This window comes from Carassius gibelio, chromosome B22, assembly GCF_023724105.1.
Source record: "Carassius gibelio isolate Cgi1373 ecotype wild population from Czech Republic chromosome B22, carGib1.2-hapl.c, whole genome shotgun sequence".
Taxonomy (NCBI): Eukaryota; Metazoa; Chordata; class Actinopteri; order Cypriniformes; family Cyprinidae; genus Carassius; species Carassius gibelio.
The window spans coordinates 31,448,125-31,520,213 of NC_068417.1; the positions used below are offsets into that span (position 1 = coordinate 31,448,125).

At 37.7% G+C, this 72,089-nt stretch overlaps 1 protein-coding gene across 1 annotated transcript; it reads right to left on the reverse strand.

Moving 5' to 3' along the window:
• Positions 1-7,763: 7,763 nt before the first annotated feature.
• On the reverse strand, positions 7,764-21,792 carry LOC127988249 (myb-like protein Q). Its single transcript, XM_052590894.1, has 7 exons — positions 21,316-21,792; positions 16,820-16,916; positions 12,848-12,919; positions 12,081-12,274; positions 9,922-10,804; positions 9,562-9,685; positions 7,764-9,157 (listed from the first exon to the last, which is right to left on the reverse strand). The coding sequence occupies exons 1-7, from the start codon at positions 21,388-21,390 to the stop codon at positions 9,145-9,147; spliced, it is 1,458 nt and encodes a 485-aa protein (XP_052446854.1). The 5' UTR covers positions 21,391-21,792; the 3' UTR covers positions 7,764-9,144.
• Positions 21,793-72,089: the final 50,297 nt, after the last annotated feature.

A 72,089-nucleotide genomic window follows, 5' to 3' on the forward strand; every position in this document is an offset into this window, starting at 1 on the left:
TTGAACGTCATGGACGGGTAACCTAAAAATAATTGTGAAAGTACAACATCTGAATTGTCTATGATGCCTGCATGTTTGTGAAGCCTGCAGGCATTGAGTCATGCGATATGTGTCAGATATGTTGTCTGGGGGGGGAAGACATTAGTCACACAGCGAGATTAGGTCATGACACAAACCGATTAAGAGTTAAGATACTGTTCAGATTAACTATCAGATTGAATTCTGGGATGAATGCGGGCGATGGAAACTGTAGGATTGTTGCCGATTTTGTTTGTGAACAAGTAGGTTTGTAACTCATGCACTGGAAATCTGGGAAATATAGAGATTTTTGAATAATAAGCCCTTTTCGTTCGAACGTGTAATGTGTTCAATCCAGACTTTTTCAACACTAATAAACATGAATGCACATTCTGTCACCATATATATATATATCATATATATATATATATTTTGGGAAAAGACAAATATTTGGTGCGACAAACTTAATTTAGCCGTTAATGTGCCTGTTCATATCAACATGAACATTTGCATGCCAGCAATGCGAAGGATATATATATTTTTATAGACAGTTTCTTATCTCTATTCCATCGCATTGTTAAGACAACTGGACAACCAATAAGATTTGTTCTTTTGGTCACATGCCCAGAGCCACTAATATTACAAATACATAAAATTGACTTAGTGGTATTTTGTTAAACGACGGTGAAAATCAGTGGGAGAAAACATTTTTTAACCCAAATTGCGCACAAAGCGTGAATAGATTTTAGTGAAAATGGTGAGAACCGGCTTTAAACCTGCATTTAAAATCTCATGCATTCAAGAGAACAAAATCATCACTGTGGCTTTTTTGTGTTATAAATTACTCACAATCTAGATTGCGAATACAAACTCTCTGATGAATTGCAGTTTTATGAGTGATCAGTGACTGATGTATCTGTATCAGACAGTTCTGCAAAGTACATATATTTTATGTGTACTTTTTCTTAGCACTTTAGTGTTTCCATCCAGCATTTTTCAAATTGATCTCTCCCAACACAATCTTATGGGAATTCCTATTTTACAGGTTGGTGAACTGTTTGCTAATTTGTATGAATTCATACTCACTTGTATGTTTTCATTTAATCTGCATATGCCCGTGTGACGTTACATCAACTCATACGAAATATGTAGTTAAATAGTTTTACGGTATTATAGCATAGTCCAATTTCTCTGTCCCTCTCTTTCTCTTGGTGTTGATCTGTGTCCCATGTGTATGTTGTGGGCTGTACCTGTCCCTTTAAGAGTGTGTCCTTACACACGGCTGCTAAATCTGGCACAGGTCCATGTGTAGTGTTACCAGCCCTGCGTGATCTGATGGTGATTATGACACTCACACATTAGGCCTTATTCCACCCACGCATTATCAGCTCTATCCATGCCAGCCAAAACACATGGAGCAAACAAATGTATAAATATTGCACACACAAAATCATAGCCAAAACACACCTCACATGGTCCAGGAACTCATAAAAAGTAGATTCAGCACTAACTGTTACAGACCAGCTGAGAAAATGCTTACAAAACCTTTTGACATTTGAGTTCAATTTTAATGGTGCTACATTTGGCAGTATTTTACAATGTTTTCTTCATTATATCAGAGCTACATTTTTTTTTTATCCAAAGCTGTACGAGCCACAATGGCACTAGTTTGCTAAAACAACAGCTTTTTATTGTTTGGTTAGCATTAACCAATAGCCTGCCTGGCCTAGATGACATCACTGAAAAATAAAATTGTTTCAGAGGTAAAACAAATAATGTCTGTAATTTGGTAGTGATGGATGCTTTCTTAACATTGGTTTGTGAAGCTTCGAAACCTTTGTGAATTATCTCAAACCAACTGTTTTAATGGAGCATGTATCAAACTGCCCAAGTCACATGATGTCAATAGATTAGTTTTACTTACGTAACTGTTTTAAAATGTTTGACCATTTCGACAGTTGATCTCTATGGACTCATGCACCATTGACTATGTGGATTTAACTGGTTTCGAATGAAGTTTATAAACCTGAAGACATTTTTAATGACAAATTTATGAAAAAGGAAGAGTTGTACTTAATAATCTCTTAGTTCGTAACACTCGCTGTAGATTAGAATGACCCCTAGCTAAGTGATTAGAACAAATTTGACCCCCTCTTTACCTTTTTTGTGTATAAACGCAACACCCCCATGCGTTTCTGGTTAAATCTGGACTTTATATTAGATGCACACACACATGTTAATTCGCAGAGGTGTATGGTGGTTGTTTGAGCAGGGTAGATGGATGGAGGTTTGACCGGGGCACGGGAGATCAGGCCAAGTGGAGCCCAGGTGTGAGTGAGTTCAGTGAAGGTAAGCTGCAGGGTGTGCCAGGGGTCAGCTGGAGCTCTCACATCACGCTAACGCACCAAAACCACAGCATGCATCACAACACACACACACACAAACATGCAGAGATGCATTAACTCTTTAATAGTGTTTATGTCATCCTCCCCCGTGTCTGAACCATTTCACTCTGGGTTGAATGAAGTTCACAGAATAAAATGTTTGAAAAAGTATTTTCTGAACTACATTTTTTTTTTGTATCTTCAGAGGCATTAACTTTCCAAAAAAAATCAGAGTAGCTTTCTGAATGAAAGACGATTTCAGGGAAAAATTCTTGGCTGAACTTTTAGAGACTCTGTTCCAAAACTTAGTAAGCTGCCTTCCTAGACTGCATTTTATGGCATCATAAATATGAGATGAAAAGACATACTTATGACATGAAAAGTCAGTCATATGTCATAATTGCAACTTTTTATAACCATATTTCCATGATGTCATGATTAGGACTTTTTATGACATAATTATAACTCTGCATCTCATTATTTCTACCTTTTGTCATAATTTCAACGTTAATGTCATAATTATGACCTTAATCATAAGAATTATGATTAGTATCTCATCGTAGTTTCAACATTTTATGTTATAATAAAGACTTGTATGTAATAATTATGACTTTTATCTCAGAATTATACATTTGAATGATTATTTTGATGTTTTTAATTGTTTTTAATGTTTAAAGATTGTAATTTGTTTCTCACTCATGATTTTTTATTTTTACTTTTTGTAATAATTTCAATTTAAATCTCAGAATTATTATTTAGTGTCTCATAATTTTGACCTTTTTATCTCATAATTTGAAATGGTTATTTCATAATTATGACCTTAAATAACTTTAATATTTCATAATTATGATTTAGTAGTAATTACACATATGGAAACGTATGGACTTCCATGTAGGCAAAAAAATAATAATTATGCCAACTTCTAATACACTACATTTTGGCAGAATTTGAAAGCAGAATCACATCTATGCTTTTCAGTAAGGGCATTCCTAGCTTTGCAACGAACCCAGTGAAAACATTCACTCAAGATAAGCCCATTTCACACTGCACGTCGGACCCGCAATATTTCCGGAACATTGCCGGGTCGCCTTCTGTGTGAAAGCAACCACGTCCCGGAATTGATTACCGAATTGAACCCGGGTCGGGGACCTAGTAACATTGCGGGGTTCGACCCGGGACGAGCGCTGTGTGAACAAAAGCCAGATCTAATTCCGTGTCGAAGTGATGACGCACGTTATCGCGCGACTCTTTTACCGGCTGTTTTGAAGGAAGATCAACGTCGCTAGGTCGCTAGATTTGGCACTTTCACACTGCCAGTGATGACCCGGTATATGTGCGTGTTTTCACACACAACTCTTGAAGATCCCTTAACGACATGTGACATCAGCGCGTGACGTGTAATGTACGAGTTGAAAACATTAGGCACGTTATACTTTCACTGAAGCAAGCAAATGATCTCGCCGTCAGCACGGAAAGTGAGTATCTAACTGATCTCTGCTTCATTACAGTTTGCACAAATGTTTTCATCGCGAACGTTGATCTTCCTTCAAAACAGCCGGTAAAAGAGTCGCGCGATAACACGCGTCATCACTTCGACACGGAATTAGATCTGGCTTTTGTTCACACAGTGCTCGTCCCAGGTTGAACCCCCCAGTGTTACTAGGTCCCCGAACTGGGTTCAATTCGGTAATCAATTCCGGGACGTGGAATTTGTTTGTTTGTTTGTTTTTGTTTTGCTTTGCAGGAACAATTTACCCCTGTATTTGCCGGAATGGCAGTGGGAAAGGGGCTATAGTGACCTGAACTGAGGGAAATTATATGTCTACTTCCATATTATGTAACATGGCAAAAGAGGCATGTCAAAAGAGTAGTAACTGAAAACACAGTATGAATGAAGAAACATGAATGAAGCAAAGCTATGAGTGAAGTATAAATGAAGCAAACAAAAATCCACTTACTTCCGAAAGTGTGCATACAATGGTCACTTTAAAATCCCATGAGGATATGCTACATCAAGCAGAACATACTGTTTTTGTGTTATAAAGTTATAAAATGGGCAGTAAATGCAGTACATAATCTGACTGCTTGGACACAACATTGGTAATACTTTCATTCGATAATAAAAGTCTAAAAAATAATTAAATGTTATTTTCATGCTAATGTGAGTACAGAGCAGTTAGTTTAGCAACCTGCTAAAGTAAAACTGGAATGTGAGTAGAGTATCTCGTTTCTGTGAGGACAGTATTTGTGTCTTTGTTACACTATTTAGAGCGTATGCGAATTTGAAAACAGCCAAGGTATACTACCTAAAGTAAATATCACCTAGTGATACTGCATGGGCACAACGGCCCATGCACTGTCCAAATTTTTGTGTCTATGCAGATGGTCTGCATACAAAGGTACATTTTTTGAACGAGTCCACACGTGTTACTGCGCATGTGTTAAATTCGTACATACATGCTTATTCGCGTTTGAATCCACCTTTTTTTTAAATGCGCAAGTAAGCAATTTTCTTCGAATTTACCAGACTTCAAATTCATTAGCCGGTATAGTAAAGTAACTAGAAGAATGACAAAGTAATAAAAGGTAAAATTATTTGTGCCACGACCAGTGTATTCATGTATACGATAATAAATTAAAATAGTAGCAAAAAACGGTTTGCAATATCAAGCAACATAATGGACCGTTTTTGTCCAGCTTAAATAACCAGAAGTGACATCGGAAGCTGCGCGCATGTAAAAATAGTTCAAAATACTATGTATTATGAGTAAATAATGTATTTTTCTGTTAATTCTGTTAATTAATGAGTCCAAAATTTTTGCACGTTAAAATATAAACACGACCTCACGTTCTGTCAATCACATTTACACATTGCCTCCAAAACTTTCGTCTGTCAAAAAATTTTTTGTGTGTTTTCGCATCTGTAAGCATATTTTCATAGGAATCGATGACGAATAAGAAAAAAGTAAATACTAAATTTTTGGAGCTTAATTCTGCAAAGCCAAGCTCTTTTGGAATGCAAGTAGAATTTCTTATTTTCATGAGGAGCACAGTTTTGTGTGGAGAATATTTCACTATTGTGCTTTTTTAACATCTTGGTCATAACTTTGAGGGTCTGGTGGTTTCTACAAATTATTGCGGTGTTTACTTTTTTAGACTTGATTTAACTTAGACCCTCACTTGACAAGGCAGCCCGTATGTCGGGGCCCTTTGAGGTTACTGGGCACTTGTGAAGACTACCGCCTGCGTTCACAAAGATTTACCACTTTACCACACAGTGTCACTCCCTACATGTCTCTCTCACACTCCCTTTCTCCTCGTCTGCCCTCTCTCAGACTCTCCTCTTTTACTGTATCTCTCCTCTCACTTTGCCGTTTGACCCACAGCTTGCCCACGTACTCATTCTGGCTTGCTCTCCCCTCAGTCTCCCAACATTTATCAGTTCATCTCCCCTAGCCAGCCCTCTCGTATCTGTTACACCACCTGATCTCCCTTTGCATACATATCCATCTGTGCTGCTATGACGACTGTCGGTAACCACTGCAACCTGTCACCCTCACACACACAAATCACAACTGTAATGTGACCACCACATGCTACACGCTTAGAAAACCTCATGCTGTGCAGAATCATCCAAATGTACAGACACACAAACAAGACTTCAAGAGATTTCGATTATATCTGGATTTGGTTTATGACTTTCCTAAAAAAGAATCTTCTATATTTACAGACAGACATAAACATAAACGACATAAACATGTTGAAGTGGTCACAAAGGTTGATTTCCGAGGAAGCATTAGCATGAGTATTAGCAGGATCAGTCTGAAAAATAGTGTGTATCCTGATTTGAATTTTTTTTTTTTTTAAAGTAGAATTCATGACACCTTATTTTCTAAGATCATTTATCTGACAATCTTGGATGTGTTTGTTTGATACTGCATTTGCATGACATTTTTTGTATAATACAACTAATGCTGCATAGGGGACATTTCCAAGATGGCCGGCAAATTTGGCATGGCTTTAAGGGATTTAGATAATTACATAAACCCATTTCTGCCCCTGAATATATATATTTTTTTATTAATTAAAAAGGTTAATTGCAACTTTTTATCTCACAATTACACATTTTTTTCCTCACAACTGTGAGTTTACATCACACAATGATTTTTTTTTTGCACGATATAAATTCGCAATTCTGAAAAATTAAGTGAGAATTGCGTAATATAAACTCGCAATTGTGACTTATAAAGTCAGGATTGTGAGATATAAACTCGCAATTCTGAGAACAAATCAGTTTTATTTTCACAATTGGACTTTATAACTCACCAATGCCAGTTTACATCTCACATTTCTGATAAAATAAGTCAGAAATGCAACATGCAATTGTGAGATAAAGAATTGTGAGATACAAATGCGCAGTTACTTTTTCTTAAATTTAGTGGCGGAAACGGTCTTCTATAGATTATACCTATATTGTTTTGGTTTATGACTTTCCTAAAATAATATCAGTGATATTAACAGATACAAACAACATTTTGAAGACAATGCAAACCTTAAATTTTGAGAAAGCATTAGCATGCGCATTTGCAGAAACAGTATGATTTGTGCTAAAGAAGTAGAATCTATGATACTATTTTTGTCAGATTGTATTGCGGATTGGCAGATGAACACAATTTTAGATGTATTTGTTTGACATTATTTTTTTAAATATAGCTAATACTACATTAAAAGTGTTGGGGGTTTTTAAGAAGGCCACCAAAAGTGGCTTGGTTTCAAGGGATTTTGATTATATCCTGTTTCATTTTATTTTCATAACAATAATTTTTTTAAAGCATTCTAATCCAGACCATAGTTATATAAATGATTCTTCTGCAAGTAGTGAGTAATCTATGGCGATATTAAGATACAACTTTTCTGAGTAGGTTTTAGCATAACTGTAACATTAAATTGCTAGCATGCTAAAACACCCAAACAAATCATGATATAAAATACATTTTTACAAGCCAATTACTGTCTAAATATTTTATATGTATTTGTCTACATTCACATGGAAGTAGACTTGTTTTATAATGGTGTTACATATTGCTGTTTTGTGAGCGTCCTGCGCTTTTATTTTTATACCATGAATTACGTTAAAAATGGGTCAACTTTAAAAAAAATGTTTCAGGACCCCAGTCTACAGCCCACTGTTTTTGAAAACAAGAACATATGCTATGCATATGCTACTTAAGAAACCATAGTCATGGTCGTCTTTGAATGAACAGACTTCCAGCTTGGAGGGTGAGTAAAATTATTTTCATATTAGTAAAATCTAAAACGTTTTAGCAAAATTCGACTGGGAAATAAACATCAAACCAAATGATAAATTGAACACTTTATATATTTATATTAAAATAGCATTATTACATTACCAGTAATTTCCATCAAAACAAATAACAATTATTTACTCTCGGAAGCAGTTGGGTAGTGCATCTACCTTTTATAAATAAGTTACGTAAAAAGCCAGAAAAGAAATGCATCATTTACAAAAAGTTATTTTATAGCTTTACAAGATTCCAGAAGCAGCAGAATGCACAGACGGACATTTGGGAACAGCAGGCATTAAATGTGAGAGCACTCCATACCGCCCCCTACAGGATTGGAGTATTTCACGGCAACATCATTATGGCTAGACACAATCTTCTCTATTTTATTTAAATATTGAATTAAGAAATATTTGACCGTGCATCTACCAACATGCGAACATTAAGTGCTTTCAGCACTTCATAGTTGATAATCTCCAGTGTATGAAATTCCAGTGTTTTTGCACCAATTAAATAATGTGCATGATAATGAGGCGGTACCATGGTATCAGATGGATAACCATATTCATATACCATGGTATATACATGGTACTCCAAAGTCCTTCAACGAATACCATCATATTACCATAGTAAATGTCCAAAAGACGTTTTGTAAGTGCTTTTACTCCTCGATTTCATATCTAGCCAGCTGATATTTTGCTATTTAATAAACTTGGAGTGTTTAAGTATCTTGGGAAATGTACAGATTATACATTTTGAGATGAATTTGTATTTTATACTGGAAGTCCTGAGCTTCATATCTCCAGTTGTTTTGCTCTTCGAGAGTCCAAATTCACAAGTCCTCACAACTTTCCAGTTACATATTCCAGTTTTACTTCTTCCAGTTGCTATTCCAGTATTTCCCCCAGTGGATAAATAGTCCACAGTTGTTTTCCAAACTGACCCGCAGTGGGTCTACACCATTCATTGGCATTTGAAGGCTACTTTGGCTTTCCCCAAGTAGCTAATCACTGACTTCAGCCAGATTCTTGTCCAACCAGTAGTTTATGTCAATATTGCACCACATTTGGCAGTTGTTGTGCTGACCGAAGTGTGAAGTGTATATTGCAGACCGCAATTGTGTTGTTTTAAATACAGTCTCACTATTTGGCAGGCTTTGTGTGCACCCGTACGGAATCCCTTTTAAGTCCTTTCTCTCAGGATATTCTGAGTATGACCAGCTCCAATAGTGCAGAGACCACAGATCCTCCAACGACTCCAATGGCTGATGGGAAATGTAGTTCACGGGAGCTTATTTGGCAAAGATCAAAGACATTTCCAGTTATTATAAAAGATTTCCAGTGTGTCTCTCTGCTATATCCTGTGTGTGTCTCCACCCTCACTCCCAGCTTTGTGGTTGCTCCTGGGACTTTGGCAGAAGTTCAGAGTCTTGGTCTTCTTCAGGACATTACCCTGTTAGAAGATAGATGTCAAAATCTGGTTAGATCTTTGATTAGATTTCACTTGAACATTGAATTGTTTTGTTAAATCCACAGTGTGTCATTTCCATGCCGCTAACAGTATCAAACTGAACTGCAGTCTGTTTAAATGGGCTCAACCAGTGATGTCTATATATGGAAGATGCTATTAACCTTAGCATTTGCTAGCATTGTTAACCCAACAATGGTAGATGGGGTATTGGAAAATATTTCAGCACTTCTCTTTGATGCCACCAATTGCATAGAAATGACTCAGTTTTGTTCTATTCTATGTTTAGTAGTGCCTGCGTCAATGACATGTAAAAGTGTTCACAAGGTACTCAATGCATTCTTGTTGGTTTCATAGTTTGGTTTAGCAAACTATAATAATAAAATTACATTATCATCGCTCTCATGGAGGCCTTGCTCATCCTCCTCCGGTGTTTCCGTCGGCGCTTCCGCAGGGGCTGGAGAGGGGGCGGAGTCTGTGGGGCTGAGGGAGTGGTGGGAGGGGCTTCTGTCACTATGGGATAAAGATGAAAACAGAAGACTGGGGTTAGAAGGATGGTTGGATGAACGCTGAAAGAATTAATCTCAAGGCAGCCATCACAATATTAGCGTTACATGATTTGTTGACCCTCGACTTTAAAAGCTACTTCTGACGTTAAAGAAATGGAAAGAATAACAGGAAGCATAAGCTACTAATTACAATACAATGTGTTCACACACAATGACTCAATAGACATTTTATACACTGACCTGTTGTTTGTGGGCTAGTCTGTTGTTGGCTAACTGCTTGCGTTGTATGTTGGTGAAGCTGATGGTGTCGGTGGTGTTGGTGACGAATATAATGTTGTGTTTCCTCTTGCTGCTGTTCCTTTTCCTGGTTATTTTGGTTACTTGCTTCAGATTGGTGGTGGTGATGATGTTTTCTAACTTCTGATTGCTCAGGGTGATGATTTAGTACTTCTGATAAGCCACTGGATTGGCCAATGACCTCAACGTGACTGTAAGTGCGACTTAGACTGTCTAATTGGCTGCCGTGTGGCATGATGTGCTCTAATTGGACGGACTTTTGGGAAGGATTGGTTTTTGGTTGCTGTGGTGTTGTTTGATATGGTTTCGTCCAATGTTCCTCTTGTGGATGTTTGTCGTAATGCTGTTGCGTCTTTTTCACCATGCCGTCGCCACTGTGTTCGGTTTTCGTGGGCTCAACCTCCTCCGTTTGTGTTGTGTCACTCATCATGTGTGGATCTCCTAATGTGGGTTGTCTGGTGGGAACATTTCCTCTGCTTGTATAAACTGGTGTGTGTGTAAGTGTATGTTGGTATGGGCTTTGTCGGTACCCTTGTGTGTGTGCGACTGTGTATTTCGACTGCCATTGTAGTTCCTGACTCTCTCTATCTTCCAAATGGAGCCTTTGATTATGTTTAAGTTCATCATTGCGGTGTAGATCCTCTTTCGATTGCGTCTTTGGTAATGTTACTTTAGGGTGGGGTCTGGGTGGAGGAAGGGGAGTGGTCTGGGGTCGTGGGGGTTGTGCAGAAACACGTTGTTGACAACTACAAGTCACATGGTCCTCCACGGGTATGACAACCTTCTCATAGACTGGTTTTTGGTTAATGTACTGGATTTTTGTCATCTAGATAAAAAAAAAAGAGATATTAAAATAATGATATTTACAACGATAAAATTCTGAACAATTCCCTCAAATTTTACCAAGCTAAAAGTATGACATACTTATTAACATAAAAAATTCACAGTGCACTTAAATATTGGGCAAAAAAAAGTATATTTGTTATTAGGGTGGCAAAGGGGTGGAAAATGTCCAGTAAATTTCCAGAAACTTACAAAATAATTTGTTATTTTTGTTTTCATTGCACACAAAAAGTATTCTCGTAGCTCAGCAAAGTTGAGCCACTGATGTCTTGTGGACTGTTTCATCAATGTCCTTAAATGTTTCTGGGTCTGGGAGCATTTCAGTTGTGTTTATAAGGTTTATATAAGGTTTTCAGTTGTGTTTATAAGGTGTTTATAAGGTTTATGGAGGGTCTGAGAGCTCTCAGATTTCAACGAAGATATCTTAATTTGCGTTCCGAAGATGAGCGAAGGTCTTACGGGTTTGGAATGACACGAGGGCAAGTTATTAATGACAGAATTTTAATTCTTGTGTGAACTAACCATTTAACAAGGTGATATGCTAATTTGCGTAAAATACATAGTACAATTGGTTAAAATACTCTATATTTTTTATTAGATTTAAACAATTTTATATTAGTATATGTTGCTAAGCTAACAATGTTATATCCAATTAAATTAAAATTAAAATTAAAATTAAAATAAATTAATGCATTTAGCAGATGCTTTTATCCAAAGCGACTTACAGTGCATTAAGGCTATCAATTTTAAATTGAATCGAACCCCCAAACTTGCACTTGATAGTGCAGTGCTCTACCAATTGAGCTACAGGAACATTTTTATGTATAAAAATTTGGTAAATTAGTAAGTTATATTTAACTATTTTATGTTAGCATGTTGCTACGATAACACTAATTAGCATAACAAACAGTACATAAATATTGTGTAAAATAGTTCATTTGTAACTAGATTTGACTATTTTATGTCAGCATGTTTCTAAGCTAACAATGTGACACAAATACATATACAAATATAGTACACACAAATATTGGGTATTGAGATATTGAATGAAGTATATTTTTAATTTTAAGATTTCTATGAACTCTTTTAGATGTTTTGTCACACAACTCTGCACAATACATGCTGAGAATGATTTATCGTTGATTGATTCATGTAATGATACTTGAGAGTTTGACCAAAAGAAAACATTCAAGGCATTATTATATCTCCTATCTTATCGCCTACAGCTACAAAGTCATTGCAATTTTGCACACAAATACCTGTAAATGTCGTGTTTCTGTGCTGACCGGCACACATTGTGAAACACGTGTGTTGCAGCAGCCCGAACAGCGCTGCACTTCCACACACAGAGGCCATAACAAGAAGTTGGCGTTCCGTTTGTCCAACATCGAACGGGTCACTTCCATAACTTCTGTCCTCACCTTACACATCGCCGGCACGGCCACCTGAACATCTGTGAGTCAGAAATAGCAATGGATGATTCAACATTTATTTCATGTTTATTTATCACACTGCCAAACTGGATGGAAGTTAGACAAACCAGACTAACAAAACTACTATCATTCACCCTCTCAAGCACTGTCATTGTGTTTTGTTGTACAGTTTACAGATCTGAGGTGCACTTGACTGAAAGCGAGCACTCAGAGAAAGAGAGAGAAAAAAACATAAGGGTTCGAGTACATGTGCGAAAGAAGCGTGGGTGGTTAAATTGAGTTGTGAACCTTGTGTGTGTGTGTGTGTTTGAGAGTGACCTAAGGACATGTGGCGAGACAGGACGAGACAGGATCCATCACGGAGACGCAACAGCAGACTCCAGGCCCATATACGCACATCTCACACACTCGCACAAACACACAATAAAAGCCACAACACCATTGTGGAATGGAGATGCCACAGTGTCTCAAAATAATTGCCACAGACTGGAAATACATTGAAATTCTGCTGGAAGACAAAGATGAAGAGACGGGAGTGTGGAAAAGAGACAGCGAGACAAAGAGAGGAAGGGAGGGAATGCTAGCAGACTTACTAAGGCTTCTGGGAAGACGTATGTGTGTTCCGTTAGAGTGCATCTCATTCTCGGGCTTCTCATCATCTTCCTCTGAAAATGGAATGAAGGTGGAATTAAAGATATGGAACATGGTTCACCAATTTGATTAGTTAGAGATCATGGAGCTGATTTTAGCTGTGTGACCTTTGGAAATTCCCCAGTTAAAGTGTAATTAAATTTTTGTGTAATCAGACTTTAAAGGTCTGTTCACACCAAGTACGATAATTATGTGTTGGGGAAAGTTACTTTTAAAATTAATGCAATGCAATATTGTGTAACTAATTGCATTACTTACAGAAGTTACTTTTTTCTGTAAACTAATGCATTACGTTACTTTTGTGTATTTGTCTCGTGTTTCTTTATGAAGTCTTTAACATGTCTTTAAACACTTTATGATGTCACAATGTGAACAGGGAATCATTTAGAAAACATTTTCATCTGACCCCCCCCCCCCCCCCCCCAAAAAAAAACGCAAAAGAGAAAACATCTAAACGTACATTAATTATATAAGAATACAAAAGTCCACAGCAAAGTTGTAATGATATAATTTGAATCACTTTCAGAACAATTTTTGCAGCTGATGATACAAATATTGACAGCCAATCAGAATCCATCCGACAAAACACAAAAAATGTTAAGCAGCAGATGACAAAACGACAGCATATTTTGTGTGTGAATGGCCTTAAAGGGAAAACCACACCACAACTATAACAATAACAACACTTTTTCATGCTAATCATTTTCAGAATGATAAAAACACTCGCAGCTAATCAGAATGTACCTGACTTTAACAAGCCTGGGGATGTAATGTGGCAGACGACAAAACTACAGTACGCTTACAGTGTCCATTAGTGCGGACGATAATGTAGTTATCATTATGGTTATAATTTTTGGTGTGAATGCATCTTAAAGGGAAGCTCATGTTATCATATTATCACAATTATGATGGCACAGAGAAATTATTTTGTTGGAATCACTTTCAGAATAATTTCCCCAGCAGATGAATGATTAATTATTGACAGCCAATCAGAATCCACCTTTTAAGCATTTAAAGTGACACAAAACTGCAGTGAGCACTTATAAACAGTAATTCATAATTTCTTGGTGATCGTTGTAGTTATCGTGGTTTGAACGGTTGTGGTTTTCTCTCGCTTTATTCCTGCATTTTTAAATTTCAGAGAGCATTATCTTTTACAAGACATTACATTATTTGTTTTTTTGGAGGACATAAGAACTTAGGACAGTGATGCGTGGTTACCCGCGGTCACGAGTCATCCAAAAATATTTTTACTGATATTTGGGTCGCGGTCGGTCAGGTCGTTTGAAATAAAGATGTAATTTATATAGTACTAGACACAATTGAGAAATACATAGGCCTACACTTTACTGGCTGAATAACTGGCGCGAATAGAGTGACCACCTGTCCCGCTTTACGTTGTACTGTACAGCAATTTTACCCTTTGTCCCGCCTCACGCAAATTGAGCATCGTCCCACTTTTTCATTCGACCCTCCCTAATAAATACACGGATACGTCCATAAGTGTACTGTTAACTAGGTCCAATTGTTCAGAGGAGAGCATTAAAAGTGTCGATAGGCTGAGTAGTACGTCAATCAAACTGTTGACTGGTGCACGAATGCCGACTTAGGACTTAGGTCGCTTCAGAGCAAAAGTGGGCGTTTATCACCTTGTGGGTGTTTTCAAACTGCTGGGTGTTTCTAAATCATTCAATCAAAATGATCCCCTTTACCCAACCCCTCCCCTAAACCTAACATCACTATGACATCAGCCAATTGGGTACCGTGGTGTAAAAACACCCTGATCTAGTACCGTATTTTTCGGACTATAAGTCGCACCTAAGTATAAGTCGCATCAGTCCAAAAATACATCATGACGAGGAAAAAAAACATATATAAGTCGCACTGGACTATAAGTCGCGTTTATTTAGACCCAAGAACCAAGAGATAACATTACCAGCTGCGTCTCCAGCTGCGAGAGGGCGCTCTATGTTTTCAGTGTAGACTACAGGAGAACTGAGCAGCATAGAGCACTCAAAGTAATGTTTTCTCTTAGTTAATTTCTCTTGGTTCATGTCAAATTCAATTTTGATAAATAAGTCGCACATGACTGTAAGTCGCAGGACCAGCCAAACTATGAAAAAAAAAAAAAAAAAGTGCGACTTATAGTCCGGAAAATACGGTAACTCACATTACTTTTCTGCAGAGATCTACTGTATACTTGACGATTTTAAATTGGAGAGCGCGCACGCTATTCGGTCAGATTAAGTAGTCATGGCCATTGTGGCCACGAAAAAGAGAAGATGCACTTTTAATAGCTAATAGACCGCAACATAATCTTGGTTAAGACCTGTAGATGGTGAAGCAGAGAGAGTTTTTTCAGTTTTTCTGTGGGACATGGAGGAGAATACGACGTGAAGCGACATGGTGCATGTGAGTACCACAGAAAAAAGCACATCATCAAGAAACATGCAAATCAGTGCAATCGTTTTCCAATAAACCAAATGACCCACAGGCTGACAAAGTTTTAGCAACAGAAGTGATGAGCATTTATCATGCCGTTCATCATACACATTCATATCGCTCTACCGACTGCAGTAACAAGTTAGTCCCAGTAATTTGTCCAGATTCTGAAATAGTTAAGAAAAAAGCTGTAGAAACTTTGGGTGATATTTTGGGTCAGGTAGTGTCTTAATCTTTTAGTTGATGGGTTTTAAAAGAAATATAGGTAATATATAACAGAAAGCTTGAAATGTCTACTTTTAAATGAAAATATTCAAACCAAAATAAATAGTCTACTCTCTGAATATGTAATCCATACGAAATGTGCATTTCTCTCTGGCGTTCATGGCGAGTCTGCATCGTCAACTTCATCTTAGCAGTGACACAGAAAACACCAGTTTATTACTAAACAATTAAATGTCTCCTTGTTAATTTAGCCCCATTCATAATCATTACTTTAACCAGTTCTTTGTGGCAAGCTTTATGTGTGCGGTCATAACGCTTATTATCCTGTAGGCTATACCCCATTTAAGTAATTAAATTAATATAAAGGGGCGACGCATTTACTAATATTAAAAAATGCGGGTCAGGAAGTGGGTCGGGTACAATATTTTCTTTTTCTTTTTTCGCGGTCCGAGTTGCGGGCGGGTTAGTTGAAAATATCGGTCGGGTGTCGGTGGTTTATACACTGACCCGCGCATCACTGACTTAAGACATTTGTTTTTTTCTTTTAGGGGAGACACTTCAGCTATTTCATCTAGTTCTTCTTTCAAAGTGAACCTGTACATACGACTCATGGAAACTTGCATTTAAGTTGCGCAACTCTTCTTTGTCTGTGCATTTGTATGCGTCTCAGTGTGTCTCATCCTAAAGACCTGCTGCGTCTGGGAATGCCATTTGAATCCTCTTGACACTACCGTCCCAACACCTTACCGTAAACCTGATCAAGCCCTGTCAAGATACTGTATTTCCGTAAGTGACGTTCGCCTGGTTAAGCTATGGTAGTAAGCATCGTAACATTGTTAAATCTAGCTAAAATGGACATGTACATGTACACACACCGGTATAGGGAACAATAGCGTAGCCTTGTGTTTGTGTCCCCTTTGTAAACTTTGTGCTGGACTGGGCTCAAGGTCACTGCTATTGTGCCTGTGAAGAGCTATACATGGCCCATTCATGTAAATATTACCATTATCCACACACACACACACACACACAGCATTCCAGACCCCTCACTCTTTCCTGCCTCACCTTCCCACTCAACACACCCCAGAAAACACACACATTCCACAAATGACGAGACGTTTACTAGTGCTGATATGGGTTTTATAATGGACGATGACAATGTGTAGAGCAAGGCGGCCATTGCAACAAAAAAAAACAGATATTGTGTCATTGTATTTAGCGTATTTCATATATGGGATCAGCTTTACCTACGAATTCTACGTCCAGAAGTCTCTTCAGATCATCTACAGATGAGATCGGACTGTTCATCACTATATCCACCAGAGACAGAGGGAAAGGGTCCTCCTGATGAAAAAGAAAAGAGAGAAAGAGGTGGTCAAACATGTCTAGAATGAACACACACCTGTCTGGGTGAAAATCCTGTCGCTGTGATTTCAATTAAATACATGTCTAACCAGTGTACTGTACATATGACATGTCTCACAGAGTTACAGAGAGCATGTGTGGAGAGCTCCATTTGTACTTTGTGCTTGTTTTTTTTATCTCTGTTCTTTATTCAGCTGTATTACTCATAATCAGGTCAGAGAAATGTGGTCAGTGTCATGTGGCAGGCGCACAGTGGGAAAATAAATATATAAATAAAACACACTCTCGTAAACAGCAAACCAATCAAATATCAGACAGGGTTCCTCATAAATGTGTTATAATGTCTTACAGTGTACTGTAGTTAACAACAACAGATGCGCTGTTATTATGAGGAAAAACATGATATCTTACCATTTTAAATGGTTTGATATACACTACATACAGACAAGTGATAGAAATGTTGGTCAGACTGATTAGTTGGTCGATGTTTACAGTGTTATAGGTCATTTTGTCACTGGTAATAGCAGCTCCCCATTGTGAGCAAAACCGGTGATTTTAGCCATTTTAAGTGCATCTAGTTTGTTGGCATTGAATTGTATTATGTATATAACCAGCAACTAAATTAACATTTCCAATGTGAAAAAACGTCTGTATGTTTTCTGAATGATCAAAGCAAATAGTTTTTTTTTAATGCGAACATCACAGAAAACATTAAGGGAACGTTCCATTTTATCATTTTGCAAACACTGTTGGAAAGTTACTTTTAAATGTTCTCGGAACCATTCGAAACTGCTAAGTATTCAAATAATTTAAAAAGTTAGACGAACATCCAACTTAAAAAATGTTGGCTCATAACTTTGCGAAAACCTTGCATTCATGTTAGCTGGATGTTAGCATAAAATGAGTCACTAACCAACCTGCTCTCTAGATATTAGCATCATCCATCAAAAAACCCATTTAGATGGACCACTAATAGAAATATATTGTAATGTTAATTTTGCAAAGCCTGCGACAAGGGATTGGACGATATATCAGTGTTTGGCCAGTAGAAATTTGTAAACTGGTAGAGATTTCTGACTATTGTCGCTATCGCGGTTACACACTCACATGTTGACGTTGGCGTAACGTACTGTTTAGAAGCATTTTTTAACTTTGTGATTTAATAACAAGTGATTTTAAGCTGATGAAGCACAGTCAGCACCGAAAGAGAACAAATTTTGATATATTCGTGATATATTCTCAGGGAGAGTTGTTTTCGGAGGTATTTCTTGCCACTTTATGTGCCTTGAATAGTTAAAAAAACATTTTTTTATGTGTAAAATGCCAGCAAGTATCCTGATAAACACAACAATTTTGGTCTGAAGTGAAAGCAAACAGCTGTGAAAGAAAACGCGTAACAGTGTACATTTGTGTACATAACAGTTGTAACAACTGTTTTAATTTTCATTTAATTTTTTTTTATACCGACACTGGTTGACAATAACAATGAGTTTTCTATGGTAACAAAAATGTTGGTATGATAAAGACCTTACTTAAAGCAAACATATCTATATCAAGATATATTTTGTGAATTAAATCGTTACAGTGAAATAAAATTATCATATTGTGATTTAAGATTTTAGTCAGAGAGCCCACTCCTACTTGCGACAATTTTTAAACTAAGCAACCTTAGCTCATTTAGAGAACGTTATGTATGAGGTCACAACCGTGGATACAATACGGTCTCACAACAATTCATAACTATTTTGATTTGTTCGCGATTAATTCGTACAACCTCATTCATACATTTTCATCCAATCTGCTCTCGCTTCAGTGAGGGATAGGTTTAGATATTAAAGTTTATACATACTTTTCCATATATATCACATTGTAAGGATTTGTACGAAATTTCACGAAATTGCGCGCTCACAAATTTATGATTTTTTGTGCAATTTATCATGCAATCCGATTGGAATGTGTACTGCATTCTGAAATGTAGTGAAGTGATTAAAGCTGAGCAAGCAATCATAACAAGAAGATTTGCATACAGAAGCCTTAAAGGTACAGTAGCAACAATCTGTTTCATTCAAATAAAAAAATGAATTATGAAGTTATGAAGTAACATAAGAAGTACACTAATAGGGGGGAAAAATACTACAAAAATACAGAATATTAGTCAACCAAGTTAGCCAGATGCACAAAACCAAAATGCTGCACTAAAGCAGTATTTCATATCCACTGTCAAGTGAATGTGTGTGTGTAGTGCAGTAACACATACAGTATACTGATCCTATTGGGATGACATCACTCCCATTTGTCACATGCCGTAATGAATCATGGGACGCTGGAATCCCAATAGTTCATCCAGGGGAAAAGGAGGAATGGGGTATAATTATGGACCTGGATTGCCATACGCACACGCTTGAAACATTATAGGGCGGCCACATGGCAGTCTGCCATAAATGAATTCAGACATAAAGAAATACTGTATCCACACCTGCACATACAAACACACAGTTTGTATAAATAGATGCACTGAAAGAAGTATAAAAAGAAGGATTAGTTTAAAGAAAAGAAAGAGCCTTTGATAATCATGCTTACAAAGGGGGAGATTATATATTATATGATCAGACAAGCACAAGCGCAATAAAGTCAATCCATCTTCCATTTTCCAAAACAGAGTCATTAATTCGCTTCACATTTATTTGGCTCGTCTCAGTTGTTCGGCTCAGCTTTCATTCGCTCGATTCCTGAGTCATGTCTGCAAAAGCAATTTCGATTTTTTTTCAAGCCCATGGGCCGTTACACGCACGTAATGCCCCGAGAGACCCAAATCCAAATAATCTAATGCGAGTCTTTAACGTGCCGCCTAGATTATTCCTTTCTCTTATATAACTTAAACACAAGATTTATGATGCATCAGCTGGAGGACTAAAATCCCATCAGCTGTGACCTTTTAAACGCCCTGAAACAGTCTGAATAAGAGCGCTGGGTTTTAAAGGGTAGACATGACAAAGTTTTTTGTAGGTTCGGTGGTGATGCAATGGTGATATTCAAGAGACGGATTACAGAAACATTACAAGGGGATTTAAGTTTTATAGTGTGCGTGTGTGTGTTTGGAAGGCAATTGATGTGCATGTCATAAAGACCTTTCCATAAAGGTCAGACACATAAATGAGAAGATCTTCAACCCAAATCAAGATGCATGAATGATTCAGCTGAATCAGATCTATTACTGTAGGACAGATTGTTTTGGCAGATACCGATATATTTAGAGAGCAGGATGGCTGACAGTACTTTATTGCAATTAAGATTTGCATTTGCAAAATAACTAAAAGAAAAATCACTAATATATATATATATATATATATATATATATATATATATATATATATATATATATATATATATATATATATATATATATATATATATATAAAATGCACACTAACCACTGATGAGGCAGTAGATACAGTCAAGTCAATGCCGATAACCTTAGCCTGGTTAAATATCGACCAACATCTCAAATACAATTTTATCAATCACCAGTTGATTTCCATTGACTCCAATGTCCATGATTTTTCAAATGAGATTTTTTTCCAACAAAAAAATTGCAATACATACATTATATACACACACACACACATATTATATATATATATATATATATATATATCTATCTATCTATATATATATATATATATATATAGATATATATATGTGTGTGTGATATATATGTGTGTGTGTGTGTGTGTGTGTAAAAAATTTGCAATATATATTACTATGAGCACTATGACTTTTGACCATGTTTTTGGAAAATTGACTTTCAGAAAAATGAAATTTAAAAATAGAAGTAAATATTGACTGTCTGTGTGCTCGTGTGCACATTATAGTTTTCAGATTGGATTAATTTGCATCATTCTTCCTAATCTGGAAAACAATTTCAAGTTTCTATGACCGTGGGAACCCTCCAGAGGACCCTCTTCTATTTTAATAAGGCTAAATATTTTAGTATTTTTAGTACTGTAGTGTTAAATGCACCACATAATTGGGGTTTAAGCAGTGACAGTGATGCTCTTGGACTGAGTGATGTGTTTTTGGCAGTGGTGCATCTGGGAACCCATCCAGTGCACATTAATGCTGGCAACCCTTACAGTGTCTTTGTTCGAGTTTAGAATTGCAGACATAAACAAATACAGATTAAGCATCAAATCAAGTATTGTTTCTCTTTCCTCGCGCAGTCAGGCATACTTATGAGGGAATTTGTTACAGTTTGCTCGAATTTCATCCTCGAAATCAAGACAGTTGAAAGTGCGCCTTGAATGCAGCTATTGTCAAATGAGACATATATATGAAATTAAACTCAAACTGAGCGTGACGTCAGTCAGGTGAGGCTTACCTGCGCGCGACCGGACCGCAGGCACGCCGCGAGCGCGAGCACCAGCAGCAGCAGCAGCAGCCGCGAGCTCATCATGCGCGCACATCCAACTGTGTCTCTCGCTGTCAAACACACACACGCACACACGCACTGCAGGAAAGTTTATTCCAGAGGGGCTGAGTCACTTTGAACACCGTGCCAGCCGGTCCAGTTTGACATTTAACGGCGTATCCCAGATAACCCGTGTGGAAATGAAGTGCTCGCGTCACCGGTGCGTTAAAAATCGCATATTAATGTTTCACTTAAACGGAAGGAAAACAAAACTCCAGTCTTCGGATTCAAATATCAGCTTTAAATATCCAAGTGAAATACGTCCAGTGTGTTGATTTTCAAAAGCAGCCCGTGCATTTTCATCCCAAACGCCTAAATTTAACTTTCACTGGCGCTCGTGCAGCAGCGTGTTTCTCAGGTGCTTTAATGTCGCGCGCTGCTGCGCTTCGCTGTGGCTTCCTCAGCCTTAAAAAACGGACCACGCCCCCTGCGTTCTGATTGGCTCCCTGCGCCTTCGAGGCTGGACTAATGTTCCCATATAAGGCAAACGATTAGTGATTCTGCACGGCTCAGGGGGGTCTTCATACGTGACCTGACATTCTCAAAGTGACTTTTACTGGGAGAAAGGCAACAGTTTTCTCACAGCCACCTGTTGTGTCTTGCTTAAGTGCTTCTGAACTGGGTAGCCGTGTGTGTGTGTGTGTGTGTGTGTGTGTGTGTGTGTGTGTGCGCGCGCGTGTGTGTGTGTGTGTGTGTAAGTGTTAAATTTCACTCTAATTAAAATGTCCCACTTCAAACAGAAGTAATACCATAAAAATAAATTATTATTATATGATGCCATAAAATTAATTTAACTAGATATATTATTATTATTATTATTAATTATAAATCATTACCATTCATATTAACTAATATAAATCAATTAATATTATCATTATTTATTGTTATAAAATATTATTTGTGAGATTAAATTTCATTCAATATATTGTATGCTTATATTACATGCATATTTTTTAATGGACTAAAATATATTAATAATAATAATAATTATTAATAATAATAATACTAATAATAATAATAATAATTATTATTATTATTAATACTACTACTACTAATAATAATAATAATAAAAATAATAATAATAATTATTATTATTATGTAAATTTTATTTTTATTATCGTGTCATTTTTGTTTTATTTCATTCTTCAAATTGTATTAAATGAAATACAGCTGATTTTTGGAGTGACATATGACTCATACACATTCCCAGCGAGCTTCGTGAGAATTAGTAGATAAAGTACTGGAGAAACATTTGTTCGATGATGTGTGTTGACATATATCTTTTTAGATATCAACATTGCACAACAGAGGAACTAAAAACTGAAACACATCAGCAAATCAGCGTCTGATTTCACAGGGTTTTGTGTTTTGGGATTTCCAGTCAAGCGATGACATCATGGGGCTGAGGTCGTCTTCAGAGATCCTGAGCAGATCTGTGAAGGTCTGAGCTGAAATTTGGAGACTGAGAGTTTAAGTGAGACGTCAGATCCTCACTGTGTGTCCGGTGTTTGCCAGTTCTTCTGCTTTCATCACAGATCACAAAACCGCGGGAGGTCAGAGGTCACAGGGACACTGCGGCCCTCTCTGCTACAGCAGCTGGAAGTGACACGGGCGTTTGGGCTTCTCTGGGGGGGGCGCTATTTATAAACCTGCTGACCTTTTCTATCCGCATGCAGCGAGTGATTGACATGACACACGTTATTGTGAGCCGCAGGAGCTTCTGATCACTGCGCACTTTGACACAAACCATCACAGCCATCAGATTCAACACAACACTGCAGCAGGACTGACACTAGAGCAGAATCTACCTACAGTAATAAACGTGTGATAAATGAGTGTAATCAGTGCGATTAAAAAAATAATCAGAATAATCTAAATAATAATGATATTAACAACAACAGTACTGAAAATAAATGCTATTGTGCAATAAAAATACAATATTAATAACATTAAAAAACAAGAGCAATAATAATCATTATAAATAATACATATTTTTTCGGAAGAATATCAAAAAATAAAATAAAATAATATATATATATATATATATATATATATATATATATGTATAATATATATATATATATATATATATATATATATATATATATATATATATATATATATATATATATATATTACTTTTATTGTTATTTAGCAAAATTGTTATTTACTAAACTTTTATAATAATAAATGTATTATAAAAATAACAAGTAGATCAATTAACTTTTACAGTATTATTTGCAGTGGGAACATAATTTAATTGCCCGAGTGATAACTTAAGTTATTTAATAGAAAAAGAAGAAGAAGAAGAAGAAAATAAAGAATGTTATAAATTGATTTAATACTACTACTAATAAAAAGTTGGTTTGTTAACATTAATACCAACAACAACATTAATAATAATTACATAATTATAAATTATATATGATAATAACATAAGAAATGTTATTTTATATAAAAATAACAAAGTAAAATTATTTTTTCTCAGCTTTCATAATAAAACACATCATTATTATGGTATTATTTGTATTTTGAGTGGAAATAGACATACAAAGGAACTAATGGAATTATTAAAGCGGGGAGCAGCACAAACCCAGCCGCACAATCTGTGCTGAACACAGTTTGCAGAGAGAAACATGAAACTCCACTGGTTGATTGTCACCTAAGGCTTACAATATTGTAGTAGTGTAGTGTGACGCAGTAGGCAGTGATGTAAGAACAAATCTAAGGTGTTGTCACTGAGACGAGATGATCTGAAGTGCAGCATGAGTCAGATCTGACACACAGTGTGAGTGTTATGATGTCTGTCCTGTGCAGACGGGCTGAGCGGCAGGCAGCAGACCTGTGTGTCACTGCAGATCAAGTCTCGTCTGGTTCTCTGATTTAAAGGATGAAGCCCGTTTTCAACCTCCATTAGTAGGCCAGCCAAAATTCCTGAATTCAGCGTTCAGGCTTTGAAGAGCTGCTCCTGCTCGTTCCCTCTGTCTCAACAGAGCTCACTGGAAGAATCCAAGATTCTCCAGGAATTTCTCCAGTGAAATCCAAGCTGAAAGCAGAGCTCTTGTGAGATGCCTGCGTATATGAATCTGGCAGGACTGAAGACAAAAAATGAACATCTTATTATTAGTATGACAAAGCACTATGAAAATGTTGGATGCGATCAGAAAATCGATAATCAGTTATAATATTATGCAAAATTCATTGCATAAATAGATTTTTTAAAATTACGTTTTTTTACAAAGGAAAACATGAGAGGAGATTGCCATTTCATGTCATAGGTTAATAAGATTTTTTAGCCAGTTTAATTGTAGAAAAGAAATAAAGAAAGAAAGAAAGAATAAGAATAAGTATGGTTATTAAATAATAATAATAATAATTTTATATGTATATTTAGCAGCAAAAAAACAACAACAACATTATAAATAATAATATCATAAATTAAATTATTGTTATTATTATAATGTTAGATACTGTATATGATATTATAAAGTAAGACATAATATTGTTATTATTATTATTTATCCATAATATTCTTCTTATTTTAAATGAAAATATATTAGTAACATGTTTAAATTCTTATTACCAATAACAATTATTATTATTATTATTATTATTATTATTACTACAGAAAAATACAATAACGACATTATTACTATTGTTGTTGGTATTGTTATATTTTGAGTTCTGATAATAATAATAATAACAATAACAATAATAATAATAATAATAATAATAATAATAATAATAATAATAATAATGTTATAATTAATTTGAACAACAATTGTAATAATAAATAAAATATAATAATAATAATAATAACTTTAGTAATAATTGTAATATGTATATATTTGATAACAATTATGTTTTTCCAATTGTTGTATTTTTTATTTAATAATAATAATTATTAACCTTTACCATAATAAACATTTAGTTAATGGTTTTATTTTTATTTGTGCAGGAAACAGAATTCTATTTTTGCACATTTATTTATTTGTATTTATTTTTAAGGATACAAGAGCCGGTGGGGAATTTCAGGCTTGATCTCCTGATTGTCTGGGAGTTTTGGCTGAACAATGGCGAGCTCACGGCCTCCATGCTGTGAAGTTCGCCCAGCTTTCGTTCTCAACCCACTTCTTTTAAAACTGAAGGGTGGCAGGAGGAGGAGGTCTGTAGAGAGAGAGACGGCAAAACGGCCGGGTGGGAGCGAGTCAGGGGGCATCTGTTTGTGCATTGTGTGTGTTTTCCCGAGTCAACAGTAGAGGAAATGAACGCAGCAGCTAAATATACAAACATCACAATGAGCTAGCGAATGCAGCTGCACGCGGGAAGGCTAATGCAATGAGTATAATAGCAGATGAAGACAGCCAGCGGATATGAGGATCTGGTAACAAATGCGAACAGATAGATGGACGGATGGATAGTTTGATGACGCTGAACTGGAGGTCAAGGAGAGAGCGGAGAGCCAGGTGAATGAAGCGTTATGCGATCGGTTGCTAACACCCAACTCTTCTCAATGTGACACTGTGTTGAGATGTTTGTATGCGCTCATCATAGCAGCGGGTCATGAGGGAATCTCCATTCTAGGCTGGAGGAGAAAACAGGAAGCCATGCTGATGGTTTTTTTCCTCGAACTGGTGTTAATGTGGACCCAGTGTTCTGGATTCGACCCAATGATCATAGAGAGACACAGAGCTACACTATGCCTCGACCTGGACAGAATCATCATTACCAATGCAGCTGTCTGCAAGAAAACATCCACAATTAATCATTTGCTCAATTTCTTTCTTTCCTTATATTTACAAATTTTACCTTTCTGGGCCAGATTTACTAAAAAGGGCGAATAAATGTGAGAGTGCAGTCCCATAAAAGCACCAAATGGGAGTGGAAAGTCCTGCGGCGGATCTAAAAACAATTAAAGGTGGATCCATCCAGGTTACTGCACACTGGTGGTGCTTGAGGAGATTACTCCTGTCTATGTAAAGTGATTTGAGTGCCCAGAAAAGTGCTATATAAATGTAAGGAATTATTATAATAAAGAGCACAGATGCGTAAATCAGCGTAGCTGTGAGCCGATGGTAATCAGATGACAATCTACTAACAACACAGGCGCAAAATGGGCTAAGACATGCTTTTTTGGGCAGTAAAGCTGAGACACACCAAGCCAACTTCAAAGAACTAGCAGCAGCGAAAGCTGACCAACTCAGGCTCATTCGAAATAAGTACCTCGAAATACATTTCTGGCGCACCATTATTACGTACCCTACTGTACGTTTCACGGCAGTTTCAAAGTGAAACGTTCAGCGAGTGTCGATAAAACACGGGTTAAATAAGTGACTGTGGCATGTTTGTGTTACGTTGGCACGTATTGCTGTGTTTGTACTACGTTGCTTCAAGTAAGTGTCGAGGTGGTTCATAATTCAAATATCCAAGGACTGTCGCTAAAAGTTAATGTTGTATCGTGTTGGAAATATCCCCTACACCAAACCCAACCCTAAACCTACCCGATAGTGTCAACAAATACAAAAGTGATATAAAAATGCATTTGTTGATGCAGCCGTATTATTTTAACTTCCTTACGCAAATTTGAGCTGTTTTGTTGAACCGTAGTTTCATTAATCCACAGGATTCATACTGGAGCTCTTCCGGTATGTAAAAAAGTTTTTGGCGGGTTTGCATTGGTGCAAGCTGTTAGTAAATCTGTTCATCTGTCTTTTATTGCTTTACTTAAGCCTGTGGAAGGTTTTCAATTAACTCTAAGTGCATATTAACGAATGTACAGTAAGATCACACCAAAGTCCCTTTAGGACTAGCCAGTTCACTCAGCGGCCATCTTGTTTATGCTCCCAAATTAAAGAACATTGATAGTAAATTTAATAAAAAACTAATTGGACGTGTGAGCAAAAAAAAAACATCTAATTTTAGGTAAATCACCTTCTTGCTCCAACCAAAGTGATTTGAATGCACCTGTAATCATTATTACAACTCCCCAACTAATCACAAACTTCAAAGGGGGACTTGAATACACCACATAACATTGTTGTCCCATTTTTTTTTTTGTTCAAATCTTTTGCACAAATAAACAATAATAATAATAACAATTGTATGATCGATTTCAGATTAACCCAGACCTAAGTGACACTTGCAAACAAAACAAACTGTAGCTGGATGCTTTACATGTTGTTAAATGGTTAAAGTGGGCGTTACTTACACAAAAAAAAAGCTGCAAAATGTACCAGATTTTATGCTGATGGCCAAAAGACTGTTTTGCGAGACTTTTACTCTCTGGATGAAGTGAAGCTTCCCTTCCTCTCTCTATCTAATGGTACATGACAACAACATACTAAACACGGAAAAGTTGCGTACATTTTGCATAAAGACAACAACATAAAAAAAAAAAAACTGTTCACACTGCAAAAAACATCTAGAAACCTAGTATTATGCTGCGATGTCACATTGTAAAGAAACTAAACTTTCTAAACTAAACTAAACCTAAACTTTCCTATACACGTAAACTAGTTTTTGTAGTTTCCACAGGGAAAATACAATTTTCAAAGACAAACACTTTGAAACCTGTCTTTTCAAGCCCAACATGCCGTTGGACATGCTGTTGTGTATATGAAAGTCTAAAACGGATACAAATTTTCCATTTTCAGTTAAAAACTGTGTAGTGTCAACGCCCCCTAAATTAAAACAAGGCTCTTATCAATTCATTTTCCACCCACATGCCACCCACCCCTTACCTAAATGTTGCTGCTGGTCATATAAACAGATTAATTATGATTACTGATGATGTTTCCATTCCAGTGCTGTTTTTTAATAGTATTGCACCTACAGCTTTAGCACCAGAATGCTAATACAATTTCCACTCTCAAATATTTATGCAGGCTCTATAAATACATCCCTCATTAGCTTCCTCTTCTGAAACAGAAACTTAATGTAATTTTCCACAGTGTGACCGCATGTTGGTCATCAAGGGCTACGTTTCTGTATCTCATCTTTTGCCTCAGATAACATTCACCCGTAAGTCTCTCTATTCTGCTTTTAATGTGAGTATATGGGTATTTTTTTATTTTATTTTATCATCTCACAGGGGAAAAAAGTAAGTCTAATCATTTACAAAAGTAATAGCACACATCACCTTGATAAGTCGCATAATTTGAGGTTTCATTCATGTCTGTAAGACAAATGGTGTCAGTGAACTCTGTTTGGTATTGCAGTCATGTAAAATGCTAAGGCCTTAAGGTATAATTTAATCTCCTCTCTTGTTTCATTGAGATTTGGAGAGTGTGGCAACATTAAGATCAAATTTCAAGGATATCTGTAAATTAGTGGTTTGTAATCCACGATTAAACCAAAGCCAATGTGAAATCCACTCCTCTGATAAAGGACACTCCAGCCTCTGTTCAAGCTCGAGCGCGTCGTATCAGATATCTCACATCACCATAACTGGCTTCCCGCCTGTTTGGCCATTGCATGAACAGGCAACAAACCTCCGCCTATCAAAAGGTGCTTGTTTGTACACAACAAATCAGATGGAAGCAGATACAGGGGGAGTTCGACAAATACAAATCTCTGTCACCTAGACTTCTACAATTCATCGTCAAATGCATAATTCAAGTTAATTAAAGGGCGCAACTTATATTTTCCAAAACCAGAGCTTTACTGATTTAGATATTAATGAACTTGGGTTAGTTCATTCGAACAATTTTAGAAAATATGAAAAAGAAAAAGTCGCAATTATGAGAAATAACGTTGCTATTGTGAAGTATAATGTTAAAATTATTAGCATTATTAGCGATCACAATCATTGAAGTCGCAGTTATGAGAAAAAGTACATTTCTAAAAATAAAGTTGTATTTGTGTCAATTTCATTACATTCACAGTTGTGAATATAAAGTCGCAATTGTGAAGAAAAGTAGAACTTATGAGAATAAGTTGCAATTATGAAAAATATAGTTTTAATTGAGGAATTAATGCAATTGTTAAGTAAAATGCCACAATTGTTAGCAATTGTTTGTTGTTAATTGCAACTGTCTGTTATATATAAAGTTGCAATTACGAGACAGTCACATATATGAGAAATACATTTGTAATGTACTTCACAAGTTATGATGTACATCACGAACGTTATTGTGAATATAAAGTCGTAATTGTGTAACATTTATGAGAAAAATTCTTTTTTCTGAAAATTCTTTTTACGTGAAATAAAGTTTAAATAGTGAGGCATTGTCGCATTGGTTAAGTATATATATATATATATATATATATATATATATATATATATATATATATATATATATATATATATATATATATATATATATATATATATATATATATATATATATATATATATATATGAGAAAAATCCACAGTTATAAGAAATAAAAACTCTGAAATGCTCTCATAAATGTGACGTATAAAGTCACAATTATAAGAATAACTGTGACAAATAAAATTTATACAGAATACCTTTTGAGAAACAGTATTGCACTGTGAACTTTGCAATTCCAGGACAGCTGCAGTTGTAAGAAAGCCATAAGTCACAATGAACATTTAAAGTTGCAATTATAAAGAAATAAAGTCATTTACCTTTTTATTTTATTTTTATTTTTCAGAGGAAACAGACTTTCATTAATTCCTGCAACGTATGTGTAACCCTGGACCACAAAACCAGTCTTAAGTCACTGAGTATATTTTTAGCAATAGAAAAAAAAATATTTTGTCTCGGTCAAAATTATAGATTTTTCTTTTAAGCCAGAAATCAATACTATATTAAGTAAAGATCATTTTCCATGAAGATATTTTGAACATTTACTACCAGTAATATATAAAAACGTAATTTTTGATTAGTTTTATGCATTGTTATGAATTCAATTGAAAAAAATTTAAAGGTGATTTTCTCAGTATTTCGATTTTTTTGAAAAACAGACTTTGGTGATTTTGTGGTCCAGGATTTGACAGTAAAGCTAGAAACAGGATGGGCTTCTAGTTGGAACTAGTTTTTAAGTTAGTGTTTGCAAAAGTACAAACTTGGTAAGCCTTTGCTAAACTATAGGACGAAGGTTTGTCATGTAAGTTTGGGAGGTTACACAGTTGTGCATGAGGAAATGGTGTCAGGTTTTTGATGAATGGGCAAACCAAGGTGTGTTTTCTGTGAGTGGGGGGTTAGGCTTACCATAGGAGCCGGGTCACTGTTAAAGGAATTGTCTCACAGGTATGTGCACAGTAAATGGGAGGCCAACCGCAAATATTCAGGGGTCAGATCTGCAAACACGCTCTCAATGAGAACACAGGTAGATGGTAATTGCTCAAATTGAGAGTGCAGAGCAAGCCATGTTCACATGTAATCAGATCTCAAGTGTACGCCCAGGTAAAGAGGCATTTATTGGTTAAAGTACGAGTCTAGGTTGAAGTTTAGAGCTTAGGTTAGCTTCAGGGTCACAGTCTTTCCCTCAGAGGTAATGGAGGCTGATTGGATGGGAAGTGGAAACTCTGTAATTCAGCACTGTTGACACCTGCTGTCAATGAAACTCAGTCGAAACCGCACATACCAACAATATGAGCTTGACTCAAGTTTTAGCCTGAAAATTGTATAATATAAAAAATAGCACAGTGCACAGATGGATAAAGGAACTTCTGGAGATTCAGTCAGTTTTATTTTATTACAACAGAATTTAAATTTTTTTAATTTGTTATATGCATCTCATTAAAAACTTTTTACCATGCCTTCATTTTTTTATTTGTGCTATTTTTCAAATGACTTTTATGTACAGACTTCATAGTTTTAACCTTAATTCAGATTTTCAATCTTAAACTACACTGAAAGAAATCAAGTCAATTTCACAACTAATGACAAACAAATGAAAACCGAAATAAACATTTCATTTTTAAGGAGAAAGACTTTCCTTGTGAAATATACTCCAATATATTTTAATTTTAAAAAGCAGTTTTTACAGTCTTCAAAAATTTGACCATCTAAACATACAATGAAAAAATACATTTTTCAAAAATTACAAGGTGTAATTTCCACCAAAAAAGTCAAATACAATATATTTTTTAAACTTGAGTACCAAGAAGAAGAGATAAAATATGTATGATGTGTGAGAAAAACCAATAAAAATGTAGAAAAACATCAAATTTTTAATTTTGTTGTATTTTGTCAATATATGTACAATTTCTGTAAATATTATCTTCCATTTTATACCTGAATTGTAAAGACTGTAATAGCCACTACTGTCATTTCAAAAATGAAATTAAACAATGACAAAATTGAAAGAAACGACGCAATTCTTCTGTTGAAAATTATTACATATTATGTGAACTAGTACGTTTTTTGTCAGAGGCCAAAAGGGTCTATAGTTGAAGAAAATACTTATATATCTTCTCACTGCAGGCAGATTTATTGTAATAACCAACTATTTGTCAAATAGGTATACAAATTAACCAGTCAAATCCCAATTTAACCCAAACATTCCCAAGTGTTAATCTGAGGACGGCGCTCTGGAATCCTGTGGGAACGTAAAATCACTGTGAGGTCTCTTAAATACCTCAGCTGTTTCTTCTAGAGAGTACTTTTTTTGATTTGTAGTGTTTCTGCTGGCAGACGTTAGACAAAAGTGGAAGTATGAACATGTCAGATGTAGAATTCAGGGAGGGGATGATATAAATTACGTATGCACCATTTTGGATGAAGGTTTTAACTCTCGCAGGTGGCTGCGTGTTGGAGGCATGTGGGACTTAAGATCTGAGAGGAGTGTTGTGGGGAAATTCCCAGAGCATGGAGGGTCTCTCTCTCTCTCTCTCTCTCAAAGTAGGAAAACTCTGGGAGCATCCGTTCTACTGTTCTCTCCTTTCCTGCTCCAAAACTTCAGAGGTTAAGGAAAACGGTACCTGAGGGAATCCAGGGATTTTGGCCACCCTCACTCACACACACCTCAGTCTTCCCCTTGTTCTCATACGCTGTCCTCCTGTCATAAATATTGTACAGTCAAAGAAAAGGGCTTGCCGTAACAGTCCCAGAACTCCTCTATAGGGCCCACAGGTCAGCGCTCGCACTGAAACGTGTTTGTCTGTGTGCTAACCAGCCCATAATCACACATGGCTTGAAGTGCAAATTTGTGTGTGCATCTATTAAAGACTTTTGCGCAATATAACACAGAATCGAATCACCTTTTACATTAAGAGGCTGCAACAAAAAGTCCCAAACTGTCTAGTCATAGAGCTACAATGGATTTAAAAGTTTAGTAAACGTTTAGTCAACAAATTGTCAGTTTAATCAACTAATGAACAGCCAAAGAAAGGAAACAGTGCAAGGGAAATGTCAGCTCCCCAGATTTTTGTGGATGTTTTTTGTGCATCTTCTTCTTTTTCATATTTATTACGAGAAATAAAGTTGAAATTTCGAGATCTAGAGTTACAATTACAAGAAATAAAGTCTTAATTGAACTTAAATGACTGAAGTCTTAAATGAATTTGCAATTGTCGCAATAACAAGAAATAAAGATGGAATTGCGTCACGTTAAGTCACAATTATGATAAATACCGTTGAAATTGTAAGATATAAAGTTGCAGTTAAAAGAAAAGAAAATGAACTCACAATTACGCAAAAGTCAATTGTGAGATGAGAAGTTGGAGTTACGAGAAAACAAAGATATAAAGTCACACTGCGAGAAATTTAATTGCAATAGTGAAATATATAGTTGCTACTACAAGAAATAAAATCATAAATATGTTATATGAAGTTGCAATTACAAAAAATAATTTATTGTGAGACATGACATCATAATTGTGAGATTAAGGTCACAAATATGAGAATTTACAATTATGAGACATAAAGATGAGACGGAGAGATATGAAGCTCCAATTGTGAGATACTATGTAACAATTATAAGACATATTATAAGTCGCAATTAGGAGAATTTTTTTTTAATTCCGCTGCATAAAACCAGTTAATAGAAATTACGTTGCAGTTAGAAGAAATAAATTCAAAAATTTGAGTCATGTATGAAATCGCAATTATGCAAAAGTTAATTGTGTGATGTGAAGTCGCAGTTATTAGAAAACTAAGATATAAAATCACATTACAATTAATACAATTGCAATAGTGAAATGTAAAGTTGAATTGATTAGACTTCAATTGTAAGAAATAAAGTAATAATTATGATACAAGTTATTATGATAATATACACATTATTATGATGAAATATGATACATATACAAGTTGCATTTACAAAAGAAAACTTTAATGAATTAATAAAAAAAGTTAATTATGAGACATGAAGTCACAATTGTGAGAAGATTAGAAGATATAAAGTCAGATTCTAAGAAATAAAGTTGCAATACCAAAGTTTACAGTTTCAGTTATGAGAAATTAAGACAATTGTAAAGTAAAGTAAACAATTGCAATTACAAGAAACAGTCTTAATCCTAAAATAGGAAATTGCCATTACAATTAGTAAAATATGAGACTTGGAGTTGCAATTGTGAGATAAAGGTTACAAATAGATATAATTGTGAGATATGAAGTTGAAATTCCAAAAAACAAACAAAAAGAAGTCAATTGTGAGACAGGGTCGCAATTTTGAAAGTAAGTCCCATTATGAGAAATCAAGTTGCAAGAGTGAAAATTATAATAAATAAAGTTACACCGTAAGACATAATTTGCGCAATTAGGAGAAATAAGTACACTGGAAAAGTCAAGTATAATGCATTCATTTTCAGTCTTTAGTCTCCGAAAAGCAAGAGAAAGCAATGATTTGAAGCCATTTCTCAATGTTTTTAAGAATGTGACATTTCAGGGTCAGAGATGCAGTCAGAAAGGAGAATGATTTTGCAATGATGCACAACACCGTTGAAAATAAAGTTTTCCAATATTCAAGTTTTCTATAAAAATTTAAATGAATGAATCTAAAATGAATTCCAAACTGCCTCAAAAACTATATAAATATTCACTTCTGAATCGTGGCCTTCCATCCATCATAATGCTTTAAAATGATCCGATGTCTACAGTATGTTTCCTGCCAGACGGCTCAGGTTGTGCACTATTGTTGCCTGAATGTCAGGCTTCTGGAATTGCATGTCTAAAAATGAGTTTCATGAGTATATTACTGTGTTTTGAGTGTTCTGGTATTTCTCCTTAATGGTCTCTCTCGCAATCCCTTAATTCTTTTAAGAGTCTTTCCTCACTAGTTCAGTTCATATCGAGCTTCGATGGCTCTTTTTCTTTCATGTGGAATGGAGCAGGAGGTAATAGCTGAATGTGTTGAGCAATTAGTACAGATGTGCTTTCCGTTGTTAAAGTTAATTAACGGCTGGGAGAATGAACACCTGCCTGCCCCCCCACCCCAAACACACACACACACACACACACACACACACACACACACTCAAAGCACCCTCACCTCTAGTCTTCACACCCTACGGCCTTTTTCCATGTGTTTGTGTGACAGATCCTTATGTTGTCAAGCCTATTTGTGCATTTTTAGAGAGAGTAACTCTCTCTAAACTCTCTATTTTTGTATTTATTCAACACAATTTTAAACCAAAAAATGTTTCAAAGTTTTTATCCATTATCATCGCTATAAGTAAAACAACAATCAAAAATATTATACTTAAAATTAAATGGTATAGAATTTACTTTGAAACATTTTCTATGAAACACATTTTTCACTCAGAATTTCCTGGTATATATCACAATTACAAATTAACTGCAAGTAACATTTAATTTTTATCATTTATTTTTAATTGCTAAAAGACCAAAGATAGAACTCAGGAAATGTGCTGTCTACAATCTCAGCTCTTTAGTAATAAATAGCTAGAAAATATTATTCCCACCAAATTGTTCTGCTTTCATTTGGAGTCACCAAATGCTAAATAAAGCCAGAACAGGAAGTTTGGTATTACACTCTTATTCAGAAAATGACGAGTTCGCCAAACCTACCAAATATAGCTTGCATTTTTGCTTAAAATGGGTGTTTAGTGTCAAAAGGGAACAAAGATGTTGCGGCGTCACCTTTTGTGAAAGCACCACCCAGCTCCATACAGGAAGTGTGGGTTTGTCCCGGCAGAAAATTAGGAGCTTGAGCTATTCTGGTGCATATTGAGATAAAAAATGTGAATATGTTGAGTAAAAAAAGGTGTGAACGTGTGTCAAGGGTGTGGATACACTATTTGGAGACTTGTGTGTGTGTGTATTTGTGGGTGGGTGACTGTAAGTATGCCCTTTCTGTTTGTATCTACAAATGTTGTTATCTTTGTCACATCCGTGCGCACACTTGCAAGACAAGGTCCCCTGAACAAAGTGAGTTTACATCAAATCTTTATTTCCAGCTTAGTGAGATGTTCCAGTTTTCAGCATAAAGCATAAGAAGATATATATGGAGCAGATTACAACAACACATGGCTATTTACGTGCGGTAGATCTAGAAGTCAGATACATGTGATGCAGTGGTGACTAGTTAGTAACTCTTGTTCTATGTTTATCTGAAATCACCCAGCAACAAGAAATGTTTAAGTAATTTCTTAACCCCAACTTGAATCCTTACCTATTCTCTTATTATTTAAACAAACTAAAATGCCGTGATACACTTCCAGCAAAATCAAAGAAAGAATTTGTGTGTCATCATTAAAAAAAAATCAGGACAAAACAAATTTAGTTTGGAGTTAATTTCAAGCTTAAAACAGTTTGCCAGTTCCTGGAGCTTGAAATAGCTTGTCAAAGTGAACTCTGTGGAAATGCTCACTCTTGACTGGTAAACACCTTTGAACTTGAATTTTCAGGGATTCTTTTTTTCTTAAAAAAAAAAGTTGTCAAAAGCTTAATGATGGTGATGTTGAATATTGACACAAGTTAAACTACTTGGCACAAGTTGATTGGTTTATTGAATCTGCAGCTAATGAGCTTACTGCTTTACAAATGGCTGGTTAGCATTCACTTTGCAGCACGCTTTGACCTCCACCTCCCCAGCTCCACCTACATACTGTAGATTTGCTATGGGTTAATATATACTGTATGGTATTTGTGCTTCAGCAGTATTGGCAGTTGCAAGTTCCTGTAATTGCTTTGCAGCAGCAGCAGCAATAATCTACAACATCAATAACCAACAGCAGCAGCAATTTAGCAGCGTAGCAGATCGATTCCGGCAAAACCAAATATATTAACATTGTCATATCCATGATCATGCTAAAATCTTCTAAAGCCCCTTTCACACTGCGATTCTGGAAAATACACAGGTAATGTGTCCCGGGAATTGTTCCCGGGGTCGCTAGATTTTGCCCCCTTACACTGCCAGTAATTACCCGGAATATGTGCATGCGGAATGTGTGCATATACACATAAAAGTCCTGTAAAGACACGTGACATCAGGATGCACTAGGCACGTAAACTTCCACTTAAGCTAGCGAACGTTTTCAGCATCAGAGCTGAAAGTGTGGAACTAACTGATCTCTACTTCGTAACACTTGGCACATATTTTTTTTTTGTCACGAACACTTATTTGCCTTCAAAACACGTGGTAAAAGTGCCGCGTAATAACATTCATAATCACTACGACACACACTTTACAGCATTAGTTCTGGCTTTTGTTCACACAGCGCTCATTCCGGGACTGAACCCAGCAATGTTACTAGGTCCCCGACCCGGCAATTTTCTGGGTCCAACATGCAGTGTGAAAGGGGCTTAAGAGTTGTCAAAAGTTTAAAGTGGAAAAGTTTACTCCGGCTGGTAAACATCTTTGAAATAACACTGGCCCATGGTGATTACATAACAAGTAGGTTCAGCTCCACCTTTTCTTACTTGAAATTCTTCTTTGATAATTTTTTTTGTGCAAACATATCCATATAGCTATGATTAGATGCTTTCTTAACTGCTGTTTTCTCACCACTATCATTTTCATTATTGAGGAGAAATTGCCTAGGCTAGCACATATTTTCATGTTCATCTAAATGCAGTGTCAGGATGTTTGCTAAGTCGAAAAGCTGTTTGCATTTTTAAAACTCCTTTTTACAACTTAGCAAAGATTGAAAAGAACTTCACTGTGAGTATATGCAGTATAAGTAGGATGCTTTGCGACAAAAGGGGTTGCTCCATATGTCAGTCAGCTAACTGTCATTGTTGATTAATGTGTGAGAAACAGGGAGAGAAAAAGAGAGGGAGAAAGAAGAAGAGAGTGAAATGGAGAGAGAAATATTCAAGGAATGCATACAAGTGAACTCAAAGACATGAGAAGGCGAGAAAGTTTAAAACATGGCACAGTTCCCATTCATCACAATTTTTACTTCTCATTCCATCAAGGCAATGTTTTTCTGAATGGGTGAAATAAGGTCTGTGGTGAACATAAGCTCAAGATATTTTGAAAAGTGGATGTTGAAAAGCAGAGTTTATGTACTTGGATGGAACAAAACTGAATGAAACTTTGTTGAAAACAAGTAGCTATTTGACTAGTGCAGCATTATAAAATAGCATGTGCTGCAATAGTCATTACACAGTAATTTATTACATTTTTAATTAAGACTATGAATACTAGTAAATTGTTCACAATAAGACAAGTGATTTGAATGAATAATCTAATGTTTAATGTCTAATTTTTGTTGTTAGCCATCCAGAATAACCTCTTGCAAACATGCTAGCTAGCTACAATGCTAACAACATTCTGTGAAAGCAGTATAGATGTGTAAAACAAAGTAAATATTTTAACGCACCGAATTCTCTAATTGAATCTGAAAATCTAACAAGGTATCCCAAATAACTGTCGACTGGAAACAGTAATTTGTTGTTTGCTGGAAGCAGTGAAGGTCAGTAAGAGCACTGGCTGAATCTGGTCTCTTTCTGAATGTATTACCTGATGGAGGGGAACTTCCATCCTACCAAGATATTAATATCTGGCATGCTGCTACACGCATCACTGAATTTCTGCCAGGGAACACATTATTCAAGAGAGAGAGAAAGAGAGAGAGAGAGCGGAAGAGGGAGGCCTTGGGAAGACGGAGGGAGAAATGAACGAATGAAAGTTATGAGGAGAGAATCCGATGATTGAATGAGAAATACTAAAGGGGTTTAAACAGACAGAAGAAAACAACCATACTTTCATCAGCAGGTGACCAGACAGAAAGCGTCTCCAACACATCCAGTGACCCTTCCATTTCCTGTTTGTGTAGCTGTTCACACGCCACAGGACTTCAGAGGGTCTTGACATCCGATTATTTCAGTCACTTACAAGTTCTCAAACATCAAGACAGTGACTGTTCTATTTTTAGATGATTGTGAATACGGTATGACAAAAAAAAAAAATCATATTTAGAATATTGGTTTCATTTTCCAGTTAAATATCCTTTGAACAATATGTGTTTTTATGTCTATTTTAACTTGTCTTCTGATACTGTATATATTGAATTGTTATTTTTCTTATTGTTAGAAAAAGCATGATTTGAAAAACTTGTAGTAGAGTCAGATACACACTAAAATTTATAGTGTGTAGAATTTTCTCTAACGTTCCTTTTTGAAAATATTATAGGTTTAGTTGTGATTTTTTAAACAAAAGTTTTCATTTAATGAAACATCCTGAAACAAAAATTGAAACAAAATGAGACAGAATTCTCATCATATTAGAAAAAGCTACTTAATGACAGGTAGAAATTAAATCATTATTAGTAGTATTATTTAAAAAAAGATTAATTGAAGATCATAACTGCATATTATGGCAATTATGATTATAATAGTAGCTTAATAATGCATATATTAAAACGAATAATAAAACATATTACTAATATTATTATTAATCTTAATTTAAGTGTTATTTAATTATGATAATAATGCACTTAATGCAAACTATGATTATTTTGTATAGCTTTTCTTGAAATTTTGACTTTCCATTTCATATAAAAAAAAAAATACTTAAGCCTATTTCTTATGCCTGTGTTGTAACACAAAGGACAAGGGGACAGAATGTTAAAGGTGACAGTGTATTTTAAAACGGGTATATTTGTGACTCGGGAGAGAAACCAGAGGAGGCGTTGAGCAGGGTTAGGATGACTGGAGTGGATATGTGTTTTCTCTGTATACTGACAGTGGGGTGACCAGGATGGAGAATCTGTTGCACACACCTCGGGGGTAATGCTGTGTGGTCTCGGTTCTTATAAGATTTATCACAATGTCCATACAACATCATGATTACTAAGAAACATCTCTTTTCTCTTTTGTTGTCTCTTTCCTCTATGGTTTATTAGGGATGCAGGTGTTCTTTGATCATTGTAAGATGCGTAAAGCCCTGCCTAAGGTCTGCGAAGCCCTTTGTAGTCCGACTAGCCTACAATATGTGGGCACCAAACATTAAAAAAGGCCAAATTCACAATCTCCAGAGTTTTTTTTTTTTTGCAGCACATAATGGTCCATATTGTGAGTGCGTGCCGAAGCTTGTCATGGTGTCTTCAGTGAGATGATGGAAAATGTGAAGTGTGTGTGATGTCACATACCAATACAACACCAACGCTCAGAACAAAGAGAGAGATCCAGAAGAGTAACGCACACATCCACTCACACCCAGTGACATCAAGTCTGGGAAGATGTGCTCAGTCGTCCTGATATGATGATGTTTGAGGTGTGCGGGAGAATCTGAGAGTGAGGGATGTGGAAAAGGTGTGGATGAAGTTATATTGATGTTTAGAGATGGGGAAAATCCGCCTTTCCTATCTAAACCACATGATAAAGATGCCGCCTCAGGCCGAGGCATGGGTTTGGCTGAGTCTTCTCATTCTCTCTCTCCTTTTTTCTCCTTCACTTATTGAATTTTAAACTGTGCAGACAGATCTCTCTCTCTCTCTCTCTTCTCTACTCTAATGAAAGAAAAGTGTGTATTAGGCGGAAGAAGTGAAAATGTCATTCCTCTCTAACATCCACAAACACACTTACATTCAGTATAATTTTTTTTTTTTCAGTTCTAATGTGCTTTTTTCTAATGAAAAATATTGTATATCTAAAAATAATGGTGGATACAGTAGCAAACAAAAAAAGGTGCAAGGTAATGGAAACAACCAAATATAGAAAATAAGAAAGGAAAATAAATAACTATTATATAAATAAGAAATAAAAATGTTATGTTAAAATAAAACAAAAAATAGGACTTTATATTTATTAAAATAAGTATTTAATAATAATTAATAATAATGATAATATATGAACAGTAAACAATAAAGTATAACAATAACAACAGCAACAACAACTATAAAAAACTAAATAATTAATAGTTTTTAGGATTTCAATTTAAATGAATACATCATTATTATTGTCATCATTTTTATTAGCAATTAAACTAATAATAATTAAAGAAAATGAATAATGATAACAATAATAATATTTATTATAAAATAATAATTATTATTATGTTTAAATTGAAGATCACTTATTAATGCAAATAATATTTAGTAGTAGCAGTATATAAATAACTGATGATTAATTGATAAATTAATAAAAAACATCATTATTATCAATGTTATTAATTAAATCAGTAATACTTAATGTACTAATACTATTACTAATAATAATAAAAGATGCTGAATAAAATATGCATTAGTAGTAGTAGTAGTATGACTTTTTAAAACCTTTTACCATGTGTGCAACCTCACCCAAATCGTTATTTCTATGGACCTGATAGAAATGCATGTAAAAACGCATCTTCTCTGATTACGTAAGTAGATTTAGACGTAAGTAGATTTGGGCTCGGTGTGAATGTGTGTTCAATGTAGACAGCGTGTTTGGGCCTACGGCTGTAATAAAGACGTGTAGATGATCCTGCTGACAGAATGACTGTGTGAAGGTTACTGCTCGAAACAATGCGCGCAGGTGATGGGTTTTAATGAAAGGTGTTGATGTGGTGTATATTGTTTATTCACTTTAGAAAGGAAGGCCAGAACGATCTAAACATGTGACCGCCGACGAGGAGCGATGAGGTGAGCATCGGGTCGTGATGCAGGAGATGCTGTTGTATTAAAGTGCAGTATGTTGGTTAATTGTTATTTTGGGCTGGAGGACATGCATCCTCTATAGGATCCCAGCTTCCAGGTAACAGTAGAGTTCTGTTTGCTTAACCAGAGGAACAAAGACATCCTCCTCCGAATACAACACTCTCCATCCCTCTGCCATGTACTCACACACTCCTCTTCATTCATGTTTAATACACACACACACACACACACACACTTGCCGTCTTTACCGTTAGCTCTTCCTGAGCCGTGTTTGTTATTGTTTGTATTGAAATTCCCAGGTGTCTTCCCGTTCCTGATCCGCTGTGGTGTGTTCCGGCTCGGAAAACTCTGCATCCACTTCTCCAGCATGACTCAGATGCTGAAAAGGGAGTCCCCTCTTATTTCTCTCTCTCTTTGTGGTGCAGGAGGGGCAGAACAATGCTGGTATTTAATGTTTGCACCTTTGATGACACACACTGAAGCACACGAGTTCTCCTGAGCTGTTGCTGCCAGACTCTTTCAGAAACATCTGGAAGATCAAAGGCATCTGAAACCCAAACTTCATCCTTGGGTTTAACCGTCATTGTCTTAAATATAAACTTCAACATCAAAAAAAGTCAAATGGTCACAATAAGCTCAAGATAAAAACTCAAATCCGACAAAATCTGGGACTTGTCTGGGCTTTCCTTCAATATTTATGCAACAATTTATAGGCGAATGTTTGAAAATTCCCCCGCAGGGATTAATTATCCTTCTGTCGGTGTCTAGTGCGTATGCATTTTAATAATTGCTTTTCACCACAGATGTTTCAGGACGCATTTACATTCTGAACTGTTACGTTATGAATACTTTTAATACATTTAGTGAAAGCATATTTGGGTTGAAAAGAAATGCAATTTATAAAAAACTACAAAAAATATACCTACTGTATACACACACTTCACTGCAGTTTCAAGGTGAAATTAACACTAGTGGCAGTAAAAACAACAACTTTTATTCAGTTTCACTCAAATTATGATAACAAGGGCAGGTTATTGAACATTAAAGGTCCTGTTTTTCATGCTTTTTTGAAGCTTTGATTGTGTTTATGTTTATTATGTTCATATTTCGCGTGTAAAAAAAACACAGTATTTTTTCACACAATTCACCTATCTGTATACAGCTGTTTTCACTGTCATAAAAACAGGCTGATGACTTCCTTGTTCTATAAAGTCCCTCCTTAAGAAATAGGTAACAAGCTCTGATTGGGCCAGCGGTTCCTGTGTTGTGATTCGACAGCAGCTGAGCGCAGGCTGACCTCCTGGTAACGCGATTGGACTCGTTTTGGAGTAGTTTTGAGAAGCAACTGGGCAGGAGCATGTGCTGGAGATAGCTTATAGTCACAGAAGCGTATTTACTGACGAGATGCGCATGAAAATCGCATTCGTTTTTTTGCACAGCCCTAACATTTAGTTAACAAAGCTAAACGGCGTTGCCCTTTATGTAGTAAGTTACAGAAACTGTTAAACGCACCAACTTAAATAATAAAATACACTTACCGGTTGTGGTCCATAAACAATGCCTTCTCCAGACAAAGAGGGAACTGCTCCATCTTTCAAGAATAATCTTTGTGCGAATCCGGCATTAAACTGATTGAGATTGAGGAAGTTGTCCTCAGCAGAATGTGCTGCACATAGTTTTACATGTGGATTATAATTTTCGGGAACCGAGTTAAACATAAATTGTAACCATTAATCTCCAAGTACAGCGTCCCTGGGAAGCCCAAACAAAGATGATTGGACTCCGAGATGAAAATAACAGCGTTTCAACGACATGGCGAAAACAAACGCAGCTCTTCCTTCTTCTCCGTCGGAGCGCAACAAGGCCACGCCCCCTGTTTGTGAATTCATGTGGGCGGAGGTTAGTCAAAAAACTGTTTTAGTGACGTCATTACTGCAGGAACTAGAGGGATGTAGTCCAAACGGGTCGTTTTTTGTAGGCGAATTCTGTTAAATCAAATATCTCGCTTGGCATTGAACTTTGAGCTTTAGAATTTTACAGATATTATTTATACTCTAACAACAACATTACACACTAACTAACTGAAGTTTGAAACATGGGATCACGAAGAAGGGGCCCTTTAAAGAGTTACTTTTACACATTTCCTTGCACAATATCTTAATGCATGATTTGTAAACATTTTGGCATTTGCGTCACATAAACAGCTTTGTTTTGTTTTATATGTTTAGTTTTTCTGATGTAGTAAACTTGCTCGTTAGCACACCTGGTACAGCAAACTCCATGAAACACTAATTATGATATAGAGCTCAAAGACTTGCAGGAGTGAGCTAAAAATTTGTTTTTATTTCACGTTTTCTTTGGTTAACACAATCAAGTAGCTTTAGGGTAGGGTAGTGAAGGTAGTACGTTATTTTCAAAAGTGATCATTAAAGATCATTAAACTTTCACGACGCTTCACTTCCAAACTGCCACTATATGTGCAACAAGCAACATAAAAAAAATTTGCCAGATCCAAATTTATCCGTTTTGAATAAAACTGAACTTGAAACAGTTATTTAACAATGTTATCCTAAACAATGTTATTTAATTCTTCAGGAATTTCCACATGCAAGTATTTGAGTCACTCTTTACGTAGATTAATTCGTTCAGAAATCGGACTACACTTATCATGCCATTGGTGTTTAATTCTAAAAATATTTGGCCGTAAAAGTAATTCGCTCAAGAATTGGATCGCGCTGCATGTTTTGCACTGAAACGTTGTTTGGTAACGTTATTGTGACTTAGCTGAGAATTTGAGTACTATATTCCATGCACATACTTTATGAAACCAAGAAAAAAAGAGCAGGTTCAAACATATCAGGCTTCACTAACCTCTCACTTTTTCTTTCCAATGAATCACTCCTCATTCAGAACTGCTGTCAGTAAGAGACCTTATCACTGGAGACATGTTTCAACAGCGTGGAACGACTACACACACACAAGCATGTGACGCTTAACAATCAAAACAACAACAACAACAGCTGTTCTGGATCAGTAACAGTTCTGTGTGTGCCGCCGTGGAAAGGCTCTATAGCAATGGTGAAAGGGAAGGATGCATAGCGACCCAATTCACATGCGTCCTGTATACTGTGTGAGATTAGGATTAGCGTGTCCCAGATCACAGAACATAGTTATGTCATTTTTGGAGAATGCATGCATCCCCGAGTGATTTCTAGTTTCCCTCAATCCCTGGCTACAGAAGAGGAGGAGTATGTTAGGTTTGTCCACTTATTTTGAATGGGTGTTGCAAACAGGGTCTCACATTGAAGTTAAGGTAGTAAAGTGAACCAGGGGTATTATGCATTTTTTGTCTTATTTTGGCCATACCAAGGTTTAAATCATTAACTAAAACTAATTTATAAATATTATATATATATATATATATATTTTTATAGCTACATACTGATCTGCGTGACTGTATGTACTTTCATTTCATTTATTTTCGATGTGTGTATATATATATATATATATATATATATATATATATATATGAATTCTATAATGTTTTACATAAATAAATAAATACACATGAAGAAGGCAGTATTTAAAATGGTGCACATTTCTAAAAGACACAAACAATGAACAGATAAGGGAGTGGAAGATTTTACACCGCTTGCGTCTTTGACCTCAGACGATCAACCAGTGACTACACCTTTGTCTGATATAAATCGTAAATCTGTCTCTCTTTATTTCTCTGCTTCCACTCTTTCATCTATCAATGGCTCTATTGAGCGCTTGAGCAAGTGTCTTTGGGGTCATCACTGGACTGTGGCTTTTCCTTGGTAACATTTCCTCACACATAAACACAGCTGAGCTTCAGTGTATGTGTTAGTCACGCTCAGTGTTCACAGGAAAAGAAAAATGCTTCAAATTCTCTTTATGTGCAAGTTTAATTAGTAATTTGGAAGCCTGTCCCCAGAGGAGAATAAAAAAACAGACACTAATTGGGAAAAAAACTCGCTATTTTCTCGAAACTGAGATTTTTAAATCTGAATTCTGAAATTACATATCGCAGTCCTTGTTTTAGCTTCCACCATGCAATCAACCCCTTTTAATGTCTTTTTTAATAAATGTGCAAAAATGTCAACAATTCTTTGTTTTTCTGTCAGTATGGGGTGCTGTGTGTACATTAGTGAGGAAAAAAAATGAACTTAAATGATTTTAGCAAATGGCTAATGTATAATTTTTGTTTTGTTTTTTTTTTTTTTTTTTTTTTTGTCAAGGTGTGTAATGACACTGTAAATATATTTATAACCCATCATATGAAACATTTTAACATAAATCCAAAATTTCACTGCTGGGACTTAAAAGTGCCCATAAGTTGCAGAAACACCCCAAAATAAAAGATAATTCAAAATATAAATAAATACTATAATACTACATAACTAGTACTAAAATAACACTGCCCGCCTACTTTCGAAGTAATAAACGTTTATTGTCAGTAGTGTATATCTTATCCTATATGGTCCTCATATTATCATAATCATAGATCATAAAAATGATGATGGGTTTGCTCAGACATAACAGTCGTCTGTGCACGAGGCCAAACATTGAGCAGAATGGCAAAGCAATGGATGTCAAGACAGAGAACCAGACGTAATGTATATTACTCCACATGAGTCAGGCACACATCATCTCTTCCACAGCTCTCCGTGAACCCATCACTCACACTCTTCCATCTCAGCTGCTGAAACCATTAGCTGACCAGCAAACAGGATGAGAAAATCCTGTGTGACTAACATGTGTGCAAGAGAGAGGAATATATCCTTATTGGGCAGTAAAACGGGTTCTTACGGTCACACTGTTCCCCCTGCAGGGGCTTTACCTTGAGTGATGATGTCACCGGTTAAGAATTCCCACTTGTTGACGGACGTATAGAAAGTTAATTAGTGACAAAAGGCCTCAGACACACAGAAAGAGAGAGAGAGTGACTCCTTGACTCGGATAAGTGGCCCGTCCTGGAATGCGGCCCCTGGGGACTTAGGGACCCCGATGAGTCACACACATGACATCATCAGTCTAAGATGAGTAAACGACCTGTGCCTCACAACTTCAACTTCTAGACTAAAACATCAATATTTACACATCAAGGGTTTAGGGTTTGCAGTAAGTGTTTTCTAATTGTGAATATTGCTTTTGTTTCAAACCCCCCCACCCCCCAAATACTGTGTCCTCTTTCTATTTTCCATTGCATTCCTTTCTGCTGAGGTCACAGGGTGTGTGACGTCTCATGTTTGCGTGTTTGCAGACCGACGGTTTTCTAAAGAGCACCAAGTCTGTGAATGTGACTGTATTTTGCATGAAAACACATTAACTGGCTGTTTCACTGCTGCTGGTGCAGTAACGTTTATCGGCGCTGAAAGCTGAAGATATATTTAACAAGTTTCTCTCTCTCCTTCCCTTACAACATAGGAAACTGCAGTCTAATGATAACAGGCATACAGACAATAGGCTTCCACACACTCACACAGACACACACTGTACTACTATAGCCAGAGGAGGTCAACAGGCCTTGTATAGACGCGCCAAGTCCTTGTTCGGCTAACCGCCACACGCACGCGCACACATACCAGCGATGGCCTTTTTTTGACAGACATGGAACAATTGTGGAAATAGCAGCGGAGTTTCAGAAAGCTGCACAAAATGTGGACTATAGAAGCGTGAGGTCAAGCAGAGACGGGGATTTCTTCTGTGTGAAATTCTGGCTAATTTGTTCCTCGGGGCAGAATTTCCAATGTTTTTCTGAAATGCCATTGAGCAATGGAGAACGGAGACGGTCCTGTCAACATCAGCAGATGGCAGGTCAGCGGAGAACAGGGTCAAATCTCAGTCCAGCAGATGGACTGAAAAGGATGGATTATGGTGGACGAATAAATGTAAACACTCATAGATGGACAGGTGAGTGGATAGACATATGGATGGCTGAATATATATTTCCACAATGTGTATTTAGAGGAAATGATGTATGTTTATTGTGATTGCATATTATTAACATCATCTGCGCTGAGTAGCAGCATCCTTATATAACCCACTGCCAGTCACACTGTAGTACACACTCCAGGCCTGACAACAGAACAGCACTGTCAGACCCTCAGAACGAGACAGAGAGAGAGAGAGAGAGAGGGTGGGCTCTTGAGGTTCAGAATGTCTTGAGTGTTTATATGTGAATAGCAGGATGTGCTGAGATCAGGTGTTACTGTACATATGTCACACTCATTCTCACACACTCAGCAAGTCAGCAAGTCACCCGGCTTGACTTCAAAGTGTGAGTATGTGTGTGCGGACTGACTCTGCGGGCTCAGTAGACAGCTTTGATGATGACTTTGCAGTCATGCTGAAAGACGCACGAATCAAACTGCGACACACACACACGGGCAACGCGCTTTAACTAAAATCCTTATGATTACAGTCAGTGTGTGATCTACAAAGAAGAGTCAGATTTTCCATCTATAGCGCACAAACACACACTTACATCTATAATTCCACCGAATCACGTACAAAGCAGAGAGGACGAACAGCAGAACAAAGGCTTGTTGAGGACTGATAACAATGAGATATATTTTACCCTCTGCCAACGAGCCCTACATTACCAATCTTTCCTGCCACACACACACACACTCACGCTCGCCATTTACGTCAGGCTGTGTGAGCGTGTGTGTGTTGAATTGTTTGAAATTTCTGTGTCTTCTGAGGTTAACAATAGTCTATTCTGTCCCGTCCCGAGGCGAGTGGACACACCCGAGCAGAGAGCAGACTACAGGGAAAGATTTGCTCTCTCTGTGTGTGTGTGTTTGTTTTGTACTATTCGAAGGTGTCATCTAGGTAGACGATCTTTATTTTTGTCTGCCTGTCAGGGAGTTCCAGTCTGAATCCTACTTCATTTGTTTTTGCCTACACAAGGTTGCTTTTGCATGTTTGCATTTTTAATTTCCAAAATATGTCTTAATGTTATTTTTAACAAGCATGCTAACACTCTCAATGTTACCACATTGGATGCTATAGCGTATTTACATACACCATTTATTCTATTGAGTCAACAGTTTCAAGAAAATATTGCTGAACATGGTTGAAGACTGACAAACATTTTACGTTTAAGTTAAGTTTCGATAGGGAAACTATTTGCAAGTAAAAAAATATTCTGGGGAGAAGCATTTTGTTTATGAATGCAAACATTTCGTTTAAAATAACGCAAAGTTTCTTGGGGGAACAAAGTTTCACTACAGAATGCAAAAGTGAACACAAAGTTTCACAAGAGAACACAAATATTTTGAAAGTAAACGTTAAGTTTTGCCAAAGAGTGCAAACAATTTGCAAGTGAACACAAAGTTTCAAAAGAGAACGCAAATATTTTGAAAGTGTACATAGTTTCACTACAGAATGCAAACAATTCGCAAGTGAACACAAAGTATCAAAAAAGAACGCAAAAATTTTGCAAGTCTACTTAGTTTCACTACAAAATGCAAACAATTCGCAAGTGAACACAAAATTTCAAAAGAGAACGCAAATATTTTGCAAGTGTACATAACGTTTCACAAGAGAACACGGTTCGCTCTGTTTGCCATCTTATCACGGATCCAATTTTCCATCCAGCGAGGTCTGAACCGGGGATTTTTTCAGATCTGCTGCTATTTGCCAGCTCCATGATCACTCCTTCCCTGCCAGACATGGCCACCGAGCACCAAGCATTATCGCGACAGCTACTCTTCTAGACCAGCCACACGCTGTGGCAAATAGACTGTGCAAAGCCCTGAGCCTGCCTCGCTCGACACCACCATTATTCCGCTCAAGACCCAGCTCTCCTCAAGCGCTGGATCGCAGCAGGCATTCAACAGGCAACCAATTGCTAAGCCAGCAACACAGTAGGCTACCCAGGAATTTTTTGCTTGCCCCGTCAAATGTTACTAACCCTTCTACTTTCCCGCAGCCAACTTCTACAGCAGACGAAGCAAGCATGAAGCTGCTTCTACTTGCAACACCTGCCCGCACATCCCAGTATTTCCATCCTGTTACTTCTAACCCCCTTTTTTCTTTTCAGTGTCCTCCAGCTCACATAGCAGACATTAGTATAAGGCTGCCTCTGGTAGCAGTGCAGGCTACACTGGTTCTTTAGGACATCACACACCCCAACCCCTTCCCACTGCCTACAGCTACAGCAGCTGAAGCAAATGTGAGGCTGCCTCCATTTGTAAACATGCCCACAACTCTTTTGCTCCCTGATGCTACTATTTATCATTTTTCTGTTCAGCCTCCAGATCCCGTATTAAACGCCAGCGAGAGGCTGCACACAGGGTCTTCAGGATTCCCTTCCTGTGGTCTACAACCACTTGCAACACAGACCCTCACATCTCAGAACCTCATCAGCCAAACCCTTTAACGCCAGTCCATCCCTGTTTACTCAAACTCATCACCCACCATAGCTAACCCTCTTTAACCCCCTTTAACATCCCAGCAGGAGCTGTATTTCTCCACTACCACAGCAGTGTCTGCTCCTGCAGGCTCGTCTATCTGTATTTCCCCACTGCAGCAGCATTCCTCGCTCCCGCGGGAGCATTTTTTCCGTATTTCCTCACTGCCGCTGCATTTCTCACTCCCGCGGGAGCCTTTTCTGTCTTTCCCTACTGCCGCAGCAGTAGCCGCTGCCGCGGGAGCCTTTTCTGTATTTCCTCACTGCTGCAGCAGTGTCTGCTCCCGAAGGGAGAGTTTCTGTATCCCCTCACTGCCGCAGCAGTGTCTGCTCCCGCGGGAGCCTTTCTGTATCCCTTCACTGCTGCAGTAGTGTGTGCTCCCGCATGAGCCTTTCTGTATCCCCTCACTGCCGCAGTACTGTTTGCTCCCGCGGGAACATTTTCTGTATTTCCTCACTGTCGCAGCAGTGTCTGCTCCTGCCGGAGCCTTTCTGTATACCCCCATTGCCGCAGCAGTGTTTGCTTCTGCTGGAGCCTTTCTGTATCCCCTCACTGCCACAGCAGTGTCTGCTCCCGCAGGAGCCTTCCTGTATCCCTTCACTGCCGCAGCAGTGTCTTTCTGTATCCCCTCACTGCCGCAGTAGTGTCTGCTCCTGCGGAAGCCTTTTCTGTATTTCCTCACTGCTGCAGCAGTGTCTGCACCCGCGGGAGCCTTTCTGTATCCCCTCACTGCCGCAGCAATGTTTGCTCCCACGGGAGCCTTTCTGTATCCCCTCACTGCCGCAGCAATGTTTGCTCCCACGGGAGCCTTTCTGTATCCCCTCACTGCCGCAGCAATGTTTGCTCCCACGGGAGCCTTTCTGTATCCCCTCACTGCCGCAGTAGTGTCTGCTCCTGCGGAAGCCTTTTCTGTATTTCCTCACTGCCGCAGCAATGTTTGCTCCCACGGGAGCCTTTCTGTATCCCCTCACTGCCGCAGTAGTGTCTGCTCCTGCGGAAGCCTTTTCTGTATTTCCTCACTGCCGCAGCAGTGTCTTCTCCCGCGGGATCCTTTCTGTATCCCCTCACTGCCGCAGTAGTGTCTGCTCCCACGGAGCCTTTCTGTATCCCTTCACTGCCGCAGCAGTGTCTTCTCCCGCGGGATCCTTTCTGTATCCCCTCACTGCCGCAGTAGTGTCGGCTCCTGCGGAAGCCTTGTCTGTATTTCCTCACTGCCGCAGCAATGTTTGCTCCCACGGGAGCCTTTCTGTATCCCCTCACTGCTGCAGTAGTGTCTGCTCCTGCGGAAGCCTTTTCTGTATTTCCTCACTGTCGCAGCAGTGTCTGCTCCTGCGGAAGCCTTGTCTGTATTTCCTCACTGCCGCAGTAGTGTCTGCTCCTGCGGAAGCCTTGTCTGTATTTCCTCACTGCCGCAGCAGTGTCTGCTCCTGCGGAAGCCTTGTCTGTATCCCTTCACTGCCGCAGCAGTGTCTGCTCCAGGGGGAGCCTTTCTGTATCCCCTCACTGCCGCAGCAGTGTTTGCTCCCACGGGAGCCTTTCTGTATCCCCTCACTGCCGCAGTAGTGTCTGCTCCCACGGAGCCTTTCTGTATCCCTTCACTGCCGCAGCAGTGTTTGCTCCCACGGGAGCCTTTCTGTATCCCCTCACTGCCGCAGCAGTGTTTGCTCCCACGGGAGCCTTTCTGTATCCCCTCACTGCCGCAGTAGTGTCTGCTCCCACGGAGCCTTTCTGTATCCCTTCACTGCCGCAGCAGTGTCTTCTCCCGCGGGATCCTTTCTGTATCCCCTCACTGCCGCTGTAGTGTCTGCTCCTGCGGAAGCCTTGTCTGTATTTCCTCACTGCCGCAGCAATGTTTGCTCCCACGGGAGCCTTTCTGTATCCCCTCACTGCTGCAGTAGTGTCTGCTCCTGCGGAAGCCTTTTCTGTATTTCCTCACTGTCGCAGCAGTGTCTGCTCCTGCGGAAGCCTTTCTGTATCCCTTCACTGCCGCAGCAGTGTCTTCTCCCGCGGGATCCTTTCTGTATCCCCTCACTGCCGCTGTAGTGTCTGCTCCTGCGGAAGCCTTGTCTGTATTTCCTCACTGCCGCAGCAATGTTTGCTCCCACGGGAGCCTTTCTGTATCCCCTCACTGCTGCAGTAGTGTCTGCTCCTGCGGAAGCCTTTTCTGTATTTCCTCACTGCCGCAGCAGTGTCTGCTCCTGCGGAAGCCTTGTCTGTATCCCTTCACTGCCGCAGCAGTGTCTGCTCCAGGGGGAGCCTTTCTGTATCCCCTCACTGCCGCAGCAGTGTTTGCTCCCACGGGAGCCTTTCTGTATCCCCTCACTGCCGCAGTAGTGTCTGCTCCCACGGAGCCTTTCTGTATCCCTTCACTGCCGCAGCAGTGTTTGCTCCCACGGGAGCCTTTCTGTATCCCCTCACTGCCGCAGCAGTGTTTGCTCCCACGGGAGCCTTTCTGTATCCCCTCACTGCCGCAGTAGTGTCTGCTCCCACGGAGCCTTTCTGTATCCCTTCACTGCCGCAGCAGTGTCTTCTCCCGCGGGATCCTTTCTGTATCCCCTCACTGCCGCTGTAGTGTCTGCTCCTGCGGAAGCCTTGTCTGTATTTCCTCACTGCCGCAGCAATGTTTGCTCCCACGGGAGCCTTTCTGTATCCCCTCACTGCTGCAGTAGTGTCTGCTCCTGCGGAAGCCTTTTCTGTATTTCCTCACTGTCGCAGCAGTGTCTGCTCCTGCGGAAGCCTTTCTGTATCCCTTCACTGCCGCAGCAGTGTCTTCTCCCGCGGGATCCTTTCTGTATCCCCTCACTGCCGCTGTAGTGTCTGCTCCTGCGGAAGCCTTGTCTGTATTTCCTCACTGCCGCAGCAATGTTTGCTCCCACGGGAGCCTTTCTGTATCCCCTCACTGCTGCAGTAGTGTCTGCTCCTGCGGAAGCCTTTTCTGTATTTCCTCACTGCCGCAGTAGTGTCTGCTCCTGCGGAAGCCTTGTCTGTATTTCCTCACTGCCGCAGCAGTGTCTGCTCCTGCGGAAGCCTTGTCTGTATCCCTTCACTGCCGCAGCAGTGTCTGCTCCAGGGGGAGCCTTTCTGTATCCCCTCACTGCCGCAGCAGTGTTTGCTCCCACGGGAGCCTTTCTGTATCCCCTCACTGCCGCAGTAGTGTCTGCTCCCACGGAGCCTTTCTGTATCCCTTCACTGCCGCAGCAGTGTTTGCTCCCACGGGAGCCTTTCTGTATCCCCTCACTGCCGCAGTAGTGTCTGCTCCAGCGGAAGCCTTTTCTGTATTTCCTCACTGCCGCAGCAATGTTTGCTCCCACGGGAGCCTTTCTGTATCCCCTCACTGCCGCAGTAGTGTCTGCTCCTGCGGAAGCCTTTTCTGTATTTCCTCACTGCCGCAGCAGTGTCTTCTCCCGCGGGATCCTTTCTGTATCCCCTCACTGCCGCAGTAGTGTCTGCTCCCACGGAGCCTTTCTGTATCCCTTCACTGCCGCAGCAGTGTCTTCTCCCGCGGGATCCTTTCTGTATCCCCTCACTGCCGCTGTAGTGTCTGCTCCTGCGGAAGCCTTGTCTGTATTTCCTCACTGCCGCAGCAATGTTTGCTCCCACGGGAGCCTTTCTGTATCCCCTCACTGCTGCAGTAGTGTCTGCTCCTGCGGAAGCCTTTTCTGTATTTCCTCACTGTCGCAGCAGTGTCTGCTCCTGCGGAAGCCTTGTCTGTATTTCCTCACTGTCGCAGCAGTGTCTGCTCCTGCGGAAGCCTTGTCTGTATTTCCTCACTGCCGCAGTAGTGTCTGCTCCTGCGGAAGCCTTGTCTGTATTTCCTCACTGCCGCAGCAGTGTCTGCTCCTGCGGAAGCCTTGTCTGTATCCCTTCACTGCCGCAGCAGTGTCTGCTCCAGGGGGAGCCTTTCTGTATCCTCTCACTGCCGCAGCAGTGTTTGCTCCCACGGGAGCCTTTCTGTATCCCCTCACTGCCGCAGCAGTGTCTGCTCCCGCGGGAGCCTTTCTGTATCCTCTCACTTCCGCAGCAGTGTCTGCTCCAGCGGGAGCCTTTCTGTATCCCCTCACTGCAACAATTATATACCAAAAGACATCCAGCACACCTCTATCATTAAGCCCAGCTTTTTGGGGAGTCGTAAATGTGCATATCTGGCTGTTGTCTTGTTCTAATTGCTTTTTGGGGAGCACTTTGGGCTGGGCCGGACACCAAGCTCAGACATCTTTTCCTGGACAGCATACCAAATATGCATAACCTTTATTTAATTATAAGTAAATATGAACTTGTGAAGTGATGTTTCATAAACAAATTTCGGGAGGAGCATGAACGGATAATTAACACAGCCAGTCCATCATTAGTGATTACACCATTTACCAATCAGCTCAAGAAAAATACACCTATAAATAATCAGTATGTCTTACCTTCGTTATCTCTCGACTTTCAGAATCCCTCAGCCACCCCGATCCCGCACCTTCAGCCAAGTTTCTACCCTAGCTCGGGGAGAAGAACTTGGGGGAGCACTTAGGCCTGGGCCGGACACTGAGCTCAGACCACTCTCCCCGGACAGCACGCCAAATACACATAACCTTTATTTAATTATAAGTAAATGTGAACTTGTTAACTGCAAGAGAATGCAGTTTCACTAGGGAATGCAAACATTTTGCTAGTGAGCCTAAAGTTTTGCTAGAGAACGCAAACATTTTGCAGGTGATCCTAAAGTTTTGCTGAAGAACGCAAACATTTTGCCAACCAGCGTAACGTTTTTAGTAACAAATTTTTCGAGTGAACAAAAGTTTCAATAGGTCACAAACATTTAGCAAGTTTCTCAGGGGAACACAAACATTTTGCAAGTGAAGTTTGCAAGTTAAATTTTCAGTAAAGAATGCAAACATTTTGCAAGTGAACATAAAGTTTCACCAGAGAACACAAACATTTTGTTAATGTTTATAAAGTTTCACAAGGGAACAAACATGTTGGCAGGGAATGCAATGTTTCTCGGGGGAATGCAAACATTTTGTAATTGAACATTACGTTTCAAAACAGAATGCAAACATTTTGCGAAAGAACAAAGTTTATCGGAGGAGAGCACGACATTTGTGCAAGACATTTTCTCTGAGAAACACATATTTTGCAAGCTATGTTTATTGTTGGGGTACTAGTAGCTTAGCACACAACTAGCCAATTAGCCAGCAAGCTCAGCCTAAACACTGATCAAATGCCTAATTGTACTTTAACAGTAACTTTTTAGTGTAACAGTAAAATGCATGTGAATAACATTGATCATAGAGAGATCTGTGATATCTTGACAAATCAGAAAACAGATACAACTGAGAACTCTTCTAAAACGTGACATACGTGACACTGTGTACTGTATCTCTTCAAGATATTTTGAGATCTCATTTGTGGAATTTCTCTCTTATTGGTCTCGCTTCAGGGAGTCTACAGGTCTTGGCGTCCCCTCCCTCTTGCTTCATTTCCTTCACAATTTGTCGTTGTGTAAAAATAGCACATGTCCTCCCTCACACAGACGACACAGTTTAGCAGGTAGACTTGAGAAGGTCAGATATCCAGCGCTGTGTCCTGCAGCAGGCCGGTCTCCAGAAGCCTGTCTGGCCCACATCGGGAGTTATTGTCTGACAGAACACAGACTGGAAGAGTTGAAGACAATTACACAACTGCAACCAATACGTTTTGACTGACGGCTGGAATGTAGGACAGGGCTTCACATTATACAATCATTTGTCTTTTTAAGAAAATAATCAAATGATTTTTCCCTTGTACTGACTGGTGACAGAATGAACTCAGAAATAGTAACATAAAAAGTCTTATTTCCTGTTGCTTTGTGGCTTCTTTGTTTTGTTCCGTGGTTGCTGTGGCATCCCTTATGATACAAAAATATATTGCAGTATATTGGAAAATATCATGTAATATATTAGGCATATATTCTTATATATATTTATTTTTTCCAATATATTGCAATATATTGAAAGCGGCAATCATTTGTATATTTTGCAATATATTATATAATATATGTATCATCAATATAATATTATATGTATTCAAATATATAAAATATTAGAAAATAAAAAGGGAAAATAATATATTAAAATATATCACAATATATTTTAAGAAATATATTGGTAAATATATTTTCCTTTCGTAAGGGATTGCTATGGTTATGGTGACTTAACTAAGCTCTGGGTGGTTGCTAGTGTGTTGCTAGGTGGTTACTAAGCTGTTCTGACTAGTTCTAACTTTGCTACAATGTTCGGGCATTGCTTTGCGGATACTAAGCCATTCTGGATGTTTTATTTAGCTTTTCCAAAATAGCAATGCAGTTGCTATAGTATTATCCAGTATGTGAAGCACATACCTGGATAATGTTAGTTAGCCGAGATAGTGTATTCAGTGAGTAAATGTGGATCTCTAGTAACTGGAGCAGTTCAGACAGAGGTGGAGGTACGGGCGAACGTTCCAGTCTGTCTCCGGTGGTTATTTGCGGATTGTTGCCTTCTGGATTGCTGACCTGCTAACGTAAACTTGAGAGCATCTTCAAGGCAAAACCACACCACCACAAACGCCAAGTTCAACATCCCAGACACACACAGATACACGGAGTCAAAATATAATTTACCCTTGCCCTGAGGGTGAGATCTGAGGTCAAACATCCTCACGCACACAAACCTGATTTTACAAACAAACTAAGAGCTGAGGAACTACTTGGCTGGTGTTGATCAGAATAACAAACACACCCTGTTTTATAGTCAACTCTGAGAGCATATTCATATCGTGTCCTAATGCAGTTACATGTATGAAGCTCAATGGCGTCCTCTAGTGTACAATGAAATAACACTTTAGTTTAGTGCATTCATTTGCAAGCACCACTCCTACCATTGCTCCTACTGGGGGCTGGATGTTATTTCACCATATATATGGCTTAATGTTTCACCTTTTGTAACAGCATTTCCTGTTATAAGGTTTACATGTGTTAAACGAACTGCTTTTTTTCCCCGTCCTGGGCAATAATGGTGGAAATGTGTGATTCTGACCAATGGCCATTATGCTCAGGAGGAAGAAAATGTAATACATTTGCTGGACATTTTCCGTGTCTCAACAAGTGGTTGCTGGAAAGCAGGAGGCAGTCAGTCTCACCAATTATGAGGGTGGAATGAGTTGAATATGTCTCCGTGATCTCAGTCTTTTCAGAAACTTGAAATTGGAGGCATATGCAATCTCTGCGGTGACAAAAGAAGCACAGATGGGTGGACATTTGTATGACATCCTAACAAAAAGCAATGGTCTTCATTGATATATATAAGGGAAACTGTACAATCAGTGATTACTGCAAAACAATAAACAGTGATACAAGACCTGTGCCGATAAGTGAATGTTTCATTATACCGGATATTAGGATTACATATTTTAAATAATGACACAGATCTCTGGTGAATACAGGCATACATCAGATATCATTTTTCATATTTCTATAAAACCAAAATAATGGCTTAATCTGATTGACAATAAGGTGTTTAAATTACATAAAAGTACTAATAAACAGCCAATGTGTTAATAATAGGCAGGCCAATAATAACTATTAAAGTGGGAACTGGTCCCTATAGTTGTTTAGCATACACCGATGTTCAGTCATTATATTCTACATTAAAACTGTGGTAATGTAGTGTTTGCCAATACTCTCATCTAAACCAGAACGGAAAACAACAAAAGGCTCCAAAAGCTTCTTGAAGGTCGTTCACACAGAAAGCATTTGTGCATTTAAAAGAGCAAAAGCAAGACACAGGGTAGTGGAATATATGAAAACAAGATACACGAGACACACATTTAAACTTATTTTAATAAAAACCGCAAGCAAAGGTCAAGCACATTCGTGTAGTATGTGTTTACGTAGAAAAAAAAGGAAAATCAATGCATTTGATACTTTTTCATTTCACAATTGTGCCCTTTTCTATAGCATTTTTTGTTTCTATCTAACAAATAATAACTTTTTCTCGCAATTCAGAATTGCAAGCTAGTAATTCCGAACTTTGACTATTTTCCTCGCAATTCAAAATTTGAAGGTTTCATACAATTCTGAGTTTGTCACTTTTTCTCGCAACTCAGAGAAAGACGCCAGAATCACAAGATACTAATTCAGAATTCTATTTTCCTTCGCAATTCTAAATTTATGTCACAATTATGACAATTTTCCTCACAATTCTGAATTTCTCACAATTATGACTTTTTCTTGCAGTCCAGAAAAAGATGTCAGAATTGCGAGATATTCATTCACAATTCTGGAGTTATTTTCTTTATAGTTTATATCTCACAATTTCCCTTGCGATTCTGACTTTTTCTCAAACTCAGAGAAAGACATCAGAATTGTTTACATCTCACAATTGACATTTTTTCTTCGCCAATTCTACGTTTAAATCTGACAATTCTGACTTTATTCTCACAATTGCGAGTTATATCTTACAATTACAGTAAAACGTTACTTCTCAGAATTGCGTTTTTTGTCTTGAAGTTCAGAATCGCTGTGAGAAAAAAACTCAGAATTATGGTGAAAAAGTCAGAATAGTGTGATTAACTCACAATTACCTTTATTTATTTTATTTTTTAATTCCGTGGCAGAAACAAGCTTTCATTCAATTGTGACCATGATGTACCAATTTAATTTAACTAAAATAAATTTACATACATTTCTGCATTTTAGCAGAAGCCTCTATCCAGAACGACTTACAGTGCTTTAAAATAATGGAACAATTGTTTAATATTTGAATTACTAACATAATTATGTATTATTTGTGTTCATTTTTTTCACCGCTCTGCACTTTTGCATTTGAAAGTGATCTTATTTCTGGCAGAAACTATAGCTACCGTGGAAAATGTATGTCAGGATACTTGAAGATGTCATTAGGGCAAACGTTCTCTCACGTTCTCTCACGTTCTCTCATGTTCTCTCATGTCATGGGTCATGTGTGTAACTATTAACATACGGTCACAGTCAGCCTTGTGTGTCCCATCAGCCCCGTACTGACTCGGAGCCCTGCACACGATCATGTTCACATCCTGTCGCCCGTTCAGAAAGACTCATGAAAACTTCATTACCGCTGAGACGGGTAAATGTGTGGGGAAGAGCCAGTATGAAGGATTGTTTACATAAGCTGTGGGAAAATCCCACATACATGCACATTGTGTACATTGTCACACGGTGTGTTGACAGGCCATACAACATAAATAATGGCACTGTTTAAAACACAGAAAAATAGATGAGAATACGACCTTTGGGAGAAAAAAAACGAGCGGGAATTTAATCTTGCCAAAAGCACATTTAGATGTAAATTAGATGTAAATTGTTTGTTAGTATGCTAATGCATGTTTGTATGCGTTCATCATTTCTCTGTGAGCTAGATGAATAACAAGAACTTTCTGCACTCTTGTGAAAGATTCTTGAAGTCATAGAACAAGAGCAATGTAATATCCAGATGTTTTGCAACATCTGCACGTACAGTGAGGCCAAGACTTTCAGAGAATGGCCTGGTGTCAAGAAGGGCAGCAAAGAACCAGCGTCTCTCCAGGAAAATCATCAGGGACAGACTGATATTCTCCTAAAGGTACAGGGACTGGACTGCTGAGGGAGGACTGGGGTCAAGTCATTATAAAAGGGAGTGGACTCACTCACAATTTTGCCGAAGAACACAGCCATGAATAAAGAATGGTACAAAACATCCTCTGAGAGCAACTTCTCCCAACCATCCAAGAACAGTTTGGTGATGAACAATGCCTTATCCAGAATAATGGGGCACCTTGCCATGAGGTAAAAGTGATAACAAAACATCGAAATCTAGAAAAAGAAAGGTCAACACGGGCACAAATTTGATATTTGTGAAACTCATGTAATTATACTTCAGTATACCATAGTAACATCTGACAAAATGAACTTAAAGCACAACAGACTTTGTGAAAATGTATATTTGTGTCATTCTCAAAACATTTGACCGTGGCGGTACGCACACACACACACACACGCACACACACATGCACACACACACATGCACGCACACACACACTCATATATTCCTGTAATGTTGTCTTTCTCTTTTTGCTGTGAAATATGACAGTAATTCTTATTTTTATAAATGAACTGTATTATTATTATTATTAATAATACAATTATTCATTTTGTTTTGCAATTGCAATATTTTGCAATTATTTATTGCAAAACAGGAAAAATTTGAATGAAAATGAAATTGCTATTATTATTATTAATTTTGTGTTTAAATATATAACTTATTGTTTTATTTCATGGTACTGACTATTATACAATCGTATCATTTAGAATTTCTTTTTTTTTTCAGTAATTACATATATTTATTCATTTTTGCCTAATTTTGGGGGTACAATTTTTCAATGAAAATAATATAATTTATATTTTTGGCCCTAAAATAAACAACTTCTACCTCTCGTTTTTTCAGTATGATTTCTTCTTCTTCTAGTTCTTCTTCCTCTTTGTGTTCTCATGATTTATGTATTTTTTTTTGGCATGAAATGTGATCCATATTTTCGACGTGCTTGGTGAAAATAGAGTAAACATATCATTATTAGGTTCTGCCATCCGTCCAGCGCTCCAGCATCCCGGGCGAATGGTTAGTTGGCCCACATTTTCTCTTCACAATGAGAAAAACCGCTATCATTATCTCAGCAGTTTCCAACAAATACTGTTTGTCATTTCTTAGTAAAGATCAAGTGGTAACATCCTCCATAAGCTACAATTTCCAGCGATTACTCCTCCAGGTCAGCATGCTTCACCAACAACACAACAGATGGTGACAGCACGATGTGTTAGTAACGTTACTTCGTTGTGGAGTAGAAATGGACATTGACAAGCTTCAGGTGGGTTCAGAGCCTCAGGACTGAAACTCAATCAATGCTATTCAGCTACTGCTACATCTCAATACGGCTTTTCTCGAAAGAGCAAATATAATATAATGAAGTTGATAAAACAGCAGGTGTAGAGCTTTGTTTATGAAGATGCAGTATTTATTTCAGACAGTAGAGGGCCCTAGACCTTTATCATGTTAACTTTTATTCATCTGTCTAAAAAAATATATTCAATTTGTACCTGTATGACAAAAAAAAGAAAAAAGAAGTTTAGTCTGTGAAATAGTGGCAGTGGTTATATCTGATGCTGGTGCCAAATACACAAAGAGACAGATAGATAAAACTGTAGAAATCAAACCAAAAATATATGTACTTTTAAAGATATTTATTAATTTCTTACCAGGTGGTATGTTAATCTAACAGGCCAGTTAATCTAATAAACATAATTTAATAAATTATGTTTATTAACAATAAATAAATAAATAAACACACACACATACATAACAAACATAAATATATACATATATAAATTCAAGATGTTTGCATTTAAATTCCATGTAAAAATATATATTATTATTATTATATATATATATATTGGGATTATACTGTTTTGACAAACTTAGTAAATGCATATTTGTCAGTCACACAGAAATAAAATAGGCATGGTTTCTGCACTCAAGAGGATCATTGTATATTTTATCATTATCTATTTGCATCTATTTTTATTTTCCTTAATCATATTTTCAAAATGCTTAGGATAAGCTCATGTGCAAACGATTAGATCTGTTAAGTAAAAACATAACATGATTAAATTATGGCTATAGCTGTGGAAGAAATATTCAATTAAAATGAATGAGAATTAAATTAATTTATTGTCGATGAAAACGGTGTGTAAATGTGTATGTAAAACACATTAATTAGTATTATAACAGAAATCTGAAGAAGAGGTAGTAAAATTTTAACTAGCTAGTAAAATTCAAAAATAGTTGCAATGAAATTGCAAATAACACATTGAATTAAAAATATCAATTTGAAGTAGAGAGTACAGAAACAGATATAGTATTTTCATATAAAACATCATTGAATAATCTTGATTTTATTTATAACTTACTATTCTGTATTTATACAACTGTAATTTATCACATACAGTATGTACATTTAATTTTATTTGTATTTTTTACGTGTTTATGTATGGTTGACAATATACATCGCATTTGTTTTTATAGTAAAACTGTGAAATGAACAGAATAAATAATTTAATATGTGATTCAAATACAGAAAGGTTGTTTTTTGAACATACTGTACCTATATACCTCAGCATATGGTCTTTTACAACCAAGAGAAACATATACATGGAGCATTTAAATAATGTGTGTACGGTTGTGAGTGCAAGCATTAGAGTGTGTGTGTGTGTGTGTGTGTGTGTGTAAGTGATCGGTAATGAAGGCAGAGAGATACTGCTGACCTCATGTGCCACTCCTCCCACGTTAACACCTGTGAGTCATCTTCATCTTCAACAACTGTGTGTGTACGGCAGAGACGGTACAAAGAGAAAGAAGATCAAGACGGAGGAGGCACATGGTGACATGACAATCATCCTCTCAGCTGTCAGAGTGTCTCGTTGTGCTCCGTTCTTTTGTCTCGGCACACTTCGGTAATTCAGTGTGCGTGTGTGTAACTAAGATGAAAACTGACCTCTCATTTCCTGTATTCTTAGCTCTCTCCTATTTCAAATTTCAGTTTTATTTCTCAAAGTGCTTACTGGCACGAGTGTCCTACACAATGTAATGGCAAAGCAACTGTGCAAATAGCAAAAACAATAGTATCTACTTTAGGATAGTTTACAGATTTTAAGGAATTATACATTTCTAAACCACTTTAATTTGTAGCAGACAAAAAATAAAAAGGAAAATTTTATCAAAGTCTAAGACACTTAAAAAAAAAAAAAAAAAAAGTAAAAACAGAAACAAAAAAACTAAAACAAAACAACATCTCAAAAATAAAAAAAAAATAAAAAAATGAAACAAAGCCAAAACAGAACAATACAAACAAATACAAAAAATATATGGCACAACACAGTATGAACAAAAAGAAAATCAAGAAAAAAAAAAAAAAATATATATATATATATATATAAATAAGATAAAATGTGAAAATACAATACAATCAAAACAAAGCAAAAACAAAACAAAACAACACTTCACGAAACAAAACAAAAAGGAAAATACAAAAAAACGAAACAAAGCCAAAACACAACACAACATAATACAACGTACAAAAAAGCAAAACAAAAAAAATGAAAAAAATGTATGACAAAACACAAACGCAACACAATATGAACAAAAAGAAACAGAAAAAGAAAACAAAATACAAAAATAAACAAACAAAAAAATGTAACAAAGCAAATTCATTATTTTCCTTAAATTTTTTTACAAACCATACCCCATTAAAGTCTGTTTGAAATATTTGCAAATTTATAAAAATAAAATAAAATAAAAATAAAATAAAAACTATACATTACCATAAGGCTCAAAATTGATCTCCGGTGCATCCTGTTTCTGCTGATCAGCCTTCACACAACTTGTTCATGACTCTTCCGGAGCCTCCTCACTCCTCGCCTCCTCATGGTGCAATTATTACAAGATGGCTGTGCTCGATCAGTTTCCGGGTCAAAGGATGGAGGATGAAGGAGCGAGGAAAAGCGGAGGGATATTGAGAAGCACCATTCGATTGGTCCAGCCACAGCGGCTTGAACCCAGTCACATATTTCTTGAGAAACCTGAAAATGTGTGTCTGCCCCATCCAACCTGACAGAGCTTGAGAGGTGAAGAGATGAGGGGAAGAATGGCAGATAATTGCCAACTGCTGATGAGCAAAGCTTGTCGCATCATACCCAAAACAATTCGAGGCTGTTATTGGTGCCAAAGGTGCTTTTAACAAAGTACTGAGCAAAGGCTGTGAATATTATGCACTTATGTGATTCTTTATTTATTTTTCCAGTTTTTTTTTTTTTAGTACATTTGCAAAGATTTCAAACAAACTTCTTTTCAGGTGGACATTATGGGGTATTGTTTGTGGAATTCTGAGGAAAATAAAGGATTTAATCCATTTTGGAATAAGGCTGTAACATAACAAAACGTGGAAAAAGTGAAGCGATGTGAAAACTTTCCGGATGCACGGTAGACTCAACTAACAAGTCACGCAGAAGCAAATGTATTCTTTGCTCCTTTTTTTCAGCTTATTATTCCCTCTCAGTCTGTCTCGCTCTCTAGTCATTGAGCTGAGTTTACCGGTACGAGAGCACCTGCTGAGGTCCCATCATCCTCAGATGCATGCTGGGAAAATTCCTCAAGCTGGACGGAGGAGAATGCACTAATGGGCCGACGCTGTCCCAGAAACAGGGACGAAAGCATGATGCACATCATGAGAAACACACACACACACACTGGTGTCTGAACTTCCACACACTTCTAAACGCATAAGAGCTCTGTCCTTTTAGTGTGTGTACATTTAAAATAAAACCCATTATCCGACTGTTCTGTGTCTCAGCGGACCTCTACATACAGACCTGCTCAGCAACCCTCGACATCTTCAGTCTGCGTGCTGTTACCATGTTGGAAACTGGAGAACATGTTCGTGCTGACAGCGGTCGCATTAGGATCTAATTACCCTGAATGTTAAACACAGGTATCTTCAGACTCGATAAATCACTCTGAACTTTCGCACAAACAAGAAAAAAACACTTGATTTTTTTTATATGTAGAAGACAATATGGGATGAAGTATGCCCTAGACATGCTCAACGCTTTTTATTGTGTGTGTGTGTCTCATTTTTGTCCCGAAAACGTACCAAAAAAGAAATCCGCATTCGTATGTTGCAACAGAAGGTGGCATTCAAAGTTTTAACTGGATTACGCCTAAAACAATGCAAAGATGGTGACGCCATTTACCAAATCCACTTAAATGTCAAGGCCAATTTCATTTGTTTACCATTTTCTTCCGTGGTTGCCAGGGTGTTGCTGTTTGGTTGCTAGGGTGCTCTGAATGGTTATAGCATACTGTTATACAAGTTTTAAGGAGTTCTGAGTGGTTGGGATGGTGTTGACACACAGTTGCTATGGTTCAGTGGTTCTAAGTGGTTTTTTTTTTTGGTATTATACAATTGTTTGGGTGTTGTGGATGGTTGCAAGGGCATTGCAATGTGTTTTGGATATTTTTAGTATGTTTCTATACAATTGTTAGGCTGATGATACACAGGGCAACTTTTTGAGCAGTGTTGCAGGTAAAAGTGTCCAAATTTGTTACCCATTCTCAGTGGGAAAGTGCCAAAACAAACTTAGCATGTTGTTATATAGTTCTTAGGGTGTTCGGCTGTTACTCTGCAGTTGCTAAGCTTTTTCTGAGTGACATTCATGGTGTTTCCAATCATTGGTTGGCAGGGCATTGATATCTGGTTTCTAAGGTGCTTCATGAGACTCAAGGATGTATTGTAATATGTTTCTCCATGAATCCGAGAGTGTGTGGGGTTTGTCCCAAAAACTCACACAAATACAAATCCCTTTGTATGTTGCAGCAGAAGGTGAAAGTTTTAACAGGATTACGCCTGAAAGATCACCAAATCCAAAGATGTCGATCCCATCTTTTCTTGAACTTGTGCATTTCAGCGAAACTTTGTTCTCTAGGGTTACTATCAGAAGCCTCGTTTGATGAAATGCTAAACCAGAGGGTTAAGCTTGGCTTTGTTAAGTGTGACTCTAAGACGAAGAAGGGTGAAGAGATGAAAAGGTTCAGCAAAATGCAATAAGGTCTCTATTGTACTGACTAATGCATTCATTACACACAACTGTAGTGTCGGCTATCTCTCCCGAATCGTTGCTGCTGAATTGATTATGCCAGCTGCTGAAATACTGGGGCTCAGAAATTAATATGTCAACGGAGTGGATTTATTGATCTGCTTTACTTAGTGCTCATTGCATTTCAAAGCAAAACCTCATCTGTCTTGCATCCAGTATCATTCAGATGGAATAACCCTTGATCCAAAACAAACAATTACCATGATACAAATTCACAGTCACTATCGAAATCCGCCAATGCAGTTGTCACTTGTGTAAATAACCATACTGTGTGGGAATGTAACTGTATTAAAGACTCAAATAAAGAACGGAGAACCATATTATGCTGCTGTGTGAACGTGGCTGTATTGTAATGCTGAACTTTCTTGCAATTTCAAATTTCTTTACATTTATATTTATATTTATGTATTTAATTTTATTTATAAATGTATACAATACTTGTTAAAACATATTGCTACACACACACACACACACACAGGTGCATCTCAAATTAGAAATTCAACTCAAATTGTGAAATTTGTGTATTAAATAAATTCAATGCACACAGACTGAAGTAGTTTAAGTCCTTGGTTTTTTTTAATTGTGATGATTTAGGCTCACATTTAACAAAAACCCACCAATCTCAACAAATTATAATACTTCATAAGACCAATAAAAAAACATTTTTTTAGTGAATTGTTGGCCTTCTGGAAAGTATGTTCATTTACTGTACATGTACTCAATACTTGGTAGGGGCTCCTTTTGCTTTAATTACTGCCTCAATTCGGCGTGGCATGGATGTGATCAGTTTGTGGCACTGCTGAGGTTGTATGGAAGCCCAGGTTTCTTTGACAGTGGCCTTCAGTTCATCTGCATTTTTTGGTCTCTTGTTTCTCATTTTCATCTTAACAATAGCCCATAGATTCTCTCTGGGGTTCAGGTCTGGTGAGTTTGCAGGCCAGTCATGCACACCAACACCATTGTCATTTAACCAACTTTTGGTGCTTTTGGCAGTGTGGGCAGGTGCCAAATCCTTCTGGAAAATGAAATCAGCATCTTCAAAAAGCTGGTCAACAGAAGTAATCATGTAGGGCTCCAAAATGTCTTGGTAAACAGGACCAGCACCAGCAGATGGCATTGCACCCAAAATCATCACAGTCTGTGAAAACTTAACACTGGACTTCAAGTAACTTGGGATATGAGCTTTTCCACCCTTCCTCCAGACTCTAGGACCTTGGTTTCCAAATGAAATACAAAACTTGCTCTCATCTGAAAAGATGACTTTGGACCACTGGTCAACAGTTGAGTTCTTCTTCTCCTCAGCCAAGGTAAGATGACTATGACATTGTTTGTTCAGCGAATTCCTTAACATGTCTGTGTTTGGTGGCTCTTGATGCCTTGACCCCAGCCTCGGTCCATTTCTTGTGAAGTTCACTCAAATCAATTTTGCTTGAATCAATTTTGCTTGACAATCCTCATAAGGCTGCAGTTCTCTCGGTTGGTTGTGCATCTTTTTCTTCCACACTTTTTCCATCCACTCAACTTTCTGTTAACATGCTTGGATACAGCACTCTGTGAACAGCCAGCTTCTTTGGTAATGAATGTTTTTGGCTTACCCTGTGAAGGGTGTCAATGATTGTCTTCTGGACAACTGTCAGATCAGCAGTCTTCCCATGATTATGTAGCCTGGTGAACTAAACTGAGAAAGCTCAGGAAACCTTTGCAGGTGTTTTGCTGATTTGCATGTCACCATATTCTAATTTGTTGAGATTGTGAATTGGTGAGTTTTTGTTAAATGTGAGCCAAAATCATCACCATTAAAACAACCAAAGACTTAAACTACTTCAGTCTGTGTGCATTGAATTTATTTAATACACAGTTTTATTTAATAAATAGTTTCACAATTTGATTTGAATTACTGAAATAAATTAACTTTTCCATAACATTCAAATGTTCAAATTGAGATGCAACTGTGTGGGTATACATATGTGTGTGTTTGTGTGTAAAATTTTATATATATAAAAAAAAAATACTTCACCTTTAACATTTAAATTGAAGAATGATATCCAGTTGCATTAGTACTTTCTTGTGACATGCAGCTTTGGGAAGCAAAAATGTACAAAAAATGTGGGAATGCAAAATGAGTGCAAGGGTGGTGTGAAGCGCTCTTACCTCTCTTGCCAGGCCGTGGCTATGGCACATTGATTTTTCTCCAGCAGCTTGTTGTCTAATTGCCCTTATCAAAATCATGACCTGCTAAATGATGGTGTCTGTAATCTCACACTCTCTAGCCAGTGGGCATTGACATTTAGTCCGATTAATTATTGCAAACATCCAGAGAGAGAGCACAAGGGGCTCGTCTCAAAGGAAGACTAAAACAGAGAGACTTGGGGAGTTTTGAGTGTCACCATCTGTCGGCGTGAATAACCGCTACCCAGAGACTAGAGGCCGTGTTTACAAAGCCGGCTACGGGTGCTGGAACCAGATCAGCTTCACTTATCGCCAAACTGCTTAAAGTAGCTACAACTGAATCCAGACTGACAGAAACACAATCCAAGATCATCTCTCAAACTGGCAAACGAGTTTTTCTCACAGACTCACAATCCATCTAGTCATCATTCTGCTTTATACATGTATTAATTTCCTCAGGTGTGTGCGTAGACCCCCGCCCAATATCAGTCTTAAATTTAATTTAAAGAAACTCTAGGCAGTCAGAAAAGAAACATCAGTTCATAACTAGATTTCTACATATTCTCAAGAAAAGGTTTTGTAAGGGTGTTGTGAATGGTTGACGGGGTGTTGTAAGTCACCAAATACACTTAAATGTTGAGGCTGTTTGCTTAGGATGTTGTTATATGTTTCAATGTTGTAAATGGTTAACGGTGTTGCTGCGCAGGGGCTAAAGTGTTTGTGAGTGGGTTTAAGGAGTGCTATGTCAATGTGATTGACAGAATGTTGCTATACCATTGCTAAATGGTTGTGAATAGTTTTAGGAGGTTGCTATATGAATATGATTGACAGGGTGTTGCTATGTTGTTGCCAAGGTGTTGTGTATTCACTTAAATGTTAGCATAGCAGCTTACTTACTGTGTTCCTATGGAGTTGATAAACTGTTGTGAGTAGTTTTAAGCATATTTCTATGCAGTTATGGTTGAAAGGGCATTGTTATGTGGTTGCCAAGGTGCTGTGTTTTCGGGTGTTGCTAGAATGTAGAATGAACAATTGACTATATAAAATAGATTAACTTACCAATAATAATTTTAAAAAAAAATTGTGTGTTTTACATGAATTTAGAAATATTTATAGATCGGTTATTTATTATGTGGTTTCACTATTTGGATGGTGTTACTGTCTGCAAACAATGACAAATATTTTATCCAAAATCTGTGTTCACGCCACCTTATACAATTACTAAAGTTCATTAGCAATTAATATTTTTATGAAAACATGTTTTAAATTTTGATTTACCACTACTGGCACGTCATCGGACCTGTGGTCGTCGAGGCCCCGAGGGGTGCCCCCCCAGCCGTCCCTTATTTCTCTGTATTGAAGGTGGCAACCCTAGTCAAGACTAACTTCATTTGTTTCTGAGTGAATGTAGTTGTCAGTAGCTGTGTTTCCGTTACCCTTCATATTGCGCAAATTAAAATTGCAAATTGAAAATACACTTAGTGGAAATGCGTCAATTTGGTAAAAAACCCCAAATATTGCAAAAACATTACGCTCGCATGAGGCGGTTTTTCAGACAATTGCAAAAAGGAATATTTTGCAAACATGCAATGTTTACAGCAATTTACAGGTCACATGGCATATGTAATAAGTCATATGATCATTCTTCAGTGTACTATAACCTCCAAGAAAAACTTCATATTGGACCGCTCTCGAGAATAAGGGGCTTTCCCTGCCATTTATGTTTAGACAATTGACACTGTACACGTCTGCTGTGCAGTGTGGCTCTGATATGGCCACTGAAGCTGATTGCGGCCACTTTAGTCAATGCTTGTGTTTATTCCAGCCGCACCACGCATGTTTCTGAAGTGGCTCTCCATGCTGCTTTGGTAAAGATACATGCATGTGCCTCCTTTGAATAAATATAGCCATAATCGGTAAATCCGTTGCCATGACTTTTCACAAGAGGCAAAAGGTTATGTTTTAGTCACATAACATCGGTTAATGGAAACACTGCCATTTCACAATACTTATTTATTGACATTTATAAAATATCGCCAAAGTTTCGCGCAAATCTGTAAAAGAAACGTGCCTAGCGTGTTCCTATACAGATGTAAGGTTATTTAAAAATGTTGCTATGCAATTGTTTGACTTTTGTGAATGCATTTTATTATGCGATTTTTAGCATGTACATGGCAGTTGCCAGTGTGTTACTGTAAAATCTTCCAATCTGTAACCGCAAACTTCTCGAACCACAAATAGCAACCCACACAAGAGATGAACTGCCAAAATTAAGAAGTATTCTTCAAATCCCTAACCCCAAGTATGAGCATAAGTAATAGTGATGCTTGCCATAGAAAACACCACTAGTAAGAGTATCGATAAACGATAAAATCGATAAAAAGTATTCAAACTATCTTATGAAAGAATAAATAATTTTATGTAGACATTTCAGGGATATAATAATAATAATTCTCAGACAGAACTGCTGTTACAACTAAACATCTACATTACCAATCACATTCAGTGACAAAACAACACAAGTGTGTAAAAAGGTCTTAGAAAGGAGTGAGAAGTATCAGCAAGTGCCTAAAGTGTTATCACAGATGTTATTGTCATGCTGTAGCTGTTGAGATTTTAATATTTAATTAGCTTTTTTCTTTCTATTTTCCATAGCCAGTATAAATTGTTTTTTAAGACCTGTCTCATCTGCATTGTCATTGTGTTGACAGCTTAGTCTCTCCATCCGGAGTAAGGGGTGGTCACACTACAATTTTTATTCCATTGACTTTCATTCATGTGCATGCGAAGGCAGGAAACCGGAAATGCAGGCTTGTGCAAATTCGTTGTGTTCCAGTGCAAGTCTGGTATACTGGTAAAACTTGTGACCTGCGACTTTTATGGGAAAAGGTGACCAGTGCCCACAGATAATGACATAATGACTGCCTATCTATTTGTATTTTTCTATTCATGCATCTATCCATTTGCATTCCAACTTTATAAACACTTCCTTCATCATGACTGACCCATTAGGAATAGGCCTTTTAGGAAAGAAGAGATGATGTGTGGAAGATATAGAGAGGAATGGAAAGAAAGTGCAAACAGGGTCAGCGTAGCAGACCTACCATGTTGGACTTTTCCCTGAGAGCCTCAATCGATCCACAGTTGAAAAAAAAAGAACGAGAAAATTGAGAGCGGGGAGAGCGGAGGTCAGCGGTTCAGCTTTGTTTCTCGAGATGAAATGGAGTTCTGATGCATTTCCCAAAATCCATTCATACTGCTGGGCACAACAGCAAGCGCCGTGTAAAATCCTGTAGAGCTTGTTGATGTTGTTTGTCACTAATCGTAGTGCTATTCGCACGGCTGCTATTGAGCTCATGTGTTCAGACTCCTTTGGGTTTGTTTAGACATGTCACCCTGTTATTTTTGTAAATGCCTAATTGTACAATTTACTCACCCAGCCACAGGCTTTTAAAACCAGCATTTTGTCAAAGACACAAGCAGCAATTTAAAGCTGTTTATCAGGGATGAGCGGTAACACTGTGATGTAACCAGGCACATTTCAATAGGATTCCAGGGTCTGTTCAAACCGAACACGACAAAGCAGTATCAGTCATGCAACAAAGCCTAGTACAATGCTTCCCTTTCTGAGAAAATTTGCCCATATTTGCAACACCTTCAGACAGCTATTTTGGGCACTTGTAAATTTGAAAAAAAAAAAAAATATATATATATATTTTTTTTTTTCAGGATAGACCAACCAGTTCGCATGTGAAGTCCTAATGGTGTGTGCACACCAAAAGTGAAGTGAATATTTGCATCACCTTAGCACTCTAGATTACTCAAGCAATGTTTGTTGTGTCATTCGCGCAACCAGATGTCAATAATTTTCAACTTTTCAACCAACTACTTTGGGTGTGGTTCACTTTCACACTGGCCTTTTTGCAAGAGAACCAGAAATTGAAAATAAAACCACACATGTGCTTAGGGTCATCCATTCATTGGTTCATCCATTTAACCGTACCAGAGTAGAAGCAGACCGAGACCACCTCTTCAACTGGGTCTTGGTGCGGTTTGGTCTGCACCCGAGTGCAACTGCTATATACACACCTGCCCAAAAGATCCACACCAAAAGGGGAAATGAACTTTAATTAGACTGAACCAAACAAGACAGGTGTAAATACACCCTCTGTATTCATCAGGAATGATACCTCAGTCCAACATATGCATGGAAATATTTGACGCGCCATATTGCAGTTTACCATTTTTTTTTTGCAATGTGTATATGTGAGATGTTACATTTAAACAAAGACATATAAATTAAATTTGAATGTTATTATTTAGCATCAGCTGGATTTAGTGTAATTATTTAGCTTAAATCAGTTCAGTGTTGGCTCAGTTCAGAAAATAAC

Coding starts and splice junctions, on each gene's coding strand:
- LOC127988249 (XM_052590894.1), bottom strand. CDS start 21,390: ATGATGAGCTCGCGGCTGCTGCTGCTGCTGCTGGTGCTCGCGCTCGCG. Junction 16,917..21,315: donor TGCGGTCCGGTCGCGCGCAG/GTAAGCCTCACC, acceptor CTTTTTCATCAG/GAGGACCCTTTCCCTCTGTC. Junction 10,805..12,080: donor CAGAAACACGACATTTACAG/GTATTTGTGTGC, acceptor TTTTTTATCTAG/ATGACAAAAATCCAGTACAT.